The sequence below is a fragment of the Tenrec ecaudatus genome, chromosome 4 (assembly GCF_050624435.1).
Source record: "Tenrec ecaudatus isolate mTenEca1 chromosome 4, mTenEca1.hap1, whole genome shotgun sequence".
Taxonomy (NCBI): Eukaryota; Metazoa; Chordata; class Mammalia; order Afrosoricida; family Tenrecidae; genus Tenrec; species Tenrec ecaudatus.
In genome coordinates, this window is record NC_134533.1 from 8,963,884 (window position 1) to 9,028,838 (window position 64,955).

Below are 64,955 nucleotides of genomic sequence, written 5' to 3' on the forward strand. Positions count from 1 at the left end.
CCTGGGGGCCCCTGTGGGATCCCCCCCAATATAGAGACAGTAGCGGCAGCAGGTTTAAAGTAGAACTCATCCAGAGGGGCCAGTCAAGTCACCTAGAAACCCAGAAAGAACAGAGCTGGTTCTGGGGGAGGTGGGTCAGCCAGGAAGAAGTGGTTTCCGCAGGCCCCCTCTGCCCCCAGGGTGCTCAGCAGCCCCCCCTTGAGGGGAGCTGGGCTCAGAACTGGTCAAGCTCCGGGTCCCCACCACATTAGGCACCATCTCCAACCTAGGGAATCTGGCCCCGTGGAGTGCACGATTATCTCCACTTGAGGCTCAAGAAGGGAAGGGACTGGCTCAAGGTCACACAGCTGCCAAGGGGGTTTCAGCTTCCAGCCTTGGCTCCCTGACCTTGAGAAGCCAAAGAAAATGAGCAGGCCCTTTCGTACTGGTTCATTCTATCACCCCACGACCCCAGGCCCCACTCGGGGAACAAAGCCAGGTAGAGTGGAGGCTGCCTCTTGCCACCCACAAGGACCTGGCCTCTTGGGGCCTCAGCCACTGGTGGTGGGGGAGGACTGAACGGCTGGGAGAGGTGACCCCTGGCAAAACAGCTTAGCATCCAGGAGTAGATGGGACACAGACAGGTGGGGGCATGGGGGCAGAAGGTGGCACCAGCAGGAAGTAGGTCAGCTTGGGACAGGGGGCCTGTGCAGCCAGTGCCAGGACCATAGGCCTGAGTGTGTCCCTAGATCTTGGCAGAGGGTGTCACAGAAGTGCCAGCAACAGCTGCTTGGAAAACAGGATGGGAATCTGTTTCCTGGGCTCGGCTGCTTCCCCTCCCTGTCCTCCCCATATCCCCTGAGGCCAGGCCAGGCCCCATGGCAGCCTGGAACACCCCATTAATCCTTCCTCCTCGGACATTGCCAGTCCTGGTAACTAACGGTAATGGGACTCTCAGCAGTAGGCAGTAATGGTGGAAAGGAGGCTGATTTTGCGGCCTTGAGTGAGTGAGTACTTCCCACAGGACCCTTCCTTCCCACAGGAGGCGAGGCTGTAAAGCAGCTCTGTGGTGGAAGGGAGCCTAAAAGCCCACCCAGCCGCAGAAAGTTTCGGACAAGGTTATGAGAGCTGGCCGAGGAGTGGGCGCCCCCAGCCCGGGACTCCAGCTTCATCATAGGAGGTCAACATCATCAGGAGGATGACTTGCTCGGGGCAGAGCCAGGCTTTGAACCTAGTTCTTCCCCTCCACGGAAGCCCTGGTGGTATCATGTTTTACGCTGGGCTGCTAGGTCGTCAGCAAGGTCAGCAGTTCGAAGCCACCAGCCATGTTCCGAGGAAGAAAAATAAGGCTTTCTATTCCCGTGAAGAGTTACGGTCTCAGAAAGCCACATAGGCACTTCTACCCTGTGCTATGGGTGTGCTATGAGTCGGAATCGACTCGATGGCAGTGAATTGAGAGTTGAATTCTCCCCCCCCCCCCCCCCAGCTGAGAGTCCAGCTGCAGAGAGGAAGGGACTAGATTAGCATGCCAGGCCTAGCCTCAAGGTGGCTGGGGAGAGAGGACAGGGAAGGGAGTTGAGGGCCCCCAGGAACATCCCACCCTGGCTCCTCCCAGCCTGCCCTGAGACCCCTCAGAGGTCAGAAGCCGATGACCCCTGGCATCTGGACAGGGCAAGCTTCCATACCAGCCCTGAGGGGAGGAGGGACTGGGCCACAGAGCTTCTTGAGGACAGAACGTGGCCTGGCATCCAGGGCTCAGTGGTCTGCAGGCTGTGAGGTATGACTTCACCCCTCCTGTGGGTGAGCACCCCTGAGCCTCAATCAATTGGGGTCTGACACACCCTGGAAGGTGAGGTAGGGGAACTTGGACTTGTGCAGAACGCTCCTCCTCTCATCTCAGGCTCTCTAGAGGAGAGACTCCCTGGGGAAAGGGTGGGCCTACCTAATCTGCAAGAGCAAGGGTCGGCTCTTCTATTTCTTCTCAGGCTGGGTGACAGGTAGCTGAGACCAGAAAGAGGGGCTGGGAACCCCGGGAGCTGTCGGGGGCTGGGTCCGAAACACTTAGCACTTCGCAGGCTCTGGACACTAAGGTTCTTGGAGCATGCTTAGGGCTATAAAGGGTGGTGAGTCGAGTGGGCCATCATGGAAGTGCCCGTGCAGGTGCTGCACAATCTTACTGGGGGATGTAGACAGGGGATAGGGAGGCAATGAGGGGCTTTGCAGTTGGGGGTCAGTTCTTCAGGATCTGCGGTGTGGTGGTTATTGAAACTTCCAAACGTGTTCTCACTGACTCTGAAGAGAAGGCGGCACAGAAATCAGTCACTCCTTCATTCATTCAATCAAGATTTATCCAGCTCCCCGAGTCTTACAAACTTCCAGGTGTGGAAGTGGGGGAGGGGGGAACGAGTTCAGGTAACTGGTCCCATGCAGGTGAGTTGATGCCCAGGAGGCAGACTGAACCACAGTCCTAAGTAGGGATCAAGGTCTAGGCCATTTGGGCCCCACGGAGCTCGGAATCCAGAAGTGGGCGAAGGAAAGCGACATGAGAGACCACTTCAAGATGCAGCCTCAAAGGGCAGAAAGCGCCGCAGGGCAAAGACCTAGAGGACAGCAAGCAGGAGACCTGGCTGGAGAACAGGTCGGGTGTGGGTCCCGGGGACGCGCTCACTACAGGGAGTCCTGTTAGCATCATCTTATCCGGAGTGCTGGCCCGGCCACTTCCCAGCTGTTGCCTGAGGTTCTGCGTTTGTTCACAGGGTGCGGAGACCCGCGCCCTGTCAAGCCCAGTGCTAGGAGGGCGCCCCGAACAAGTTGGGAGCTTTCTGGACAGAGCACGGGCGGGGGTGGGGTCGGGCGAGGACCGGCCACGCGGAGCTGGCCCCGAGAACTACTTCTCCCAGAGGGCCGCTCGCAGTCGCCATCTTGCCTGGTGGGCGGCGGCTGCCTGGGATCTAACCCTAAGGTCGCTGGGCGCCCGTTGCCCGTGAACCCCCCACTCCTACCCAGCCCTTCTGGTAGAGCGTGCATGACCCCGCTGTATAAGGCGATCGGTGATCCGGGAGGCTTCTGCCCGTCTGCCCACTCCGCGGCCCCGGGGAGCCGGGTCCACGTGCTGGATCACTCGCAGAAATCGGCTGGCCTCTCGCTGGCTGCCGACCGACGGCCCCCTGCTCCGCGGACTCGGGCTCCGCAACGCAGTGCCCACGCCCCCGCAACCCAGCCGGCCCCACTGGTGCCTTAATGGGGACCGCACACCAGGGTCACGGGGGGCGGAAATCCTGGGAGCGGGCGCTCAGAGCGCTCGCGTTTGGAGCCGGAAGGGGCAAGAGGGCGGTGGACAGACCGACGTCAAAGGCCCTAACGGCCAGTCCCTCCGCTAGCCGCGGCCGCGAGCGGGGCTGGCCCTTTAAGGGGGCGTGGTCGGGGGCGGGGCGATCCAGCGAGACAGAGAAAGCGGCTTCGGCGGCGGCGGCGGCGGCGGCTCGGGCGGCGGCCGCGGGGGACAAAGGGCGGGCGGGCGGGCGGATCGCGGGGCGGGGAGGGGAGGGGGCGGGGCGCGGCCAGGCCAGGCCCGGGGGCTCCGCATGCTGCAGCTGCCCCCGGGTACCCCCGCCGCCGCCCGAGCCGCGGAGCCGCGCGACCCGAGCCCGCGAGCTACCCCGAGCCAGCGGCGCGGAGCCAGCCGGCGGGCGGCCGGGAGGCGGCGGCTCAGGGAGGGGCCCGGCGCGCGCACGTGGCCCCGGCGGCCGCCATGGCGGACAGCGGCCCCGCGGGGGGCGCGGCGCTGGCAGCTCCGGCGCCCGGCGCGGGCAGTGGCGGCCCGGGGCCCCGCGTCTACTTCCAGAGCCCTCCTGGGGCCGCGGGCGAGGGCCCCGGCGGCGGGGAGGACGACGGCCCAGTGAGGCGCCAAGGGAAGGTCACGGTCAAGTACGACCGCAAGGAGCTGCGGAAGCGTCTCAACCTGGAGGAGTGGATCCTGGAGCAGCTCACGCGCCTCTACGACTGTCAGGTGGGCCCCCCGCCCCGCGCTGACGCCCCAAAACCGGTCTCAGATCGGGCTGCTGGGGAACCCCCCCCCCACCTTGAGACCGCTCGGCACCCGAAGTCAATGGGCGCTCGGCTTCGCGCGCGCTTTGCGCTCTGAACTCCCCGCCCCCCGATGTCGGTTCTTTCTCGTCTGACCTGAAGTCACTCCCATCTTCCCCGTCCTACTCCGCCGGGTGGCGTGGGGCCCTGAGAAGTCCCGCGAGATATCCTGGGCTTGGACGGGGTGCTGGCCCGTGGAAGGAGGTCTACCTACCTGCCTAGCTAAAGGGCGAGCCCCCCACCCCGGGCGGGTTCCAACGCGCTCCGCTAGAGCCCCATCTTATCATGGGACAGGCTAGCTCCATTTCTGAGTCGGCTTCTCCACCCTGTGACTCCCCAGTTGCTCAAGGGTGACTCAGGCCCCGGGGGGCAGGGTGGAGGAGTGGGCCTGCCCTGGAATGCAGCTGGTCCGGCGCTGGGTAGCTGCTTCCTGGGGGGGAGGGGTGGTGGGCGCCCCCCCCCCCCCAGCCCAACACGGGCTCTTTGTTTCCCTTTTGCCCAGGCCTGGGTCCTTCCTTCTGAAGACCCCACCCCACCCCCCTCAATTCCTCCTCCTTCCCGCGAAGCCGTGACAGGTGTTTGGGTGAGGGGAGGGGGATATGATGAACGGGGACAGCTGGTTCGACCTGTGGTCGGGTGAGATGGGGCAACCCAGAAGTTGGAGACACACATCTGCCTTGGTCTCCAGTCCAGAGCCCCCAGCCCTAGCTGTCTGGCACTCAGGGTGCCTGCTGGCTGGGACAGGAAGTGCCCCCCCCTTCTCATAGGCAGCTTGCCTTGGCACTAGTCTGATGCGTCTTCCTCCTTGGAGCAGCTGCCGCTGTCTGCTGGGCAGAGGACAGAGCTGGGCCCCTAGCAGGCAGGGGTCTGGTCCAGGCCCCTCACACCTCCAGTCAACTGAATCCCTTGTCTCCTGCCACCCCCACCCCCAGGAAGAGGAGATCCCCGAGCTGGAGATTGACGTAGATGAGCTACTAGACATGGAGAGCGATGACACCCGTGCAGCCAGGGTCAAGGTAGGGGGGCTGGTGGGGAAGTTGCCCCTATAAAACAGGGGGGGGGGGGCTTCTGGCGCTGAGGCACACAGTGGCATCTGCCTGGACATGGGTCTGCAGGAGGTGCCTTTAGGTCTGCTGCATTCCAAAAGCTCACTTTCCGCTCCCTCCCCCTTAGGAGCTGCTGGTTGACTGTTACAAACCCACTGAGGTGAGTGGCTTCCCCGGAGGGTGAGGTCTGGGGCTCTGCTGTCTTGGGGGTCGGGGCCCCTAACGCCTTCCCTCCCACCCAGGCCTTCATCTCTGGCCTGCTGGACAAGATCCGGGGCATGCAGAAGTTGAGCACCCCCCAGAAGAAGTGAGGGTCCTGGACCCAAGTGAACGGTGGCTCCCACAGGACAATCGCTGCCCCCCGACCTCGTAGCAACAGCAATACCCGGGGGGCCCTGCGGCTGGGCCTGGTGCCGGGAGCAGGGCTCCCCGCACCCCTGGCCCAGGGGCCTCTTCCCTTGCCCCCGCATTTTCCATTTTTGGGGTTTTTTATTGTTATTAAACGGACGGGACTTTTTGTGTTTTTATATTGACTCTGCGGCGCGGGCCATTGAATAAAGCTAGGCTATGCCTTTGGTGCAGTTCTAGGCTCGGCTGGTCTCTTGGGCGGAGGGGCCGTGGGTGTGGGACATGCTGTTCTCCACTGCTGCCAGCTCACTGATTCCCAGGTGACCACAGTCCTTCCTGAGCACCACGTAGTCATGGTGCTGGCTCCCAAACCAGGAGCTGGAGGTGCCTGGGGAGGGGGTGGGGGAGTGGCCTGCTATAGCAGGCACACACCTATCTCTCCTCTCCAGACCTGGGCTGTCCTGGGCCTGGTCCAGATGCCAAGGCTCCACTGCCAGGAAAGAAGAGGGATGCTGAAGGAGGTCAAGGTGGTGGGCCCCCCACCCTGGGGCCCACAGAGACACACACACAAGCTCACTCCTTGGGCTTTTCATGAGTTTTGTTTTGAAACAGTCTGGGTGGTCCCGGCTGGCCTCTCCCCCTGACCCCCTCCCGCCCCGCCCCAGTCACTTGGTTACAGTTCAGATCTTCGCTCAATTTTGAGCAGCTCCACCTCAAACACCAGAGTGGCACCACCTGTGGGGAGATGTGGAATCAGGCTGAGTACCAGCACCACAGGGAGCTGGGCCGCTGCTTAAGAGGGACATAGGAAGATGGTTTAGTACCTGGAATCTTTGGGGGCGCTCCTCGTTCTCCGTATCCTATGGGTAAGATGCACAAAGAACAAAGTGAACCAGGCCCTCCAGCTCTGACCCTAGGAGGGGTCTGCTGGTGGAGGACAGAAGTGTCCTCCCTTCCAGGCTCCATCAGACTTAGGACAAAGCAGATGGCAGAGGAATGACCACCAGGGATGGAGACCATGCAGCATGCAGCGGCTGGACCAGCTCTCACCCCTCCCGACCACCCTGAATCCTGCCCCAGGCCCCTTACCCAGCTCCGATGGGATCACCAGCTTCCGCTTCTCTCCCTCACACATCCTGCACAGCAGGGACACGTGTGCTCAGCACAGGGTGGCCCCAGGCTCCCCGCCTCCCCGCCACCCAGTCCCCGCCTCCCCCATCTCACTTCCTGGACCACAACCATGGCCCCCAACTCACCCCAGCAGCCCCTGGTCCCAACCCTTGATGACCTGGCCAGTGCCAAGGGAGAACACAAAAGGCTGGTTTTGGGGCAGGCTGCTGTCAAACTCTGTCCCATCTTCCAGTTTCCCCTGTAGGAGGGGGAGGGGGGCAAGAGTCAGCCTGAGATCCCTGAGCTACTCTGCCCAACAAGTTGGCCCCCTGGGTCCTTGGGTGGGCAGAACTATGGGTCCCTTACAGGTTTAGGTGCCCACTCGGTGAGTACAGGGTGCAGATAACTAAGGAAATCGACAAAGAGCAGTTGGTGTGGGCTTGCCTGGGGTCTGTCCTCCCTCCCCATGAGCCCCTCCCATTACCCACCGTGTAGTGCATGTGCAGGACATCCCCCTTTCGGGACTTGATGGGACAGTGCTCCGCCCTCTTCTTGACCCCAATCTGCAGCTTTCGCTTGCCCTCTGCCCCCGGGGCTGTAGCTGTGGCCAGAGCGCTCAGGCAGATGGGCAGCACTGCCAGCATCCAGTTCAGCCTCATGTCTCTGCAGGCACAGACCCCCACCGACAGACAAACCGACCAAGAGGGGGTAGGGAGAGGGTGGGAAAAGGGCAGGTACAGAAAGGATTCCACCCCTTCCCCACAATACAAGCCCCATCATTCCCTCCCAGGGCTCAGCGACTGCGACTGCACTTACCAGTCGAGGGAGAAGGGAGCTTGGCCGAGGACCCCAGCAGCGGGGGGAGGGGGTCAGGGGAGGCCACAGCAGCCAGGGACCCGCCCTTTTGCTCACCCCCAGCCCTTCCTTCCCTCCCTTGCCCCAGACCAGCTCCTCTTCAGTTCCCACCAGACCCTTTGCGCAGAGTCCAGACCCGTTCTGGCTGCACGGCTGATGAGCTGACCTGGCGACCCCACTCGCGCCACACCCAGCTGCCTCCGGCCCAGCACACCCACACCTCAGCGGCTGCTGCAGGGGGCCGCCCCCGAGGCACCCATATGTCCCCGCTTGGAGGTTCTGGGGTGCCCCTGTCCTCAGGGGGTTCTCCCCAGCTCGGCCCTGTGCTTCCACCAGGAGCACCGCCCCAGCTCTGGGCCCTTGGGGGTCTCCGGGGCACCCAGACTGGCCCTGTGTCCGGTGCTTCCCGAGTCCGCTCCACCCACACCACCTCTCCCGGAGGAGTTCTCGGTCTCCCACGTCCCCAGGCCCCACCACCACGGAGACCGCCCCCACGTGGACGCCCAAGGCCATTACCCGGGTGCGGGCTTTCGCTGGGCTCCTTAGCCCCGCCCTTCGGGGAGCGTGACTCCGCCCCCGTCACTAGAGCCCCGCCCTCAACAGAACCCAAGCCCTTTTCCAGAGCTGCAGCCACAGGCGGAAGGCCCGCTTCCAGTATCTGAGCTCCGTCCCCTTTGCTCTCCAAACTCGAGGCTCCACCTTCCAATTGTTCCGGCTCCTCCTCCAAGACCCAGGCTCCGCCCCGCCCCAAATCTAGCCCCACCCCTGGCCGCGTAGCCCCGCCTCCCTCAGGCACCAGCTTGGTAGTTCCACTGGACTCAGCTCCACGCCCCGCCCCGAACCCTGGGGCTCCGCCCCGAACAGTGTGAAGTCCCTCCCCCTGCGGCATCCCCAGACAGCTCCGACCCCAGTCCCCAATTCCCTTGTAGCCTATCCCTCGTTGACACTCGGGGCCCCGGCCCGCTCCTGCCCGGCCTGCTCCAGCCTGCCCCTCTTGCGCCCCACTCCCCCAGCCCGGGCTGTGGCCCCCGCTCACCTCCTCGCCGCGCCCCCGGAGTCAACCCAGTCGGGCTGCCGCCTTCGCGCAGGCGCAATGTCGTCGCTACCAGGCGGGGCCACGCCGCCCTTCCTCATTGGACAATGCGAACCCCGCCACCACCTACCGGAAGGGGCGGTTTCTCCCTTAGCCCCGCCTCTCGCGCCACCGCGTGATGTACACGTCATTTCTGGCGGGGCGGTCCTTAAGAGGAGGGGAAAGTGACTTCCGAAAGGGCGAAAGGCACTTCCGGGCGAGGTGAGCCTAGGTGACATCAGGCGTACTCCCTGATGGTCTGCGAGGCCCCGTCACCCGTGCCTCTCCAGCCTTCGCATAGCGTCCCTGCGCCTCTGTGTAACCACAGCTTCCAGTTGGAGACGCTTCGGAAAAGGATTCTGCAGCTGTCACTTGCCTGGCTCTATGACCTTGAGCAGTTCCTTCTCTGCTAAAACTGGGCGTCTCTACAAAGTGGGCTGGGGACCGCTCAGCCTACCGGGACCCTGGAGGCCTCGGACCCACTCCCCCGGCCCCGCACGGCTCATGTTCTGCCCTCTCTCAGCGCCCTGACCGACCACTTCCAGCCTCACTCTGAACAGCCCATCCCCCCACCAGTGCCCACCTTCGACCTTCTAGTCCATTGCTCAGAGACCCTCTAGGGCAGCGGTTCTCAACATTGCGAATGCCACGACCCTTTCATACAGTTCATGTGGTGGTGACCTCCAGCCAAAAAATTATCTTTGTTGCTACTTCATAACCCTAATTTTGCTACAGTTATGAATCAAGCGCCCCCCCCCAAGGGTTCACGACCCACAGGTTGAGAACCGCTGCTCTAGTCTAGAGTTTCCAAGCTGTAAGTCCTTGGGGAGCAAAAGGGTTCTCAGTTGCTCCTGCAAAGCAGCCGAGGAGTGGCTTCCACCCGCTGGCCTTGGGATCAATAGCCCGATGCACGCTGGCATCCACCAAACCAAACTCACTACCATGAAGTAAATTCGGACTCCAAGCAACCCAATAGGACACGGTAGAACTGTCCCTGTGAGTTTCCAAGAGTGTAACTCTTGCGGGAGAAGAAACTTTGCTTCCTAGAGCAGAGAGGCTGGTTGGTTGGCACTGCTAACCTTGTCGGTAGCAGCCTAACCCATAACCACAGGCACTGCCATCGAGTCAATGCTGACTTGGGTTTCCAAGACTGTAACTGTTTAGGAGAGTGGAAAGCCTAGTCTTCCTCCCTGAGCTGCTGGTGGTTTCAAACTGCGGACTATGCAGTTTGCAGCCCAATGCATAAGCACCACACCACCAGGGCTCCTCATACCGGCATCCACAGTATCCAGTAAATATTTGCCAGAGTCAAATCATGAATCTGCATTTGGCTGGAGGGTTAGGGAAACAGGCAACTTGAGGGCAGATGCCCAAGTTGGTTCTTCTCTCTCGGGTCTATTTCCTCTGTTGGAAAAGGCAGCTCATAGCAGGGACGACCTCAGAATTGAAGAGGAAGAGTGTATGCAGGAGAAACGTGAGTGGTGTCTGGTGGGACCGAGTGGGCTGGGAAGGACAGACCCATTAGGATTCCTCACCCTCATTGTCTCGGGTGAGCTGTGATTTGAGTAGTTTCAGGCCTGGGAAGTATTTGCATAGTGTCCAGTCTCCAGGCATTGCCTTCTCCTGTCCAACCCCATCCCTTCTTGTGACCCACCAAGAGTACCCTGGAGAAGAGCTTTGCTTAGAGTGGCAGCTTTGGGGTAACAGTGGAGGCTGCAGGGACGGTGAGCAGAACATGACCTTGGACTTAAATCAGACCAGGCTCAGGAAAGCCAGACCAGCAGCTGACGAGAGCTCTGGAAGTGCACGGGGAATCTAGACAGAGCCAAATGTGGGTTATGGGAGTGGGAACCTGTCTCCCATACCAAGTGTACCACAGGCTCTTGGTGCTTCCCTTGCAGGGCAGGGAGAGGGAGGCAGAGCCAGGGCTGGTGCATGATGACTTGAGGTAAGCTTCAGGCAGCAAAACAGAACTACAGGAGGTCCCCGATTTAGGACATGAGTATGACACACTACTGATAGACAAGACCGCCTTTGTTTTGCATACCTTATCATGAGTAACGGGCACTGCCTACAGGGTTATAATGTGCATCTTGCCGGGTGCTACCTCAGGTGTTCAAAGGATGGATTACTAGAGATCTGACGACAGAAGGCAAAAGAAAACCAGCAGAGCAAAACCAAAGAAACATCTGACTTCTCTCTGACCTGACTTCCCACCCAGTCAACAGAACAAAGTGCTTCCGTGTACTGCCTGGTGGGGAAGGTGGGGGTGTTTTTCTAGAATGTGCAAGCAGACTAAATTTCTCGGGAGCCCATAGGCCCTGACCACTGCAAGCACCCATTCCTCCCACGTGCACATGGGAACTGAGGCTCAGATACAGGGGCAGTGACCTCCACCACTCAGCAGGTCAGTAGCCATCTCCTTTCAGAAAGGAACCCTCGTGGTGACATGACTAGCAGTGGAGGTGGGGTGGGAGGAGGCAGAGGGATGAGGGCCTCCCTGTGCCCCCTCCCCTGCCCCCTGCACTTCAAGTAGCAGCAGTGTGAGGCCTGGGTGATGCTGGCTCTGCTTGGAAACAGCTGTGGGGTCTGGGACCTTGCCTGCAGCTGAAGAGGACAGCTCTGGGCTCAAGAGTCAGTGTGACGCAGACATTCGCGCCCAAGCCAGTCAGCCTGGGCAGTGACACACAGTGACACAGGCATGGACAGCTCCTTCCGTTTCTTTTATCGGGGGCGGGGAGGTGGGGGCAGTTGTCACACCAAAGCCCAAACCCCATTTGCTGCAGGGAATCGGGGTGTCCTTAGCGGGACAAGAAGGAGTTGGCTATAAGAAGCTCACTTGTACATGGTGGTTAAAAACTGGAAAGGACCCAGTTCATCCCCAACTAGCATATGACCCCTCTCGATGCCACCAGATCTCCGTGTCCAACTATGCCCACCCATTTGGGTGATGGCCTCGGGAGACATGGTCCAGCAGGAGAGCCCCGAGTGAGAGGCCCAGGTCCAGGAGCAGCGTCCTCTCCGACGGAGGTCTTCAGGGCGGGCTGACCTCCCCAGGCTGTGTGGGGCCTGTCGCCTGTGAGGCAAGAGGCCAAGCTAAATCTGAACAGTGACGTGTCACCTCCGCAGCTTCCGGCACCTGAAGAGGGAAGACGGGGCTGTTGTTCAGGCGGCCGGAGCACAGCCCCACCTCCTCTTGACTCACCCCTCTCTACATCTGTGAACCCCACTTTTGCCTAACACGCCTTAAAGGGCCCAGCTAACCTGGCCCCAATAGCCCCTCAGCCTGAATCCCAGCACAATCCCCTGTAGTCTCGGGGTCCATTCCTCACTACCAATGAGTCCATTCTGACTCCTGGCACCCCTCTAGGGTCAAGTAGCATCAGGAAGGTTTGCAAGGCTGGAAAATCTTTACGGGAGTGGACAAGCCTCATCTTTCTCCTGCGGAGTGGCTGGTGGGTTCAAACGACCAACCCTGGGGTTAGCAATCCAACCCGCAACCCACCATGGAGACAAATGTCCACCACAGACATTCTGGGAAGCCCTGGCAAGTAGGGAGCTGTTTCCTTCACCTCTCCTCTACTCATGTGCATCTCTTCCAGATCTTCTGAGACTTCTCAGAGATAGGGCCCAGGGTCAGACGGCCCTCCCCACAGCTCTCCCTTCCACTGGCACCATCCCTGCTCACGCCTGACTCCCGCCTTGTTTACACAGAGCCCGTGCCAGCAGACACTCTGTAAATAGTTTCTCAACACATCCATCAGCTTCCAGCTCCCTGGCGCTCCTCCTACTGACTGGACCTGCTCCAGGACCGGGCCTAAGGCTTTCCTGGGAACCAGCCCCAAGCCCCCGCACCTGCAGGTGTTTGGGTTGAGCTCTAAGCCCCGCCCTTGGCAACGGAGGAAGCTGCGGCGTCGGCAGCGGCAACGGCAGGTCCGGGGGTCAGGGCGCTGGCGGCGCTGGGCGCAGCGTGGGCAGAGGGGCCTGGGGCTGGAGTGGGATGGGTGATGTCAGCTGGGGAGGGTGCTCTGGGGACGGAGTCCCAGCCCGGCACAGAGCGGGGCTGGGGGCGGTGGTGGGGAGTGGGAACCCTAGGAGGAGAAGCGACATGTCTGGGGCAGGAAGCAAGAAGCTTCCCCGGAGGAGCACGCGGAGGGACTCTCGGAGGAACAGGTGGAAAGGGGTGAAGGGGCGCAGGTGGGAGGAGAAATGGGGAGAGGAGGAGGAGACCACAGACCCTCCTCCCCGTGCCCTCCCCACTCCCCACACATCCTGGACTCCTTGCCCACCTTAGCAGGAGCCCAAGAGGCTCACCTGTCTGGCTTCCCCGGACTCTCTCTTTTTTTTGGTCTGAAAGGTAAGAAAGTCAGACAGACAGAGGCAAGGAGAGGGAGATCAGGAAGTCCAAACGTCCCACGCGCCTGCCCACGGCCCAGGTCGACCCCCAGCCCCTGTGCCCCTGGTGTCTGCAAGTCTGGCGGGCACCTGCATTCACACTGGTTGTGTTCTTCCAGCGACATCTCCCCCAGTTGACTGCTAGAGTACCGGATCATCAGGATCTGCGCCCCGGAGGAAGACAGGGAGACAGTGAGCCTCACAGCCAAAGGGGGTGCTCCAAGGGATGGAGGTGAAACAGCCTGCCCACAAGCCAGCCCCCTGGCCTCCAACTCTCCCTGTGCCACCCCCTCCCCGACCCGCCGCGCACTGGACCAGGCGGGTCCACCTGTAGGGGTACCTGCATTCGGACTTGGTGCTGGCCCGTGGGGACGCACTCCAGCCCATCATCTGGGCAGCAGCCGCCGCAGCGATGCACTGTCACACAGCTGGGCACCAGTTGCTTGGCCACGGTGCCCATGAACTCCGTGGTCAGGGGCACCACCACCTCCCGAGGCTGGCAGGTGGCTCGGGAATAGACATCGATCCAAGACACCACTGGGGGCAGAACGACAATGGGAAGGGTTTCATTCCCCAGGGGGTTCCGAGGGTTGGGGGGCAGGGAGAGAGGGCTGAAGCTGCTCCCTGGTCCCCCTGCCTTCTCTCCAAATCCAGGGATCCCTCCACTTCCCCTCCCATGCAGCACCCCTCTGCCCAGTCTATCCAGGGCCCGGGGTCCCTCAGCCTCCACTCCCTCTGTGCCCTGTGAAGAGGGCAGAGCCCGACTCTGCCTCTGACAGGGCAATTGTGGCGACAGAAGAGAGAAGGGGCTCAGATGCAGAGCGAACTGTGGACTGGCCCTTGCCAAGGAGCCCTCGTGACTACCTTTATTCTGGTGGTCGGGCACATCAGGCTGGGGGGCCGGGGCCTGGGGAAGAAAAGAGACCTGAGCTGGGGGACACCCTTGCATCCAGGAGTGCTCTAGGAAAGGCGAGCCCTGCTGTCCCAGGGCTGTCCTCGCCGTCAGGGGGCTCTGCCTGCGCGCTGGCATCTTCCCACATTGCTCTGTTCCTGGGGCCATGGCTCCAGCTTTACCTGTCCTCTCCTGGCCACCTGGGACCTGCCCCGGCCCACGACCCGCCTGGCGCACTCTGCGGGCAACGTCGAATCTCCAAGCCTCGGGGGACGGCCTTGCGCTGGAGGCCGCAGGTCAGGAGCGGGCACAGTGGGCGCCGAACCAGGTCTAGCGGGCACTGGGCACTGGGGTGGCTCCGCCCCCAGCTGCGCCCAGGGGACCGGGTGGGATGGGGTGGGACGGGGGAGTGGCCCTGCGGCTGGGCCGGCAGAAGAGGCGCCTCCCGGGGGGGATGCCCCCATCCGGGCGGGACCCCGCGGCTCCTTCAGTTGAGGCGCGCGCCTCCCCACTTCCGCCAACCTTGAGAGGGCACGGCGGGCAGCGGGCTGCGGGGCCGCACGTACCTGGGCAGGGGCCAGCTGCAGGAGCGCGGCGAGCAGCAGGCGGCGGAGCAGGGGGCCCATGGTGCCCGCGGGGGCCGCGCGCCGGGCGCGCCTGCATCGCCCTAGCCAGGCGACGCGGGCCGCGGCGGCAGCCCCAGCCCCATGGCGCGGGCGCGGCGGGCGGGGGCCGGGCGCGGGGGGCAGCTCCTCCGCAGCCCCCTCCCGAGCCCTGGGTGCAGGCAGCGCAGCGGCGGCAGCCGGAGGAGCCGGGCGGGCGGGCGGGTGGCCGGCGGCGGGCAGCGGCGGGGATGGCGGGGGCGGTGGGGGGCCGGGCCCGGACTGGCGGGCGGGTGGCTCATGTGACCCAGACACGCGCTCCCCACCGGGCCGCGGGGCGGGGGCGGGGCGGGGGCTGCGGGCCGGCCCTCCCTCCCCACGCCCCCTCCCGCCGCGCCCGGGAGGGAGGACGCGCCGCCCAGGGGGCCGGGCTCCAGGGGCTTGGAGAGGCCTGGCCGGGGGCGCGGGCTGGAAGAGTTAGGGAACCGGACGGAGGGTAGAAAGGACTTTATTGTGTGCGTTCTGCGGGTGGGGCGCAGTGGGAGGGAGGCGAGGAGAGGACACGCTGTAGGCCTGGTCCTTGTCCCCGGGCGGCTCTTCAGGGGTCTGCACGGGTGGGCAAGATGGCAGGGTCCTCGGGGGGCCCTGGCGGCTGCGAGGTCGTGGTAGTGGTGGTCTGCAGCCGTCCCTGCTGGAGCCTGGTGCTGTTGGCTCTGAGGAGACGGGCCTGTTGTCTGGGGCAGGGGCCTGGGAGGGTGGTGCCAGGGCAGTGGGGGGCAGGAGAGAAGAGTGACAGACCTGGCCCGGGCCCTGGTGTCGTTGTAGATGGCAGTAATGATACGGTCCTTTTCATCCATGAAGTTCCGGTGCATCTGCTCCAGCTTCCTGCAAAACCAAACCCACTGGCATGGAGTGGGTTCCAGGGTGGAATGGCCTTGGTGAGGTTCCTAGACTGTAACTCTTTAACGGAGTAGAAAGCCTCATCTTTAGCCCCAGAAGCACCAGATGGTGTTGGAACTGTGGACCTGGTGATTAGCGAGCAGCCCAGGGCTTCACTATTCCCCCTGGGTTCCCCAAATCTCACTCCCTTTGACCCCATCCCAGGCGCTCACAGTTCTACACAGGTGGGACCTCAGCTGAACCATGCCTCCAATAAGTGGCAAAGGGTGGGCTATGGCTTGTCCAGAGACCCAGGTTGCTGGCTGACCTGCTGACTGTCAGTCCGGTCATCTCAGTGACCCCTGCAGGACTACAAATGGTTGTCCATCTATAACCTTATCGCTGAACCGGGCAGCCTGTTGGCCATGGAATGGCCTGTGGGGTATCTGCTATGGGGAATTGCTGGCAGGGCCCCAGCCACCCTGGGGTGGAGCCCACCGACGAGCGAGGGCCAGTGTTAGTGAGGACCAGGGCAAACGAATTTGCTTCCTGCTCACTGTTTTGGTTTATTCCAGTCCTGCCAGGCAGCTGGTGACAAAGAATATGAAGGACAGAGAGTGACCTTGTGAGAAGAGTCTCCAGGGATAGGCTTGCAGTAAGCCCTGAGTTTAAGGTGCACAAGCCTGGGTCACGGGGGGCAGTGAGGCTGGGGTGCTGAGCTCACAGTCTCCCTCATCCCTCTGCCCATGCCCTACTCCCCGGGAGGTCAGCCGGGTGCACCTGAAAGCCACGTAGTGCAGGCCCATGCCTGCTAACATCAACAAGAGGCAGTAGCCCAGCACTCGCTGGTTGTGTCTCTGTTGCTGCCGGCTCCCCTCAGGCCACTTCGTCCTTACATGGTGGAATTGGGCCCAGTACTCCGTGTTGGGAGGCTCCCAGGAGCTGCTGAGAGAGAGGGAGGGGTGGTATGGACACAAGGCTCCCCAATCGACTTGGGGGCGGGAGGATGTGCTGGGGGAGACGGCTGTACCTGTGTGCTTGGTGGGCAGTTGTGGGGCGGGGGTGAGGTGCAGTTCCAGGAGACTCTGGGGGCCTGGCTGAGCGGAGCTGGTGGTCGTAGCTGCGGCGGTTCTGCTTGTGACTGAGCACGTGATAGGCCTCATTCAGCTCCACAAAGCGGCTGTGCAGCGCTGGGTTCCTGGGGTCCCGGTCGGGGTGCAGCTGGTGTAGGACAGGACTCTGTTTCTTTCTCCTGTGATCTATCTCAACGAGGGCCACCCACCAAGGTTCCAGTAACTCCCAAAGACCCTGGCCAGGCAGCGCTCCTCAAAGTTAGGAAACACAGACTCCTGCCCCAACCTGTTCCAGCAGTCCCTGCTCTAACCACAGGCCTGATCCAAGCCTTCCTTGTTGGGAATTCTCTATCCAGAGAGCCAGGCCCAGGCCCTCAGGCAGGACCCCTGCCTCTGGTCCCAACCTTTCCTCCCACCTGGCCCAGATGGCCTGCCTTGTAGGCTTAGGGAGTGTGGCACTATGAGGCCACAGCTGTACCCCTTCTATTCCTGCCAACTTGGGGCACATGCATCCCCATCTGGCAAGGGTACCTCTTTGGACTTGGTGAAGAACGCACGTTTAATTTCTTCAGGGCTGGCTCCTGGCTGCACTCCCAACAGTTCATAGTAGTTCCTGGGACCAGACCTGCGGAGAGGCCCCAATGGTAAACCCAACCACAGGGGTTGAAGGAGCCCGGGGGATAGCCCCGCCCTCTTCCTTGAGAGCCACACCCACTCTTCTGCTAGACTGGGTAGGCTCATCCAGACCTAAGGTCCCTCTTCCGGTCTGGGCCAGCAGGTCCTCTCTTCGGTGCTGAGGGCACCCCTACCATGAGACCCTGCGATTCTGGAGTAAAGACTATGACGTCTGTGGGTCCCTACCAGGCCCAACCCCCCACCCAAAGTGGACACCAGGCCTCTTTGTAGCCCCCAACCCTGGATCCTGGAGGCTGCGGGGTGGAGGCAGGACAAATCCTGTCCCAAGACCTCTGCCCTCCGTGAGTGGTGGTGACTAAGTCTCCTCAGAGTGGGGTCCCGGAGCCCCTTGTATCAGAAACACCAAATTCCTAAATGCCACCTTATCCTCCAGGTCAGAAACTCCAGCCTCTGTACAGTGATGGCTGAGGTGGCTAGGGGGGTGGAAGCCCCTCTGGACTGAATACCGGGGCTCAAATTTCGGGGCCACCGCTTAACCCACTGCATGACCTTGGGAGCATGCTTCACCTCCGATCCTGTGTCCTCAGCAGTGAAGGTGAGGGCTACCTGCAAGCGGCCCGTGGGGCACCAGGCACAGTGAGGGGGCACTGTCTGATTACATGGGCAGGACTCTAGGCAAAAACCCACTGAGTGACCGGGTCGGGCCCCGGGCACCCGACTCACCGCTGCCCGGCGGCCGCTCCAAGGAGCCGGGAGTGGGGACAGCGGGGACACAGCCGGCACAGGCGCAGGGCCAGCGCGGTCAACAGGGGCGGCATGGCGGCGGGCGGGGAGCTGGGGAGAGGAGTGCATGGGGACCAAGATGGGCCGGGCGGCAAGTGCTCGGGGAAGGCGTTTGGCCCCGTCTACTTGCGTTGGAAAACAACCCGGGCAGCCTAGTGGCGGTTGGGGTCACCGGAGCCCCGTATCCTGGAGCTGTTCCCGCCTCTGACCCGGGAGTCTGGGGCCCAGCCCCGCACGGGTCTCGGCGCCTGAACCACCGACTGGGAAGGCGAGACCCTCTCTCCACCCGGGTGTCGGGGAAGCAGGGGCGGGAAGAGCTCCAGCCAAGCCCCGCCCCGCAGCACTCACGGACTCCGCGGCCATTTCCTGCACCGAGCCAGGCCCCGCCCCTAATTTTCATTGGCTTAGATGTCAAGACCACGCCCATACAATCGGCAGAGGCGTGGTCCTTAAAGACCCGCCCCGTTCACCTATTGGCTTTGAGGCCATGGGCCCGCCCACCAAGGCCGGGCCAGTGGACCTGCAGACAGGTACACGCCCACCTGGGAAGCTGGCGAGACTCAGGCTGCGTCGCGACGCCGCCAGGTCCTGGCTTGACCTTCCGTAGGGCTTTTCAGCCAGATGTCATCGCTCCGTCCCGCGGGCGTAGCTGTGACTCCGCGCGGCACGTTTCACGGAGCAGCCTCCCACGGCACGGCACCGAAGTTAACAGGGTCACTGCCCTCGCCCCGTTGTCATTGGGGGACAAAGACTGGCAGTGTCATTGGTTTTCTTTCGAGTCACTTGTACTGCCTTTCGCATCCACCCAGGGTTCTCCCAGAGGCCCCCTTTGGCTCCCCCCGGAAATATCAGGCACCAATGGAATACAAGAAAAGGGGCCTTTATTTAAAAAAAAGGGGGGGCCTTTATTGTCTTCAGCGCTGGGGCGGCAGGGCTGGTGCTGAGAGAGCATGGTCCTGGACCAGGGTATAGAGGAGAAGGGCTCCTTTAGCTGAGGGACAGAGCTCTGCCCAGACCTCGGCCTCTTGCAGCCTGCGGACGCTCTGTGGGGAGATCAGAAGTCCAGACCTCCTCTCCCTTGGGTGGGGGAGGGGGGCATTCCCACAGGAGACCTTGAGAAATCCCGGAGTCTTGGTCTGGCCCAGCCCCACAGGCCTCTTTGCAGGTCCCAACCCCCACCCTGGGCAAGGCCAAGTACAGCCTGCTAACCCACACCTGTGTCCCCACAAAGATGACTCCTGTGGACTCATCGGCTTCGGGTCCCCCATTCAGGTAGTACTCCCTCACCTGCTCAGAAGTCAGACTACACCTGGAAAAGGACAGGAAGGAAACTCAGTGGGTCCCCGCTATCTGGAGGGTCCCTGTGGAGTCCTGGTGCCCTTCCCCCCAACCCCAGGACCCAGGATCCTGTCCGGAGCCCACTCACTGCACAAAGAATGCGGCACTGGCACGGCCGGAGCTGGTCTCGTTGCAGGCGATGCCCAGCAGCTGGGGCTGGCTCAGGGTGAGCAGCGGCAGGTTCACCTGGAGCCAGGGGTCCCACCTGTCAGTGCCCGCCCCTCTGGGTGGAAAAGAGCCAGCCCTTCACCCCAGCACAACACTGTACAGTTTGTGGATCCAATGTCCAGGATCACAGAATCTCAGATCATCAGCCTGTCGGTTTTACTGATGGGGAAACAGGGCCCAGGGAGATGGAGCAATTTGCCCAGGGCTCCCCACGGGTGGTTTAAAAATGAGGACTCTGACTTATGCCTTTCCGTCTACCTGTGGAGTGAGATATCGAGAACCTTTTCCACTGTATGAAGAACGAAAGGGAGCCACAGAGAAATCCAGGCTAGAATTCCAATTCCGTGTGCCCAGTAGCCAAGCCCAGCTCTCCCCGATGCCAACCCAGGCCTGCAGGATTCTGGCATGGTCTATGGCCCAGCCCCCATGCCCACCTCCAGGACATTCACCTCATCACAGATCTCCCGAAGGATGCTGGAAAAGAGCTCACGCACCACCAGCTCCCCAGGAAGGTCCTCATGCTGGGGACTGTTGCCAGGGCACAGGGCCTGGAAGAGTCCAAGCTCAGATCCCAGTGCCACCCTCCTCCCACCCTGCCCGCCCACCAGTCCTTGCCAGCCTGAGGCCTGCTGTGGGCACGGTGGAAACATTGGTGATCCAACGGCCCAAACTCAATTTTGGACAAACAAACATCCAGCTTGGGGGGCAGCGGTGGACACCACATTGAGACTAGGGGTGGAGTAAGGCACCTCTTTCTTTGCACCTCCCTGTTATCACAAGCATACTGTATCTTGGTGGCGTAGTGGTTATGCATTGGGCTGCTAGCTGTGAGGTGAGCAGTTCAAAACCACCAGTCGCTCCCAGGGAGCAAGATGAAGCTTTCTACTCCCTTAAAATCAGTCTTGGAAACCTACAAGGGCAGTTCTACCCTGTTCCAGAGGGTCGCTGGGAGTCAGCATGGACTCGATGGTGCTACGTTATGCTTTGGTCATCCCTAGCACCCTGAGGGTCTGGGATAGGGACTAGGAGAGCGGCTAAGGGGTTGTCCTAGGCAGTCCTCTCCCTGCCCATCCGACACTTATCCCTGGATTGTTGTCTGCATCCACCCCAGGGCAAATGAGGCTTTGTGGTCCCATTTAAGGCCCCACCTGAGCTGCCTGGGTGTTCGTACCCTGCCTGCCCTCTCACCTGAGGTTCAGGGTGCCCACCAGGCACATCCATCAGCTCAGGGGCCTCAGCCACCTGCCGAGAACGTCGCAGAAAGACAAGGAAGTCATCAGCAGTGACCAGCGCAGCACCCACTCCCAGTGGGTCAGCCAGGTAGGCCTGCCTGTCACCCCAGTCGGCGGCTCCCTGCTGCCGCAGAGAGGCAGCTGAGCTGGCCCAGTTGGTGCCCAGGAAGTCTCTGTAGGAAGTGAGGCCCAGGTGCAGGCACAGCTGCGGCCCCAGGGAACCAGCGGGTGCCAGGGCGGCCGAGTGCAGGCGGAACTTAGGGGCATCAAAGAGCCACGGCTGGGCCTGCAGCCGATTCTCCCAGGCAGTGGCGATGGCCTCATCCACTCCTGGCAGTGGGCGGCGGTCATAGGCTGGGCTCAGCTCCACCCGGACCTGCTCCTCGGGCAGCCCACCCCGGGGACACTGCAGCAGCAGGGTCACCTCGGGGTCCATGGCAGGGCAGCTCTGAGGAAGGACACAACAGGACCTGTCATTTCTAGGGCCACACAGCCTCCCCTGAGCCCGGCACAGACAGGCTGAGCGTCCCCCAGGCCCTCCCTCTCCAGGGCCCTGACCACTCCCTGGGCAGTGAGGTGGCCCCCATCATTCCCGCCCGAGCCACACTGAGTCCTGAGACTCCGCTTCCTGGGTATCCCTGCCACCCGTCTGCCTCGGGTCGAGTCACCCACAAATGCCCAAAGCCCGGAAGACCTTGCCTCCATCCCTGCCGCGTCGACACCCCCTCCCGGGTCCGGAAGTCCCCGCCTCGTCCCGCAAGCCCCGCCCCCTCCCGGAACGGAAGTGCCCGCCCCTTCCTCTGCGGCCTCTCATTGGCCGGTGCGGGCGCCTAGCGGCGGGATGGGCGCGCCTCTGTGGTCCTCCTAGCCGCTCCGTCCGTCCACGCCTGCCCCTGACAGGCCCGGGAACCAGCGGCGGGGCGGGGGTGCGAACTCGGAGCGCAGAGGTTTGGCTTCCGGGCTGGCAGTCAGCGTGATCTTGGCTAAGTCTTGCCTGCTCGGCTCAGCGTTCCACCGTGGGATAGGGGTGGGAAGTGAATTGAATGAGCTATATGCTGACGCTTTGTGACCTTCTGGGTAGGCCGAGGACACGGGGCAGGGGACGGGGTGGGGAGCTGTCTTTAAAACAGCTCCCACACAGCACTGTGCCTGCAGGTCCTGACCATGCACCCCAGTGGAGGCAGGAGGCAGGGAGCCCTCGAGCCCAGGGCTAGAAGGGCCCATCGACCCCGTGAACAGGTGCGCTCAGATGGCAGGGGACGCCGAAAGCGTTAGTGGGGTGAGGGGCAGATGGCGTACTCTGTTCCTGAGACCTGCCCACTCTGCAGCACGGCTCAGGGTGGGCAGCGTGCCAGGGTCACCACAGAGCCCCGGGACCACATCTGGGCTTTTTCAGGACCGAGATGTGCAGCTATCTAAGGCCCTGTCCTACGTCCTGCGCCATGGTGCCCTGAAGCTGGGGCTTCCCTTAGGGGCAGGTAAGTACCGGCCCTTGAGGCTGGGCAAGGAAGCGCTCCCTGAACTCTGTGAGCCTCCCTCTGGCTGTCCTGTCCCCACTTCCCCCCACTGCCCTCTGAGAAAGACAGGACACACCCTCCCCAAGTTGAGAGAAGCCCAGAGATGGGGGTGCCTGGTGATACACCTCCACCAAGGAATCCCAGTGAATACACAAGGTTGTCCACCGAGGCTTGGTGGTGTAGGCTGCAAACCACAAGGTCCGCAGTTTGAAACCACCAGCATCCCCCAAAGGAGAAAGACAGGGCTTTCCACTCCTGTAAAGAATTAAGTCTCGGAAACCCACAGGGGCAGTGCTACCCTGTCCTACAGGGTTGTGATGCATTGACATTGACTCGATAGCAGTGAGTGTTGTGTAAAGGCTGGCCACCCACAAACAGGTTTGCCTTCCACTCCGGGCCTGGGCCTGTGCTGAGTGCTTTTATCTTTGTGGCCCTCCACGAGGCAGACGGGATCCCCATGCAGATCCCCAGCATTAAGGAGATCTCCAGGTCATGGGGTGAGGCCCTTGTGAACAGAGCCCGGGGCCTCTGCTCTCCCTGTCACCCCGGGCCCAGCCCCCTGAGCACCCCACCTGCCCGCAGACGGCTTCGTGCCCCTGCGTGCCCTCCTGCAGCTGCCCCAGTTCCATGGTTTCTCGGAGGACGATGTGCAGCGCGTGGTGGACAGCAACCAGAAGCAGCGGTTCGCCCTGCAGCCAGGGGACCCTGGCACCGGCCCTCTCATCCGGGCCAATCAGGGTCACTCCCTGCAGGTGGGGGCTCTAGGGCCAGGCGGGAGAGCCAGGAGAGGCCTCTGACTTGAAGGCCAGCTCATTGCTCCCCATCCTCCCCCAGGTCCCTGAGTTAGAGCTGTTACCGCTGGAGACGCCGCAGGCCCTGCCCCCAGTACTGGTCCACGGGACCTTCTGGAAGCACTGGCCATCCATCCTGCTCAAAGGCTTGTCCTGCCAGGGGAGGACACACATTCACCTTGCCCCAGGACTGCCTGGGGACCCTGCCGTCATCAGTGGTCAGTGCCCTCTCCCAGCTGCTGCCATTCATTCTGTCTTCCCTGGGCCCTCTCCCATCTGAGGCCACTGCATCCTGCACCCTGTCCCGCCTGCAGCTGCCAGCTCTCCTCCACACTGACCCCCCCGGGTACCCTCACCCATTGTTGGCTACAGTCCCAGGACCCCCAGTCCTCTAGACCCCCAGGTCCCCTAGGACCCAGTTCTGGCTGTCTCTGCAGGCATCCGGCCCAGCTGCGAAGTGGCCGTGTTCATCAATGGAGCCCTGGCCTTGGCAGGTGAGCTTGGATATAGCAGGGACTGCCCCTGCCTGCCAGGAGGGCAGGCGTCACATCCCACCTCTGGTTCCTGCCACAGATGGAATCCCCTTCTTCCGCGCTGCCAACGGGGTGGTCCTGACGCCAGGGAACGCCAAGGGCCTCCTGCCCCCCAAGTACTTCAAGGAGGCCCTGCAGCTCCGGCCTACCCGTGAGAGCCACTCCTCCCCTCTTCTCAAGCCCCATGATCTTGAACCCCTAGCTCAGGTCTCCCTCTCTAATCGACTCTCCTCTCTGTTTCAGGAAGAGCCCTCCCCCTGTCAGGTAATGAAGAGCCAGGGTGTCCGCATGGCCGCGAGCCCAGCCCTGGGACAAGAAAGCCGGTCCAGCAATAAAATAATTATTTATAAAATCAGAAAAAGGGGGGAAAAAGAGTCCTGGTTTGAAACTATGGGTCATCACCCCATAGGGACGTTTTGTTCTTCTTGGTATGCTTGGGCGCTCTAATCGGGCCAGAGGGTGTGGCCTTGACCATCAGACCCTCCTCAGCCCAGGTGGCTGCAGTGTGGCTCACTCGGACCTCGGTGATGGCAGGTGAGCGTGCCCAGCCCAGGGCACGGTGGCTGGCGAGCTGGTGGCAGTGAGCGGGGGCGGGGGAGCGGGCAGGGAGGACGCCCTAGAAGGCCTCGTGGCCCCCGGTCAGCTGCAGGAAGAGGTCCTCGTCCAGCTCCTCCCCACGTGCGCGCTCCCGCGTGGACAGGAATATGTAGCCCCCGATGTACTCATGCACGATGCGGCAGCTGGCCGACACGCAGCTGAAGGCCACGTTGATGTGCTCGTCAAACTCGATGGCCACCTGTGGGTGGGCGGGGCCAAGGGGTAAGGGTCCACACAGGCCCCGCCCACCAGCTCCAGCCCCGCCCCCACAGCAAGCCCACCTGCCGGATGTCCCAGTTGACGTTCCACTGGCGCATGTTGCTGAAGCGCCAAGTCTTGACCACGTCGCCCACGGCCAGGTCGATGCGGATCAGCCGGTTGTTGGCGATACCCAGGATCTCGTCTTTCCTGCTGCCCTTGAACCTACCCACGGGGTAGGAGTGGGTCTGGTGTGGCAGCAGCACTGCCACCTGGCACGGGGCCCACCAGCGCAAGGTACTGAGCATGTCACGCAGCCCCCCTGGGCCTGACCGAGCGGCACCAGGATGTGGTTTTTAAGTCTGAACTGGGGCTTTTATGTAGTCTTTGTCAGTCAGCGTCCTGGCTCAGCAGGGTGGGAGGCAGGGAAAGGACAGGAGGCCTGCTTGGACAGCACCCATCCCGGCAGCCCTGATCTCAGACGGGCCAACTGAGCCCCCGAGAGGGCCATCCACGGCAGAGCTGACCCGAGTCAGATCTCCTTCCGGGCCCCAGGACCATCTCTCGGGTTTGCAATGAGGCGCATGGAAGGGGGTCTGGGGACACAGCCGGTGAGTTCTGTTCACAGAGAACAGGGGGAGGGGCTTCGGGAGAATGGGCAGTGACTGCCTGCCCAACCAAGACCCACTCCTGGGACACGGGCCCAGAGCTGCCCAGGTACAGGGGAGGGCAGGGCCGGCCAGCAGGGGCCAGGTGGGGTCGCCGTACCTGACCACGAAATAGGAGAGGCCGAAGTCGGGCAGCGACTGCCAGGCCTGGATGAATCGCAGCTGGGCTTCGGAAAGTGAGAGCTGGGCTACGTTCTGGTGGGCTTCCAGGATCCGCGGGGTGAGCTGTGGGACCACCTGGTCAGAGGCTCTCCTATCTTGCCCCTGAGACCCTCTGCCTGCCCTAGTCAGGGGCCAGGATTTGGAGTGGGGAAGGACAACCACCGTGGTGCCCACAGCAGGTGGGAGCGGAGATGGACATGGCCACCTGGACCTTGCCCCACCCAGTGCGTGGTACGTGGGTGTGGTGTCTGAGCCAGAAAGGCCTTGCGTCTGCTCTGGACCGCCCGCCACACGTAGGCCAGGGACCTGCGGGAGAGGGATGAGGGAGCGGAACCCATGCTTCCCCCAGGGAAGACCCAGGAGACACCCCCACCTGCTTGGCTTTGAACTTGCGCTGGAAACGGGGGGCAACAAGGCCATAGGGGTTGAGGGCCTCGGTGGCATCGGGCCCCTGGGTGTGGGTGCCCGAGCCCCCGCTGCCGCCGCCTGCCCGCTGGAGGCTGAGGAAGGCCAGGATGGCCTGCACCTCGCTTGGGTAGCTGCTGTCTGCCATTGTGCGCCCCTTGGAGGCCAGTCTGCAGCCGGCCATCCAGTGGGCATACTGATGCTCCTGGGGCACAAGGGGAGAGGTACCATCAGGCCCACCCTGGCCCCAGCCCTCACCCTTGACTGTACCCGCCCTTCTGTGGGAAACGACTGGGAAGAGAGTGTATGTGGATGCGTTCTTTATTCTCTTCTTTTAAGAAGCCTGGAAGACCAGCATTCTGGGGTGCAAGTTGCTATTGCTCTCCCTGCTCAGGACAGTCATGCCCCCTAGGGTTAGGGTACTGCCCACTTTGTTACCTTCGTGGGTGCCTGTATTTAGCCCCCCACGCCCACCCCATGCCCCGAGAGAGAGTATGTCAAGTGACATTGGGAATATATTCTGTCTCTGCTTGAGCCCGGTTCCTGAAGCCCGTGGGGGAGGAGATCGCCCAGACTTGAATGTCTCTTAATTTCTTTCCTTCAATCACACAGCCGCCCCTGAGCACCCATCCGGATATGATCTCACACCCTTCTCGAGCCTGGCCTGGCCCACCCTGCCCGGTGGCACTCACGTCCTGGCACCTGAGGTAGATCTCACTCATGCCCTCCGGGGAGGGCACCAGGAGCTTGATGCAGAACTTCTGGCCGGAGACGTTGACGTCAGGGACCACCTCACAGCCTAGAGCGGAAGGCAGGGTGGAGTACGAGGCCACCCCGGGCCACAGGGTGAGTGTCTTCCAGGCCCCACGGACGAAACCCAGGTGAGCGGGGTGGAGCCCAGCCCTGCCCAGTCCTGGCCCCCAGAACCTCACTCACCCTTGAGATTGAGCTGCTGGATGGGGTCCCCGGGGGCCTCGTCCTGGCTCTTATAGTAGGACAGGGTGGTCTCTTTGAACACCACCCAATGCTGGCGATACCCTTTCAGGGTCAGCTTCCGGGGCCTGGGGGGTCACAGCGGAGTGCCGTGTGAAAGGCCACCTCCCTCCTCCCCTCTCTAGTTGGGCCCCTTGCTCCAGCTCCACTCCTCACCGGAAGATCCGGAGGTGGTCTTTGAGCTCCGGAATAGTGGTGAGGCTGTCCTACAGGAGAAGGGGGTGGGAGTGGTCAGAGAGAAACCTGGGTCCCCTGGGGGGCACACTGAGCCCGCCCAGCCCCAAGCCCCGCCTCACCAGAACATCGGTGGGTGCCGACCCCTCCAGTTTCACTTCCAGGTTGTTCAGGGCCGCGTCCAGGTCGTCCAGCCCCGGGTCTGTGCCCGCCGGCTCGCCCGTGTGCCCGCTCTGTGACTGCTTGTTGATGTGGTACTGGGTGGGCACACAGGGCCGGAGGCATGCATCAACAGGGCCTCCCAGGCAGGCCAGCCCGCCACCCCGCCCTGAGGGCCACCCAAGGGGTACCTGCAGGGCTGCGAACACCATCATTTCCTCCTCCGTACAATCTATGTCCTCCAGGAGCAGGTCCCAGCGAGCCTGCTCGTACAACTGCGTCAGCCGCACGGGGTCCGCCTGCAGTGGGCGAGCGATGCTGGCTTGGGCAGATGCCAACTGCCCCTTCCGCCCTTGTCTTTCTCTCCCCACCCGTCCACCCACCCCCAGAGCTCAGCGCTAACACGGAAACAGTCCCCCCACCCCAGCTTTGCCGTCAGACAGCCCCCTACTGCTCAGGTACACAGCATCCTCTTGCCTCTGACCCTGGGCTCCATCGTTCAATGAGCCAGTGTTTGCAGTGTGCTGACTGTGCGCCCAGCATTGCTGGGAGTACAAGAGAGGGGGCGAGCCGGAGCCTCGGGGAGTCCAGGAGTCAAGCATGGAGGGACGACTGTGGGGGCGGGTGTCGCATGCATATGGAATAAGCCTGGGAGGCAGAGTGGTTATGCCACTGCCCTGTAGGGTCGTTGTGAGTCAGCATGCGCCACTCCATGGGAAAAACACCCAAACTCGCTGCCCTCGAGTCGAGGTTGACTCACAGCGACTCTGTAGGACAGGGTAGCACTGCCCCCCGAGTTTCTGAGACTGATTCTTTATGGGAGTAGGCAGTCCCGTCTGTCTCCCGAGCAGCAGCGGTGGTTTCGAACTGCAGACCTTGTAGATCGCAGCTCGTGACCACTCTGCCCCCCAGGCTCCTGCTCAGTGGGGTTTGATAGAAGTATTCAGAGCCTCCCCACCGCTCCTGCCCAGTGGGTTATGTGTGGAGCTGCTTAATCACCAGGTCAGTGGTCCCAACCCACGCGCCATTCCTTGGGACAAAAGGAGGCTGGTTTTGCTGTGTAAATTTTAAGTCTTTGACACTCAAAGTGGCCATTCTACTCTGTCCTAACGGGTCACTTTGAGCCTGGATTGACTCGATGGTGGTGAGTGAGTTATAGGAGACACAGAAATCCAAGGTTATAGAGGTCAGCGGGGCTGGGGTGGGGGGTGTCCTGGCTTGGGGCAGGGCTGTTCTTCAAGGTGATGGCAAGGTTAATGTAATCGCGGAGGCTGCAGGCGCAGGCTCTATTACGAACCTTTCCAGCAGCGTAACATGAAAATAAAAGGCAGAGCTGGGTTTTCACACACAGGGAGTGAGCCCAAGCCCTGGGGCGAGGCCACCTCCCTTGGTGGTGCTGTGAGGGCCTGGGCTACGTGTGGAGGGCCACCCGCAGAAGGAGAAGTCCAGGGAGGCTTGATGGAGGAGGTGGCATCTTGCCATTCGCTGAGACCTGAAGGGGGACAGCTGATCCCTCGTGTGACTCATGGTAGCTAGAGCATCCCCCAAAGAAAAGGAACCGGGACTGCGGAGGCGCAAAGGGGAGGGGAGACCCCAGTGACCCACAGGTGGTCAACCCCATGCCCTCTGAAACCCAACCAAAACAGCTAACGGAGGTAAACCCCGAAGGACAGAGATGAGGGGAGGAGGGGGACAGCGGCAGATGCAAGATGTCAACTGACGCTGGAAGATGGAACCCGAGTGGGAGGGTCGAGCGCCGGGCGCCCACGCTGCCTTTCCTTCCATGCTCTGTGCCAACGGCCCTCCGGGGTTCAGAGGTCAGAAGGCCCTGGTCCAGCACACATGATGGACCCTCGACAGGCTCTAGACTTGGATCCGGAATGAAGAGCCCAGGGTGCCGTGGCCATGAGGAGAACAGGTCGAAAGGCTCTGAGAACGGGAGCAGGACCCCCCTGAATCCCCACAGAAGCCCCGAGAAGCCCCCAGGCACGTGAGGCGAGGCCCCAAACAGATGAGCATCGAGAGAGCTGGTTTCTGAAGGCTGGGGCAGGCTCCAGCCTCTTCCCACTTGTCACCGAAAATAATGACAGTAAGCCTTCTATCCGCAGTAGAGGGTCCATCTCTGAGAAACGGGCCAGGTGAACAGAAAACATTCCTGGCAAGCCACCCCCAGGAAGCACCCCCCCTCAATGTCAAGCCCAGTCACACACTTTGGACACGCCACAAGGGGGAGGACATCCTGCCGGGAAAGGTGAGGAGCCACGGCAAAGAGGAAGCGTCTCCAGGAGCTCGATTGGCCCCGTGGCTGCCGTGCCTGGCTCACCTGCAGCAGCAGTCTGGAAAGATGGCCAGGACTAGGCGGTGTTGTGTCCCGCTGTCCACAGAGTCGCTGTGAGCCGGGGCCGAGCCCACGGCAGCAGCAGTTCCCACACACAGGGTTTCCGTTCAGCCTCTTAGGGTAGGGGGTGACTCTTAAACATGAATGACCAGACGGGGGTCGCCCACCTTTGGGGAAAGCTGCTAGCATGAGCAACAGAGGTCACATCAACAGGAGGAAAGCAAGACTACGGGAAGCAGGCCAAGGTCAAGAACAGGATGAAGTTGCAAACAGAATCCAATGTCTTACAGAGAGAGAAAGGCCGCCCTCCATGCCCTGACAGAAGGGTCACCGGGAAGAGACGAGCCGGTCACAGGGATGAAACATGCGCCTTTTCTCTGGTTCTTTAATGCTTCCTCCCCACTAGCACGACCCCGATTCTACCTTACAAATCTGGCTGCACCAGAGCATGTACATGGGTACAGACCAGAGCTGGACACACAGGGAATCCAGGACAGAAACCCCTCAGGACCAATATTGAGAGTAGCCATACCAGGAGGGGAAGGGGAAGGAGGGCGGAGAAAGGGGGAACAAATCACAATGATCTACATATAGCCACCCTCCCCCCGGGGATGGACAACAGAAAAGTGGCAGACGTGTAAGAAATGAAAAAATAATAATAATTTATAGATTATCAAGGGTTCATGAGGGAGCGAAGAAGTGTGTGGGAGGGAAAGGAAAAAATGAGGAGCCGAGACCAAGGGATCAAGTAGAAAGAAAATGTTTTGAGAAGGATGATGACAACAAATGTACAAATGTGCTTGGCACAATGGACGGATGGGTGGATCATGCTAATAGCCGCCGATAAAATGATTTTGTAAAAGAAAATGCTGTCCTCATAAAACAAGAACAGGATGCTATTTTACAAAGGAACCTAATCTTAAAGCTGTAATAATTAAGACAGCGTGACATTGGTAAAGAGAAACAGATTGACTAATAGAACTGAAAGAGCCAGGGAGAGGCCCACAGTAATGTTCCCCTGATTTAAGACAACACATTCAGCGGGGAAAGGATGCTCTTTGTAATAAATGGCATGGGGTTAGCTGGATACCCAAAAATAAGAAAAATGTATTTGGATCCCTACCTCACACCAACTCTCAATTCTAGATAGAGCACAGATCACACATGACAGTGGGAACAAGAACACGTCTGGAGAAACACGGTCAGATGTCATCTTTGTGCTCTTGGAAGAGGAACGATCTCTTAAACCGGACACACGCGACATTCATCGTAAGAGAAGACAACGAAATATTGGGCTACCTTAAAATGAAGAACTTAAAAAAAAAAAAAAGAACTTTCATGTATCAAACCATAAAGAAAATGAAAAAGGTGAAAGACAGCACGGGAATGACATTCACAACATTTTGATCTGACCAAGTGTTCATGGCCAGAATATATAAAAGGACTCTCCAAAATCAATAAGGGATAAAAAAGCAACTTGCGACCAAACGTGGCAGAAGACTAATAGAAGCGATACCCCCACCACTACCAGAGATAAAGATACCCAAAGGCTCATCATCATCTGAAAACGTGTTCAACTACATTAGTCATCAGGGAAGTGTAAAAAAAAACCACCACCACCACCACCACCACCACCACACACAGAAATAGATCAGTGATTGTCTGGGGTCAGTGTGGGAGGGGACAGCGGTGGCTGGACCATGGAGAACTCTCTGGGGTCATGCAAATGTTTCCAAACTGCAGTGTGATGCTGGTTTCACAATAGGACAAGCTCCTTATGAATAAAAGCAACCCCATCAAGTACGTGCAGGGGCGACTTTGATGGTGTCTACATTAGGCTTCATTCAGTAAAGCTGCTAGAGAAAAAAAAAAACGAAACAAACTCTAGGAGATCGAAATGATAAACCTGACTTGAACAGTTAAAACCGCGTCAGTTGACCGCCCCCCACCCCATGCACGTTAGGCCTGACACGCTGGACGTTTTCTGTCTTTCCTTCTTTCTCCTGCCCCCGCCCGCCGCCCCTTACATTTGGGGTTTAGGCCTGATGTAGTTTGTCACTGGGGGTAGCCCTCTGGAATTTTTGCTATCTGGTTTTCTGTGTTTAGGTATGTGAAACCCAGGACTGATGAACCTATACGGACAGCAAGTAGAATAACAGGTGCGGGTGGGGGGCGTGTTACAGTAGAGAGGGGAGGTCAAGGGAGCTGATAGCAAGGAGCTCAAGACGAAGAGAAGAGAATGTTCTGAAACTGATTGTGGGAGGAATCGTACACTACAGCGAGATGTGATGATATGATAGCTGTATTACCTCCCAATAAAAAGGTCTTGGAGGGAAACAAACAAACAAACAAACCAACAAGCTGCCAACAAAACAAAAGCTTCCATAACACACCTACCAGAATCACGATCATGAAAAACATAGCAGATGTCAAGTATGGGTGAAGTGAGAGCAAACGAACCTCCCATGGACCCATGGACAGCTGACGGGCGTGTGAAAGGGGTACCATCACTTTGGAACATTCTCTAGCCGTTCGCTACTAAAGCCAAACCAACATCTACCGAATAACCTAACAATACCCTCTACTGGATATGGACTTTATAGAAACTCACCAAAAGACTTCGTTAGAATGTCCCCGGCACCTCTGCCCATAGTGACTGCAAGCTGGGCATGGTGCCATGACCACCAAAAGCAGGCTGGACCAACCAATTAGCATCTATCGACATACGGAGTGCTACACACTCAAAAAAGCTCACTGCCATCCAGGCAGCTGGTGCTGACTCACACCCACTGTGAGAACTGCCCCTGTGGATTTCCAAAACTGTAATTCTTTACGGAAGTAGAAAGCCCCATCTTCCCCCCCACCCCCGCTCCGAGGAGCTGCTGGTGGTTGCAAACTGCTGACCTTGCAGTGAGCAGCACAACACATAACCACGATGCCGGGAATATGAGACTGTGTCCAGGTTAGAATTCTATACCTAGCCAAACTATCATGCAGGTGAGGGCAGAAGAGTGAGCCTTTCAGGTATGCTGGGCTTCAAAACATTTATGACAGGCCCTTCAGAAGGAAGAGAAGCCGTTGAAATAGGTCCTCTGCCTTTGAGGGAGCCTATCCAGAAAGAGGAACATGAGAGAGGCAGGAAACCGGAAGCCCAGCACAAGACATCTTGAGAGAAATGGGGAAGGGAGGGCCCAGGACGGCAGTCTCGCAGTGGGTGGGATAAAGTGTGGTTGCTGGGTGCCACGGTGTCACTCCTGACTCATGGCAACCTCTGTGGAACAGAGGGAAACACTGCCTGGTCCTGTGCCACCCTCACAATCCGTGTGTGTGTATGTGTGTGTGTGTGTGTGTCTTCACCATCCTTGCCTCTAAGGAACATTCTGGCTGCACGGCTTCTAAGACAACACAACAAAGGAGTGGCATTTTGAACGGTGCCCCACGACTGGGTTCTGATGTTGGAGGGGTGAGCTTAAGGCTCCTCCCCGCCTGGTCCTGTGAAAGACCTGCAAGGGCAAGGCGCAGCGCCTGGAGGGCATGAAGACTGCCTCACAGGGCTTCTCATAGAAAAGTAAATACAAATCTAGCTACGATGAACCCCTCAGAGGCCTGGCCAAGAAAGGAAATGCTCTGTGGTTTCACCAAAGAATTCTGTTTACATACGGTACTATTTACGGCCATCAGCTTGTTTCTACCAAGGACTGAAGGCCCCAGTTGGCACGGACGGTCTGCACTAGCCGGCTAACCTAAAGATTGACAGTTCCAACCCATGTTGGTACCACAGCCCACACGAGCTGCTTCCATCAAGGTCCTAGGTGCTTGCTGTCACGCAAGAACACGCTGGAGAGTGGACGGTGGCAGAGGCAGTTAGGTCCAACGGAGCACCCTATCATTATCCAGTTACATGTGACCTGGCTTTTAATATTTCCTGCTTTCTTGTCAACTGCGGTGCTGATCAGTTTTCACTTTGCTAGGTTTTTTGGAACATTTTTTTTTTTGGTATGTGAAATCCAGGGTAGGTAAATCTAGAGAGTAACTCAGCGTTTCTCGACCTGGGGGTCATGACCCCTTTGGGGGGGGGGTTCGAATGATTGTACAACTCTTCCTGATGGGGCGGAACACTTGAATGATATGCTATGTGAGTGATGTGCCAGGAAGACTTTCTCTTCTTTTAAGATTCCAGGCACAAACCCCACCCACCCACCCACCACCACCACCACCACCCTCCCACCACCCCACCACCACTCCTCTATGACACACGAACGAGGTTCCATGAGTCGAGTCAGCTCATTCCCACTCACAGCAAATGGGTTGGGTGGGAGGATGGAGGGTGTCAGTCAGTAAGCCGGGGGGATGCAGACACGGCACACAGAAATAAGCCGGAAGAAATCACTAGAAACCCACTTTGGGTTCTGAGGACCTCTTAGAACCCAAGACTATTCGGGTGCCGACCCCGGGGGTGGAGAAAACGGAGATTCCCTTGACAACACGAGCAGCTCACACCCACCCGGAAGAGCGTCAGCAGAAAGACCTGGCGGTCCATGTCTGCCGCCACAAGCCTCAGGTGCACACCCGGGGGCCAACAGGAGCTGCTATGGACACCCACAGGCTGCCAGGGTCTCGCCAGCAGGCCAGAGCATTGGCAAAAGGAATGCATACAGTCTAGCCCCACAGACAGACCCACCCACCCACCAACACGTCTCAATTCCCAGACCTCAGACGCCCTGTCTCTCTGACCCTAGACGCCCGCCTTCTTCCTGACCCGACCCCTACCCACCTTGGGGTCCAGGTCGAAGAAGCTGTAGTACTTAAACCGCAGCCAGAGCATGTCCCCGGCCTTGACACCCTGCTGCATGAGGCACCGTGAAGAGTCCAGCCACCTGGGCATGGCAGAGAGGGGTCAGGGTGAGCCAGGGCTGGTAGGGGAGAGGCACCGGCCCGGGGTGGGAGACACAGACCCGGGGAGACGGGGCACCTGCTGTGGAGCTGGGTCTTGTCCAACAGGGAGCCGGGCCGAGGCAGGCGCTGCAGCAGGAGGGGGTCGGGCGGTGGCTGGGGCCGGCTCAGCATGTGGTAGCAGGCCTCTGTCTGCTCACTATCCGAGAAGTGGGCTGGCATCCCCCGGAACAGCACAGGTGCCACGCCTGGGGGCAGGGCAGGTCACTGGGCCTGCCCCCTCCGCCCTGTGCCCGTCCCCCTACCCGGCTCCCATCTTCCTGTGCTTACCGCCAGCCAGGGCGACTTTCGACAAATCATACACCTCTTCTTCTGGCTCCTTCTCCTTCTTCTTCTTCTCCTTCTTCTCGGGGGTCCGCAGCAGGGAGAGCTCCTCGGGGTGCCGGATGCCTGAGGGGAACTGGGGCCTCAGAGGGGCCAGGGGCCTGCCCTGGGACACCCCCCCTTCCCCGGCGCTCCCCTGGGTGTCACGGGGCCGACCGGGTGGAGACAGGCAAGCGAGGACAAGGTGGTAGGCCTGCCTGAAGCGGAGGGCGCCCGAGACTCACTGAGCAGGCGGCAGATGGCAGCCACGGCCTGGAAGAGCGGCTGGGAGAAGCTGGCCCGCAGGCGCAGCGCGCGGCGGTTGGGCAGCCGCAGGATGATGGGCCGGTGCTGGGGCCCGAAGAAGAGGCGGGCGTCCGCCAGGATCCCGTACTTGTCCAGGGTCCAGTGGGTCTGCAGCAACCACTGTTTTTTCTGTTCCCACCAAATGGCATGGTCAGACCAGTCTTGCTTGCGCTCTGTGGGGAGGGAGGGGGGGACACAGCAGGGGGACCATGGGCACCAGCAGCCTGGGATGGCCCCCGCCAAGTCTTCCTCACCTCTGCCCTGGCACTGAGCGCAGACCCCACACAATCCAAGGGCAGGGTCAATGCCTCAAGTCATTCCTCGCAGAGCGGCTCTCGGCTGACCTCCCCTGGACTCTCCTTCTGGGCTCCCTTCCCAAGGGGTCGCCCATCCCACAATCTGGGTCTCCCAGTCTTAGATGCCTCCAGCCCACTGGGGTACCCCCATTCGGCATTCCCCAGGGTCTGAGGGCCAGGCACTGTGTCTGCCCTGCTCTGAGCCGTCCTCCCAGGCTGGGCTGGTGAGGGCACTCTGGGGCTGACTCATAGTGACAAGCTGTGACCTTAGGTAAGGCACTCAACTTTTCGTGCCTGTTTCTTGGGATGGCCACCCTCACCAGCGGTGGGGCAGGCTCAGGGACTTCCATGGCACACTCCTCGTGAAGTCCTTTGTGAACGGAGGTGACCTACTTTACACCACAGACCCACCCACTGCGATCACTGAGTCGGGGCCGACTCAGAAGGGCCGGGCAGCACTGCCCGTGGGTGGATTTCCACGACTGTCACTCTATGTGGGAGCAGACGGCTCCCCCTTTCTCCTGCAGAGCAGCTGGGGGGTTTAAACCTCTGACCTCATGCTTCCAGGCCCAGTGCTTCACCCGACGCCCACCAGGGCTCCGGGTCCACAAAAGCCAAAGCCCAATGCACTGCATGAGCGGATGAGTCACGGACAGAACTGCCCCCGTGCGTTTCCGAGACGGATGCTTTTACAGGACTCGAAAGCCCCGAGCAGCTGGTGGTGTAGAGCTGCTAACCCTGCGGGTAACAGCCCGACTCGTCGCCCACGGTGCCAGTGGGCTCCCCTTATCTGCACACACGGAAACGCCACCAATAAAAGCAAGAACGTTCAAGACATCCGTTGCCATCCAGTTAGCAGCACAGGGGGGCCGGGAGTGGATGCCCGCGGCTCGGCTCAGCTCAGTCACCTTCCGTCCTACCCCACCCCCCCATGACGCACCAGCACCCCCTGCAGTTTGCAGAACTCCCTGGAGCTCAGTGGGGCCGTGTCCCCACCTCCCACTCAGGCCCCCTCTATTGACACCGTGAGCAGTTCCTGCCACCCAGCCAACCCGCCCACCATTGTCCCCGCTGTTGCTGAACCCCAGGGAGATTCCTCTGCCCTGAAAGACTCAGTGGGTCCTGTGTGGGGCTGCTAACCTCAAGGCCAGCAGTTCAAAACCACCAGTCAACTCCTAGGAAGAAGGACGAGGCCGGCTGCTCCCAGGAAGAGCTACAGCCTCAGAAACCCACAGGGGCAGTTGGACCCTGTCCTAGAGGGTCGCTGTGAGTGGGAATTGGGTTTCAGTCATCTCATCTGACCTCTGGAGCTTTCTGACTTGCCCACCCCCACCCCAGAAGTTCTCCCTGTCCTGGGAGCTGTGACACCCACTTCCCCTTCTTTGGCCTCTCCTCCTGACCTGTCCCCCAAGTGTCCTTTGCCCTGGTCCAGTCGGGGACCCTCTTCCTCCTCCACAACCATGTCCTGTGGCTCCCCAGACCACATCCCTGCAGCCCGGACCCTTCCTCGGGCCCCAGGCCACCGGCTTTGGGTGTGCCAAGGCTCTGCAGGCGCTGGGGACGGAAAGGCAATGCCCCCCTGTCCCAGCCCTCCAGCCCCTCGGCCCAAACTCCTCCACTTGGAAGGAGACCAACTTGGTGGTTATGCATGGGGCTGCTAACTGCCGGGTCAGAAGTTCTAAACCTCCAGCCACTCCTTGAAAGAAAGATACTTTCTACTCCCATAAAGAGTTACAGTCTTTTTTTTTTTTTTTTTGTGGGTCAGGACAAGTGCGGAAGGTCCGCCATGAAGGCCTGGGGCACACTTTGTGAGGACAAGGTGGTTGGCCGCTGGCTGTCCACCCCCAAGTGCCGGACACCGCCACTCTACCGCATGCGCATCTTTGCCCCCAACCACGTCGCAGCCAAGTCCCGCTTCTGGTACTTTGTGTCACAGCTGAAGAAGATGAAGAAGTCTTTTGGGGAGATTGTGCACTGCGGGCAGGTGCTCGAGACGTCCCCTCTGCGGGTGAAGAACTTAGGCCGCCCTACGACTCCTGCAGCGGGACCCACATGTCCCGGGAGCACCGGGACCGTCACCCCGTGCTACCATGGCATGGGTGCTCAGCACCGAGCCCGGGCCCGTTCCACGCATATCATGAAGGTGGACAAGATTGTGGCCAGCAAGTGCCGCCGGCCTGCGGTCAAGCAGTTCCATGACTCCAAGTTCAAGTTCCCGCTGCCTCGCCGAGTCCCGCGACGCCAGCACAAGCCACGCTTCACCACCAAGCGGCCCAACACCCCCTTATCGCCTCAGACCTCCCACCCCAGTCTGCCCAATAAACGCCTTGGGACCAGAAAAAAAAACCTCCAAAAACTTAGTCTCTCACCAGACACCACCCCCTCCAGGGGGAAGAACACAGAAACCCTGGGAGGACGGAGACAGCGGTCAGTGTGCGATGTGAAAATAGTAACCATTTATAATCTATCGAGGGGTCACCAGGGTGGGGGTGGTGAAAGAGGAGCTGACCCCAAGGATGCAGTAGAAAGCACTGTCTAGAAAAGAAGGATGGCGACATATGTAGCAACATGTCTGATACAATCCGTGTGGGGATGGTAACGAGAGCTGTGAGAGCCCCAGTAAAATGCCCTTTTCATAAAAAATTTTAAATGTGACGGTCTCAGAAACTCCCAGGGGCAGTTCAACAGCAGTGAGTTGGGTCTGGGTTTGGGCTTGCTTCCCTGTCTCAAGGCTGGGTGGCCATGACCCTCCCACCTGGGCACCGCCCCTTTGACTTCTAGCTACATTGAATCCAAGTCAATCGCACCTGTAACAGCGGCCTTCCCTCCATCTTCCCCGCCGTACCCCAGACGCCTCAGGCCTGACGGGCGCCTCCTGGCCACCCTGCCCTGGAGTCCACCCCACGGGCTGCCAAAGGGGTCTGTCTAGAGGTGAACCTCAGCATCAGTGGCTCCTGCTGGAACATTCGGGGCTGCTCCCCACCCCAGACCCCCTAGGTGGCCTTCAAGGCCCTCGGTGAGCTGGTCAGACTGGCTTCTGTCCTCACCTGCCCGATTTGGGCCCCCTAACCTCCCAGCATCAGCTCCCTGCCCTGCCTGCTGAGCCCGCTCCTCAGGACTCAGGACTCACTCCTTCTGCGGCCTCTCCCACCCCTGGCCCCTACCTAGGCAGCTCTTCCTGTACTGTACCCAGCACCAGCCCAGGGGTGGGGGTGGAGGAAACTGTCAGTGCCACACTCTACCAAAGTCCTGGGGGGTCGGGGCCTGGTATGGCTGAGTACTTAGCAATGGCTAGGACATAGGATGGGTGGGGACAAGACGCCCCATCACCTTAGGGCAGTGATTCTCAACCTGTGGCTCTCGACCCCTTTGGGGGTCGAATGACTCTTTCACAGGGGTCACCCGATTCATCACAGTAGCAAAATGACAGTGATGAAGTAGCAACAAATATAATGTTATGGTTGGGGTCACCACCACATGAGGAACTGTATGAAAGGGTCGCGGCATGAGGAAGGTTGAGAACCACTGCCCTAGGGGGTTCAGGCAGGGGAGGCAGGAGCCCGTCACAAGGAAGGCAGGTGAGCATGGTGCTTACTGGTTACTGTGCCCTGCTGGCCTCAGGTTTGTGCCCCTTCGGTTGCCGGGTGTCGTCAGCTCTGGTGGTGGGGCACTGGGTCTCCATGCCCGTGGCACGGGCTTGACGCTGCCTGCCTCAGTGACTCCTATACCCACTCTCCTCAGGGAGTCTTTGCTCCCTACTTCTGCTTTCAGTTCCCTGAGCCATGTGTTCTGGAAGCTTCCCTGGTGCCTCCGCCAGTGGCTGGGCTGAGCTGCATTCCCCACATGGACACGTGCGGGGCGCCCGGATCCCTTTCCTCCCTCCCCACCTCCCCCCAGGCCTGGGACTATCTGTGGCCTGTTTTCCGGCTGTGGGTATCAGAGAAGGGCCTGCTGCCCACCCAGGAAGGGCTGCCCCCACCCCAACAGGGGCGATGAGACCACGAGCAGTCGCGGCGGCACGGGCCTGGGCATGGAGGCCCACAGGCTGCTCTGCTGTAATTTCCTGTGGGGGCAGGGCCTTCCTTCCCAGGCTGGGCCTTCACCCAGGCCTTCTGCCGGGGCACGAAGCGTGGGGCCAGGCCCCCGGGAACCCCCTCTGGCATCTCCGCAGACACCAGGGCTGTGGCTTCCGCCTGGGTCCAAGCAAGGCCTCACCTCCCCACACCCTGCCCCGGAAAGTGAATGAGTGGAGGGGGGTCCCCTCCTCGGGGCCTCATTGGGAGGCCGGGCAAGAAGACAGCACCAGGGAGCGGAAGTTGGGGAAATGTCTTTTTTGGAAGAAGATTAAGCTGGTGCCTGAGTCACGGGCGCCGTTATCGAGCGTGGCGCAGCAGGGGCGGCCCGGAAGTACCCGGGATGCTGGCGGCAGCTCCCCTATGGGTGCCGGCAACAAACAGACCGACGGACAGGGCACTTACTGATCTCCTCCACGATCTTCAGGAGCACCCCGCCAATGTGCGACTCCCCCGTGACCCGTAGGGTGACCGACTCTGCCTCGGTGCCCTCCTCGCCCACAAACACCCGCAGCTCCCAGGACGAGTCGATGTAGTCCCCGGAGGCCGTCTTCATGCCCGCCATGGCTGGGCGGTTTCTGCAGGGGAAGGGTGGGCCGGGGCCCGAGGTGGGCCAGCAGCTGGGACAGGGGGCGCTGCCGTATTTCAGCTGAAGCCCCTGGGCCCCTGGACAGCTGGGGAGTGGAGTGGCACCTGCAGGTCAGCAGTCAGTCACACGTTCCCCACTCACCAAGGTGGTGGTTGAGTTAGAAGGATCCTCAGAGAGCGTGTCCGACCCACTCCCACCTCCCGGATGGGAAGAGCAAGCCCTGGCTCAGAGTGGGCATGGCCGCATCCGCTCCCCCACTTCACGTGGGCAGCCACCCCCCCTGGAAAGGGCTAGGAACCCAGGGTGGCTCACACCTCAGACCCCAGCGTCCCCAGCAGCAGCAGCAGTTTCTCTCCAGCAGTTCAAAGTTCAGGCTGCATCAAGGTGAGGCGCTCTGGGCAGAGGGACTGGAGGGACTGGAGCAGGCTGGCCCTCTTACCTTGCTTGCCCGCTCCTGGCTGCAGGTGAGACGGTCTCGGTCGGGGTGCCTGCCTGCTGCCGCTGGGCTTCAGACACCTGCAGGCCCCAGTGCTTCCTCCCCCAGTCCCGTTGGTCGCTCTCTGCAGCCTCCTTGGGGGCCGCCCTTGACTTTGCCTATCAGAGGGCGGGTAGCTGGCCCCGCCCAACCCAGGGAGGGCAGGAAGCTGTGTGGCTGCCAGTTGAGTGTGCCCTGGGGGCCAGGGCGTGGAGAGGGGCGTTAGGTAGGAAGATGGGGGGTGTGGAGGCCAGCTCTCTTCAACTGAGGGGGACCAGGCTCAGGTGGTGGAGACCTTTACTTATCTGTCTCCCCGTTTCCACTGCTCCCCCAGTTCCTCTTGGGCAGCAGGCGGCCTTCTAGGGAGTTGCCTCTCTGTTGTCAGTGTATCTTAAGGGAGGGAACTTTGGGCTTCAAAGAATCCCTGGGCTGCCAGATGGCAAGGCAGGTGGTAGAGTGGAATGGGTTGGGGACAAGGCCACTTTAGAACCCCGTCTGTGAAATCAGCTCACTACTCACCGCCCCCTAGGGGTCCCTGGAAGGAAGCAGGGATGCGACAAGAGCAGATGCCCACACCTTACCCTGGGCTGTGGACTCTATCTAGCACAAGCCTTTTAATGCCAGGGAGCACTCACTGCTCTGCAAGGGCTCCTGGTGGTGCAGTGGGTATGCATTGGGCTAACTGCAGGGTCAGCAGTTCAAAACCCCCAGCTCCTCAGAAGGGGCTTCCTGCTTCTGCCAAAGAGCTGTGGTCTGGGAAACACGCGGGTCAGTTAGTGTTACATTGCCGAGTCACTTTGAGTCAGCACTGACTTGATGGCAGCGAGTTTGGTTTTGCTCAAGATCCTCGGGGAAGCACCTTTGGGCACAAATTGCTTCTTCTGACCTGTTCCAAGCTCACCTCTGCCACCCAGGTGAACAGCTGCAGAGAAACCTGCCTCCGGCCCTCAACAAGGTCTGGAGAGGGCTTCCCTGGACAGGTCTCTCTACCAGGACAGACTCCACCACTCACTACAGCGAGGGACTAGGCACAAGCCCTGGATGGCACTGGGGGGCAAGGGAGGCAGCAGGCAGGGTGAGGCGCCCCCATGGGGAGAGCTGTGTGCAAGCCCAGGCAGCAGGAAGTGTGGCCAGTGGCTGGGCTCAGCGCCTTCCCAGCCCAGAACGCGTCTGGGAGCGAATGAGGAAGTTGTACTGCTGTCCCCAGGGCTCCTGGCCCAGGGAGAGGGGGCTAGAAAACAGCCTGGGCCCACACAGGGTCTAACTTAATTCTAACTCCCAGTAAAATGAAGGGAGCTGCCGGAAGCAGTTTAGTCACTGCTAAAAACTTCACAGGGCAAAGTGACAGGCAGGACACCTGACCTCTGCCCCCTTGAGGGTGCGTGCATATGTGCCTGTGTGTGTCAGCCTCCTAAGGAGGCCTTCCTGGAGGTGGCCTACCTGGCCCTCAGGGGAGAGGAAACCTGCACTGAGGGACTGCACCCCCTACTGGCCACCTCGGCAAATGCATGCACAGCAGTGTCCACTTGTGCTCAGCCCCTCCCCTCCCTCCCTCCCTCTTCAAAGACAAGGAGAGAGAAAAGCGCTCACAACACGCCTTGTTTTATTGACAGGGATGTGGAATTAACGATGTGAGGACAGTAGGGACCGGAGGTTGGGGAGAGTGCCCCTCCCCCACGCGCCCGCTGTCCCAAATAGAAAATAACCAACTATGGAGAGCAGCCGAGCGAGCCCGTGATGGAGGGGTGGGTGGGGCCCGGGCCGGAGGGCAGCAGGGGAGAGACCATGCGTGAGCGGCTCCGAGTCTCTCGTCTGTCTTCCAGGTAGGTAGGTATAAATACAGAGCAGCGGGTCTGCCCTTCGCTCCCTTCTGCTTGGTGCTGCTCGCAGGGGCCCCAGCTCCTCTCTCCAGGTGGGGCCAAGGGAAGGGGGTGAAGGCGTCATCACCGAATAGCAATCAGACCCACGTCCATCAGCTTCTGAATCTTCTGTGCTATTACAGGGTTCTTTAAGTGTCTGCCGAAGAGGACGCCCAGTTAGAAGCCCTGCCCGCTCAAAGCAGGTACGTCCCCATCAAGTGCCCTACTCTGCCAATGGCCCTGACAGCCCTGAGGCGGTGCTACCCCAGACCTTAGAGCAAAGCCCTCACAGCTAGCTCCCCGCCCCCACCCCTGTACTCTCCTCTGAAGGCTTTGGTTTGCCCACGTACTCGCTGAGTGCCTGGGGGTCCTTCTGCATCTGCTCCAGGATGAGCCGCATGGCCGGGTCACTCATGATCTGCTGCACTTCGGGGTCGGCCATGGCCCGGCGCTTCACATCCTCGGGACTGTCATGGCGGTTGTACTGGGACATCATGCAGCGCTGGTAGCCCTCTGCAGCCTCCTGCGCCCGCAGGGACCAAAGGGAGGGCGTCAGCACTACCTGGCTAACTGCTTCAGTAAGCCCAGCATCACAGTGCTCAGGGGAGACGAGTGGTAGAGAAACTGAGGCAAGAGGGGAGGGCTCAGTGGGCACACAGGAACACAGCCGGGCAGCCACGGCAGACAACCCACCTTACAGTTAGGGTCCAGGTCCAGCGCCTTCTGGTAGACATCCATGGCTTTCGTGTAATCCTTCATGGCCTCCAGGGCGGCCGCTTTCCGCGTGTAACCCTTGACTGCAGACAGCAGGGCCGGTGAGGCAGAGCCCTCGGTACACCAGCGCCCTCCAGCCCCGCCCACACTGAGAACCCCACCACTAAGGCCTGGGGCCAATAGGTCAAGGAAGACCCCGCTCTGCCCTCTCTCACCTTCCAGCCAGTCAAGGGGCAGCGGGAAAGCACTTACTGAAGGCTGGCTCTAGCTGGATACACTCCTCACAGTCCTGGGGAGAGGAGGAGGACAGGAGTGAGGCCTGGCTCAGGGGTGGCTCCCCCTGCAGGGGACCGTGCCCATGCCCAAAGCAGCAGCTGAAGGACCACAAGTGGCGAGATGAAGCTGGCTTAGGGACTGATGTTCGAGAGGGAGAAACCAACAGGTGAGGCAGTCGGTGTATGACTGAATGACACCTTCAGCCCTAAACCCATCCAATGGGACCTTGGGTAGGAAACCAAGGTTTCCCCCGTAAGTTCCTACAGCAATGCCAGAGCAGAGACTAGAGACACGTGCACACACGGGACACAGGAGTCACAGGGAGATCCACCAGCAAAGGAACACCCCTAGGTCAACGGAGTTCTGCAGAAATGTCATGCCTCCAAAGGAGAGATCTGAGACTTGCTATGAGGTTTTAAAAAAAATCAGCCTCCAGAAATACGAGGAAATAAGTTTGGGTTCTTTGAAATCACCCACTTGTGATATTTTTAATGAAAGCAGCACTGGGGAACTAAGCCACTGTCCTAGTTGGAGGCAGTAGCTGGAGCTGGTGGGGTGGGGGTGTCCTCATCACCATCTGAGCCCATCACTGCAGACACACATCAGCCATGTCTGAGGGGCTCTTTCAAGGGACCCTCTACTTCACAGGCACATCTCTGGAGATGCACCCCAAAGAACAGAGGCCAAGCGCTAGCGTATGGATGGGCAACCACCAGGCCCTCACTAGGAGTGAACTCCAGCCAGACAAGCCCCCAGAAAACATTGGCAGTAAAACCCAACCCAAGGGGGAGTGGGGGGGTGTTTGAGAATGGGGACCAGGCCCTGATGCCTCTACAGAGGCCCGAATCCCAGCTGACAGCACTTAATGTGTCTGCCAGGCTGACCAGCTACACCCAGAAGCCCCCCAACCACCGAGAATAGCTAAGGCTGTGTGGCCTAGGGCCAGGCAGTCATGCATCTAGCCTGCCCCTCCCCTGCCAACACACTCCATCATTAACCTCTGATCCAAAGAGTATTAAAGAGAAACAGGAACTCAAAGTCTTCCCCGACACCCCAAAAACAAGCCCAGACTCAGTGAACTGGTGGGGACCAAATGCCTCCTCAAGGTCTCCCAAGTCTGTGGGCACACACGGAATTGAAAGGCAATGGCATTGCCCGTGAACCCTTCTTGGGACAGACCGACCACAAAATCCTAACCATCACCCCAAGGTACTGGGCTGTTTCCAAGACAGGGAAAAGGCGATTAATGGACCGGACAGTGTGAGTGTGCCCCAAGTCAGTGTGGGACCTGCCCGACAGGACCTTCAACTGCTGGGTGAGCACCCCCCTGCCCCCAGAAACCGTGGGTGCTCCTCACACCCAGGCCTGTCGCGCCGCCCTCACCTTGAGCGCCAGCTGGAACTCCAGGAGCTTGGTGTAGCATGCTGCGCGGTTGCTGTAGAGCTTGGCATCGCGTGGGTTCCGCTTGATGGCCTCGGTGTAGTGCTTCATGGCCTGGGGGTAGTCCCCTGCCAGGGGCAGACACGCAGGGTTTGACACAGCTCCACGGCACCCCGGCACAGGGGGCAGCCACCCCCCCAGCACAAGGTTAGCCCAGAGCCAGGCGCTCAGCACCTTTCTGGAAACATTCGTTGCCTTTGTTCTTCTCCTCGAGCGCCAGGTCAGGGTTGATGTAGGCCAGCCGCTCCTGCTCCTTCAGGATCTTCTCTGCCTGAGCCATGAAGGGGGCGGGGGCAAGAGCTCAACGTGAGGCCACCACGCCTCGCTCACCAGCGCTACCATCCTGAACACAGTTTAGCGACAGGTGTTTGCTTTTTTAACCAAGTTTACATTTCCTATGAAGGCGCACAGTGAAAGAGGCACTCCCACCCGGAAGAGATCCCAGCGTGAAGAGACCCAACAACCCGAGAGCACTGAGCCTCACCTCACTGCTGCAAACCACCGCTCGGACCCCCTCCCTCAGCACGGGGCCTCCGGTGAACGTGCACATGTACTGCATACACGCGACTAGACCTCTGTATCAAATGGGCATTGAGGATGCCGAGGGCGGTATCCCCTTACCCACCTGCTGGCATTTCTTGAGCACATCAGGGGTCCGGTGCTCGGCCAGAGACTTGTTGTAAAAGTGGATGGCGTCTTTGTACTTTTCTTCCTTGAAGTAGGAGTTGCCAATTCTTGCATAAGCTCTGATAAAGGAAGAAAAGGGTGTTAGCTGAGGGCAGGTCCCCGCTGCCCCGGCCTGCATCTGCACCAACCCCTCTCCTCCCGTGTCCAGCCTTCCTCCCCAGACTATCCCTCCCCCTCTGCTGGCCGTGCCTACTTGGCAATCTGCCGGTAGTCCTCACGGTTTTCTCGCCCCACTTCGATGGCCTTCTCGCAAAGCTCCCGGCACTTATTGTAGTCGCCCTTCTCGAAGTACACCGCTGCGGGCAGGGGACAGCCAGTCAGTGCTTGCCCTTCTCCCTCACAGCCCGCACCCCAGGGCCGGGGCCTCACCGGCTTGGTTGGTTATGTACGTCATGTTGGTGGGGTCCAGCTCCTTGGCTCTGTCATAGTGCTTCAGGGCCGAGTCAAAGTCCTTCTTTTTGTAGGCATCATTTCCCAGCTCCTTCGCTTTCAGGGCCTAGAGGTGGCGGGGAAGACAGGCAGGCAGAGCACATCTAACTCAGAGTGCAGGAATCAAGAGTCTCCTTGGTCACAAGTCCCAAGGCAGCGCATTGCACACAACTGGCCTGTCTCTGGAGCAGCAAGGTGTCACCCTTTATAAGTCACAGGGATCCCTGAGAACTCTTCATTCTTACTTCTGGTGAACACCCCCCCACCCCCTGCCCCCAATGCTACCCCTGCTCCTGGAACTTGGTCAGAGAGGAGCCTCATCAGGGGAAGTAAAGTCCCTTCAACTTGAAGCAACTGGTAGGGGCAGGAGGCTGTTCAGAGGCTGGAGCACATCGGTCTTGGTGGTCAGGGACCAGCAGAGGAAAGAGTGGAGAAGGGGCTGCAGTGGGGATGGGAGGTGTCATCACCACGGCAACGGAGCGCCTTTTCCTGGACACACCCTGAGCTCACCCAGTTAAAGGACTAGATTTGTCAACAAGCTGCTCTGCCCCTTTCTAAAGGGACACACAATTGCTCAGGCACAGGGGTGCCACTCCTTTCACCAAGTGGACACACTTTCAACTGACTGCCATGTCCAGGGGGAAGTGGGAGCCCCAACACTGAAATGTCAGGTTCCTCTAGATCGTCGGGACAGGGACAAAGTACACTGGCTGTCTATGGCGGCCGAGGAGACTAACTTCCCATTGCCGGGTCTCTGAGAAATCCAAATCCTTGCAAATCTCCTATGAGGCAGACTTCTGGGGCAGGAACCACCTTACTTTGTGCTGAGAACAGGGAGGCCACGTGGCCTCCAACAAAGTGAGAGGCGTTGGAGAGAAAGCCCAGATGCCCTCCCGGGGTCATCAGTGAAGTTCCTCCCCAGCCCCTCGGACGGCTTGGGCTCTGACGGGCCAACAAAGCAGACAAGCAGCCTGTTTGCCTGTGTGAGGGATGACACTCCGCCCTAAGGCGGCCTCGGAATGTTTGCCACACATCATGCCGACTACTTGGGGGGGAGACGGCCACGCCAGGCCTGATGCCGGCTTGTGTCCACGCCCCCCCCTCCCCCCCAGCAGTGGCTACGCTATTGGTAATTAAATGGAAGGAAAAGGGCGACCTGCTTCTTGTTCTCTGGGAGGTCTTCTTCCATGGGCTCAGGTTTGGGCTCCTTTTTGGGAGGCGGCGGGGGCGGGGGCGTGGTCACCTCTTCATCTTCCTCCATGCTGCCTAGGTCGACGCCCAGGAGGACGCTGAGCGTGGTCATGACGCGCGGGTCCTGCAGTTTCCTAGGGCGTGACGAGCAGGCAAGCTAAGGCCCAGGCAAACTCTCTCTTGAGCTACAACCTGGGAACGCAGCCCCTCACTTTCCAAACCCGCCTCGGCAAAGCACACGGAGTGTCAGATGTCTCCCCTAACAGCAGACCCACAGAAGCAAGTGACTCCAGGAACCTGCTGCTGTGTGGGCCAAGACAGTAACGGTCCCAGAACAAGATCCTGAGACCCATGACGCCCGGCGACCTCCATCAGGTCAGTGCACAGAGTACGTGTGCTGATCACAGGCCCATGGGAGAGTCGGGAGGAGGCCCACGTGGTGAGAGCACCCTCCAGAGATCACTAACTCATGCCCTCCCCGGCCCTGACTCCAAATAAATCACCACCGGGCACCTCACCCTGTGGAGACAAAGCACGGACAGAGTCCTGGGCAGTGCGCCCGCGTGCACGCCTCAACTTACGTGCCCAGGTCGGAGGGCTTGTTCCGGAGCTGCTCTATCAGCTCCCGGTAGGAGGGATCACTGAGCAGGGACCTTGTCCTGGGATCCCCCTCCAGCTTCTGGTACAGGTTGGGCATGTTGAAAGGGTTCATGAACTTCCTCTCTGTGCCGAACCAGAGAGAGAGAGGTGTTAGGAGATGGGTTTCCTCACGGGACCATGCCCAAGAGCCTACTAGCCCTCTGGGTCACGTGGTACCTACCTGCCAGCCGGGCCTCCATGTTCTGCAGGCCCTCCTTGAGCTGAGGGTTATTGGCTTCATGTTTTAAGCCCTCCTCGTAGGTGCGCTTGGCCTCCTCAAACCGGTTTAAGAACTCCAGAGCAGCCGCTTTCCTCGAATAGCCCTTCACACAGCAAAGACACACAAGGGAAGGGAACTAAGGAGCCCTGCTGGTGGCACGTGGTGGTTTGCACCCACCAGCTGCTCCTCAGAAGGCCGAGTCGCTGGGTAAGCCCCGGGGCAGTTCTACGCTGTCCTGTCTGACTTCATTGGCCAGGCTGCATTTGGGGCTGTGAGGTGACCCAAATGATGCGCCCCGGGAGGCCATGGAGAAAACACCGAGGACTGAGCCCAACACAAGCCAGCTATGCACATAGCACCCCACCCCTCCACCCTCGGGCCAACAGTGACAGAGAGGAGTGTACCTTCGATCTGACTCGATTACTGAGGCGCATGGTCCGACAGGGAGAAATGCGAAGGTGCCAATAGGCCGCGCCCCACGGCTTACCTTGGCCCAGTCCGGCTTCAGGTCGACAGTCTTGCAGCCGTCCTCGTAGGCCCTCTGGTAGTCCCCTTTCTTGGCGTAGGCAGCAGACCGGTTGCTGAAGAGCACATGGTTCTGTGGGTCTAGTTTGATGGCTTCCGAGTAGCACCGCAGTGCGTCCTCGATGTTCCCCGCACTCAGGGCCTTGTTGCCCTTCTCCTTGAGCTCGTTCACCTGCAAAGAGGAGGGCGCTTCAGAACACATGGCCTCAGGCATCACGATGGCTTCCTGCCTCAGCATGCTTCTGTGGGCCAAGTTTTAGGTGGCCCCCATCTGTCCATTTGGTCATCTTACAGATCATGCTCATGGCCCAGTCCTTAGGAATCACAAGCTAGAAGGCTTTTGGCTTTCTCCTGGCTCAAAGGGTGGGGTGATGGTTAGGGAAAATCCAGGCCCTACACACTCCCCAAACTCCCCACTCGGAAGCCACTCAAGAGCTCCTTTCTCAGAGAAGGCCATCAATTCATCAGATTCCCCAAGAGTCCAGAAGACAACAGCGGGGCAGAGGCAGAAGTAAGCCCATGAGCGACTCTGATTCAGCCCCCACTAGAGGTGGTCCTTCCTCTGACCTTACCCTGGCCCAGAACTGAAGAACCATTGCTCATGTAGACGAAGGCATTGTACCCTAAGGGGCAGAAGAAAGCTCAACACAAACCATCGCCATAGAGTAGATTCTGACTCACCCCAACATTCAGACTGTCAACAGCAGGGTTACTCTAAAGAGGGAAAAATAAGGGAACCGGAGCCCTTCCTCCACAAGGTCAATCGCACGCCCCCACCCCCTGCAGTCCAGCTGAGGGAGGAGACACATCTCAAAGACAAAACAAACATTCAAGAAAGGGCAAGGATGTGTCCATCACCTCCTGCGACCCAGTACGGATACCAGGAGGAGTCCTGCTCAGAGATGATTCTGGACGTCTGAGGCACACCAACTGGAAGCCCTCATCAAGGTGATATCTCAGAGGCAAGGGAGGAGGCAAAGAGAGACCGCCAAATTCAGCACGATGCAAATCTTAAGGCCCAGGAAGGCAGCCAGGAAGCAAAGTTACAAAACTCAACTAGTATCAAAAGGCAGCTGAACAACAGCCTGGTGATATTCTTATCTGTCCCGTGAAACAAAACTTGTTGCTGGTCAAGTGGATTCAAACTCACAGCCACCCTACAGGACAGACGGCAACTGCCTAGGCAGAGGGATTAGGTGCTGCACTGGTAGCTGGGAGGTCAACAGCCTGTGCCACCAGCAGCTCTGCGGGAGAAAGACGAGGCTTTCCACTCTTGTGAAGAGTTGGCAGTCTCAAAACCCACTGGGGCAGTTCCACCTTGTCCAATGGGGTCGCCATGAGCCAAAATAGACTTCATGGGAGTGAGTTTAATCTTTACAGAAGCCAATTGCCTCATCTTTTCCCCAAGGAGTAGCTGGTGGGTTTGAACTGCTGACCTGTCCGACCAACAGTCATGTGTAAGGGACCAGGAAATCCGGTCTGATGCAGCACTGCAAGGTGAAATGAAAAACACCAGCACCGTGAACACCCAGTCGGGCACCGTGGGTGAAACGTGTTAGAGTTGGATGTCGGCTTGAATGTAAAATGAAGTTTCTTTGGAAAGTACCTATTTTTTTTTTTAAAAAAAAGACAAAACAACTTTGTTTGGACATTCAAATCTACCTAACCTGAAGGTTTCCTAACATGGGAATATGGCGCTTGCAGAGTTGAAACTGGGAACAGAGGCAGGGAACAGGTTTAACTTTCGGTACAGAATTCAAGAGAGCCCAATGGAATGCCAGGCCCCTCGCCGGGTACCCGTGTGTGTCAATTGGCTAGTTTGAGTTTACAAATGTTATCTGAGGCCTCCCAGCATGCACCCGTCTCTAAAGAGCCCTGTGATGTCTTCCTGCTATTTTGGTAACAGTGGGAACAGCCCCCTTTCCTAAATTTATTAGAGCAAAGTGTTTCTTACTCTGCACCTCCTATCCCCTATAAACGTGCCTGCTTAATCCCAGCTACAATTAGTGGGGCACAAAAGTTTATTAACCCCTCAGTTTCCACCCTAACGTCCTTTTACATGTAACAAGGACGCTCTCTGTTGGGCTAAAGGAGATCTATCCCCCTGCCAGAGCAGAAAGGTCTGCTTTGTACATCACGCCAGAAAGCCCGAAGCAAACCGTGAACCCGGGTTTTCTTTTGGCCCCATCCATCCATCCTGACTGCTGAGAACTCCCAATGGCCAAACCCTGAATTTTTCCCGACCTGCAGGGCAGGCGGGGCGTCCTGCTCTGCCCCTCAAAAAGCCGGGAAGGGCCGCATCGTCCTGTTCAGATTCACCCAGAGTCCCCCAGCTTCCGCCGGCGACAAGCTCCTCCTGGAGGGACTGGTGACCGACCTTTGGGAAGTGTCCGGCCCCGGTCGCCCACGGCCCCAGAGACCGATGAGGCTGGGATGACTTCCGCCGACTCCGGCGGCGCCCCCTCCCTAGTAGGCCGCCCCCTCCCCCCTGCTCAACCGCGGGGAAAAGTAGTTTCTCCCCCAAATGGGTCCCAGGCCGCTCCGTCCCTCGGCTCCTGGGCCGATTTCCACCCCACCCCCCGATTCTCCCGGGTCACAGAGGCCAGGTCGGGAGGCCGGCTGGCGGGCGACCCCCGATTTCCTAGACCGCCAACTCCCCTGCGCCGACTGGGATCCTCCGCCCCCGCCGCTCTGGGCGCCGCGGAGTCACCCCTCGGGAAGCCTCGGGCCCGACCTTGCGGCCTTCGCGGCCCTCCTCGCGGGTAAGGGAGGCGCTGCGTGGTCCCGGCGCTCCCCGCGGTCCGGCGGCCCGGGCCTCGCCGCCCTCCTCCTCGCCCGCCCGGCGGCCGCGGCCCTCAGGCCCCTGCCCCCGGGCCGCCGTCCTGCCTCCTCCCGCGACCTGGCCCGGCCCGTGGCGGCGGCCCCGGCAGCCCAGCCCGCCCCTCCCCCTCACCTGCTCCATAGCCCGGTCCCGAACCCCGCTGTATCGAACCCGACCGCTCCGCGTTCCCAACGGCACGCGCCGCCTTCTGGAACCTACTAGAAGCTGCCGGGACCCCCGGCTCCCGCCCCTTCCTCGCTTGCTCACTGGTGGAGCTCCTCCTCGGGGGCTCTTTGCGCTCCTCTACGATTGGTGGAAATTCCAATCTGTAATCTCTTCTTCCTTTTCATTGGGTGCCGGGGCGCAATCCCTTCAGGCCTGCTTCCCCACCGCTCCTCGTGATTGGGCCCTCTCCACTAAGACCCTGCCTACCTAACGTTCCATGATTGGCAGGAAGGGCGGACTTCTGCGATAACGATTGGTCCGCTGCTCCGTCAATTACGACTGCGTTGGCCGCGCCTATTGGTTCCGTGCTTTCTGGAAATTTCCACTTCTCCTATTGGGCTGACAAAGGTCCCGACGCAACCGTCTTCAGATTAAAAAAAATTTCCACTGGGCGGAGAGTTGTTAACTCTTGGTCCTGATAGGGTAAAAGTGCTGTCCGTCAGAGCGCCGTGGGCGTGGTCTGGCGCCCCGGTGCGGCCGCAGCGAAGAGTCGCCCTCTGCTGCCTGGGTTGCAGAGGCGCTGGCGCTTCCGGCCCGTTCCGCCTGCCCTGCCCCGGGGTTCCAGCAGCGGCTTCGCTCCCGCCAGACGCAAAGGCCGGGCTTGCGGGGCTCTCAGCCTCGGCGGCGTGCCGGCCCCGGTCGGCCACGGGGAGGCGGGTCGCGCTGCAGGCCCCGGGTCGGCCCGGCGCGCGGGCTCCGGCGCCTGCCGGGCTCGGATTCCAGGCCGTTGGGGACACCGCGTGGCGGTGGCGAGCGTTGGGGTGCAGTTCGCACCCCCCCTCGAGCGTTGGCCGGCCGCGCGGGTCTCGTTCTAGTAATCCTGCGAACCGGGGGTTTAGTAGCCGAGGGCGCGGGAGACCCTTAGCGCAGGGGAGCTGCTTGGGTGAGCGGCACAATGGCCTGAATGAGGCACACCTGCTGGCGGGCCTTGACTGGCAGTCAAGGCCGCATCAGCATCACCTGCCTGGTAGGGCCCTGAGGGCCAGCTCCAAATGCGAGCGAGAAATCGCCTGAGAGCCGGTGGACCAGCAGGACGGGCACTGCATCCTAGAGATTAAAAGGCTCCTTAATAGGGACTCAGGGAGGCCGCCAAAAAGATGAAGGATGCCAGGGATGACGGAGGGAAGTGTGCATGTTTTAAAGGACAGGCAAACACTGCTGTCTCCTGCAACAGTCGTGGTCTCTGAGTAGATGCTTGGATAGACACGCACAGGCTGAACAGATGGCTGGGAGGAAAGTGGGGCTAGACCTATGAATATACATGAATGCGCACACACAATCCCCAAATTGCCATCAAGTCAACTCTGAATCATAGTGACTCCACAGGACCCGGTAGACCTGCCTCTGTGGGTTTCCAAGGCTGTCACTATGAGAGTAGAAAGCCTTCTCTTTCTCTGGGGGAGCTGCCGGTGGTTTTGAACTGCTGACCTTAGGGTGAGCAGCCCTGGCTTGTAACCCTACGGCTCCTGCACCTCTTCTGTGGGGAACAGGATTTTTATGTGTATAAATTGTGCTGTAAACACATCTATGAATGTGGTGGAGTATACAGGAAGCAAAGTTATGAAACACTGAGAGAATGAGCTGCTGAGCCTAGGAAAACACGGTCTTGGTCTCTGAGGACAGCAAGGTCAATTGACATAATGTAGTACACAGCGACGCCCCTCTGCATCTGACTTCTGTGAGTTGCAAGCTACTGGTGTCTCAGAAACTTGTGAGTAGGTGCTAGAAAGCGAGTCCCCATCCAGAAGAAAGAATGGTAATGGAAAGACATGGAGGTAATTAGTCCACTGAACTTGGGCTAAAATCAAACCTTGGCACACAGGGGTGATACAACCGAACAGGAGTCATGGATTCATCCATAAATACACTAGAAGGGAAAAGAAAACCATATGTGGTATTTAAGGCTTTTTGAATACTTGCAGATTGGGAGAAAACAAACATATGAATGGCATTAGTTTCTGATGTGGCAAATCGTATTACCGTAGATACTCGTGTGTAAGCCGAATTTTTCAACACATTTCTTGTAAAATTAGGTGCCTCGGCTGATAGTCGGGTGGCTTATACTCGAGTATATATGGTAAGTTAAAGTTCTGATTTGCAAAAAAAATTAAGTTCTGATTTGCTCATTCTATCCTGGATAGGTATTTAGAACCTGATAGTCTTTAAACAAGCCATTCAAGTCACGAGGAGGTGATGCATGAATTCATGTACACATTCAAAGTGCTGATTTCAAAGTGAATGCAAGTAATTCGGCAATTCCTCCTTCAGTGCTTAGATCACTGATTATGAGGGAGCACAATGTGGGCACACAGTTACAGGGAAGTTAAAGGTCTGATAGGTTTTAAGAGAATTCATCTATTTCGACTTTGGGGGGAGGGGGTTTGCGACCAGAAGAACCATATGGTGCCCAGCTACCGGCCAATTACTCTGAAAAGGATCACATTGGAAGGTCCTGGATAGAAGAGAAGAAAAGTGGGAAACAACACCCTAAACCATAAAAGCCACCAGGCTTTCTGGTCCAGACAGGAAAGTGGGACCTTCCCAGGCAATGGCCGTCACTCACCCTTCAACTTTACCTCTGTGGTAGAAGACTCAGCCGCTTAGGATCAAAAGGGCAGCGTGGGACCAAGGACGGGTTAGGGAAGTAGCAATGGGACAAACACATGGAGGAAGTAGGAGACGCAGAGGTCCACAGAGGTGGAAACAACACGGAGGCTTTGTTGAATATAAAACTGCTATTTGTGCAGTAAATCTTAACAAAATGCAAAGTTAGAGTGGGTTCATGAAACAAAGGATTGACAAAGTCTGGCAGGGCCCAAGAGGACCTTGGCTTTACTGTGTCCACTGTCCACATTCCCCCCTCTTCCCTCAATAAGGCCATCCTCCGGGCCTATGCTTAGAGCTTGTCTCCACAGCCGCCTTTTCCCAGCTCCTGTCGGATCCGTCTCTCACCACTAACTTTGCACACTGATATGTTGGTAACCCTTCCCTCTGGTGGTATTTACATAATCTTGGTGTCAACTTGAGACTTAAGAGTGAAGGGGTAGAAAAAAAAAGAATGAAGGGGTGGAGTTTAGTCTGTCAATCAGGTCACAGCTTGATGACCTCATGTGGAGGCACTAAGGAGAGAAATCGTGCACTGGAGGTGGGACACACACACTCCCTGGGAGACAGTCCCGTTGATAAGCCACATGGAGCTATGCTGATACAGCCAGAGCCCTGGAGCTGGAGGAGCCATGTGGAGGTGCTTCCGTCACCACTGGTTCCACAAGACTTTCCACCCACTGGCCCGTGATCTTTCTGCACGCGGCATTATTGCACGGCTGCAGGAGTCTAAAGAGTTTATGGACTAGTTTCGACATATGGGCTGACATCAGACTCATGGACTTGCTCTGGCCTGGACTGGGATGTCTCCTTCATGCACAATTGCTCTTTGATAGAAAGTTCTCTCTTGCACACATACGAGTGTCTATGAATGTTGCTCTCGCCCACCGGAACTAACACACCTCCTCACTTAAAAACTCGGGAGTAACTCTTGGCATTTCACATTTCATTTGTCACCTTGCCATCTGTGGAGGGTCTGGGTGGTGCAAACAGGTCAGCCGTTGGCTACTCTCCTGAGGTGCCCTGGGAGAAAGCCCTGGTGATGTGCTTCCTAGACCAGCGGTTCCCATCCTGTGGGTTGGATCCCTTTGGGGGGTCGAACGACCCTTTCACAGGGGTCGCCCCATTCATAACAGCAGCAAAAGGACAGTGATGAAGTAGCAACGAAGATAATTTTGTGGTCGGTAAGTCACTGCCACACGAGGCGCTGCATGAAAGCCCTGGGGCATTCGGAAAGTCGAGACCCACTGTCCTACACAGTCGTTGATGGGGCGTCCAGTTTTGCTCTCAAACACCTGGGCTCACCGTGACTCAGAATCAGGATGACAACTGGCTTGGCTTTTGGGCCAAACACCTTTAGCACCAAACTCCAGCCACACAGACATCTGTTTGTGCCACTCGGCCAACTCCTTCACTCTGGGACTCCCGGCCAGCCAGCTGTTCCCTCTGCTGGGCTCACCCCCACCAACCGCTCTGGATTAACTCCCGCCCACCACCCCTTTCAAGCTGAGAGCAGCCTTTAAGCTTCCTTGATTAACCTGTCCCCAACAAGCACCTTAGTTCCACCCACCTGTGACTCACTCCCGTGTCCAGCCACAAATTAAACCAATGACTTTGGAGTCAGTGCCACACACTCCAGTGAGCACAGTGTGTCTGTTTTCCTGCGACCTCATGCCATGTCTGGCATGGCGTTAGCGGTCATCCAGTAGCCCCCTGGCCCATGGCAACCCCAGACCCAATGGGAGGGGTGAACCTGGCCCTGCATCATCTCTGTGGTCCGTTAGAGATGGGATCCTTGTGGTCCGTGTAGTTGTGATTGGCTGATTTTTGGAAATGGTTTGCCAGGCCTTTCTTTCTAGTCTGCCTCAGCCTGGAGGCTCTCTTGAACGCTGCATAGGGACACATAAACTTCTGACAAGCAGTGGCTGGGGATGAAGGGCAGCGGCTGGAAATAAAATCTGGGTTTCCCTAGCGGGAGGCGAGAATCACACCTCTGAGGCATCGCCCTCAGCAAGCACCAGGAAAGCCCTTCTTACGCCACAGGCAGCATCCTGAGCCTGGAGGAGAAGTGGCAAAGAAAACAGACCCAAGCCACCGGTTTGGTGGTCCACGGACTCCTTCCTCACAGTCATCGAATCAACGCTGACTCCTGTAGGACTGGGTGGAAAAGTCCCTGTGAGTTTCCCAGACTGTAACTCTTGACCAGGGGAGTACAAACTCCTTCGCCCTCAGGGCTGCTGGTGGTTCCCAACTGCTGACCTTGGGGGTGAGGGGGTCACGGCCCAACCCACAACCACTATACCACCATGACTCCTGGTGCTCATTCTACTGGGAGAGGGTAAAGATTGAAAAGCACGATTATGTTTGCTAGAAAGAAAGCAAATGCCCGAAGAAGTCAAAGGAATGCTAGGTGTGGGGATAGTGGTGCAATTCCAATAGGGAGGGAACATGACCTTCAGTGAGAAGCTTAGTGTTTGAGAAAAGACTCCAAACCCCCTGTCCTCAAGGCGATGCCGACTCACAGCCACCCTCCAGGGCAGGTGAGAACTGCCCCTGTGGGTTGCCAAGACTGTAACTCTTCTCAGGAGCAGAAGCCCGGAAGCCAGTCTTCCTTTTCCCCAGGACAGGCCTGTGGCTTCAAACTGCAGACCTTGGGATCCCAGCCCAACATGTACCCGAGAGGCTACCAGAGCTCCTGTGGGGACGCTGCCCGGGCAGTGAGTTACGCCCTTTCCCTTGATGGGTCTGGTAAGAAGGTAGGATGACACGCGTAGGACTCAACTGTACTGGTGACCAGGTTTCCCTGGATAAAAGGAGCCCTCCTGGGAGCAGGAGGGACACCGATCTGTATAAAGCAACAGCTTATGGATCGCAGCTAGACTGGCCTCACATGAACTCCTATCAGCAGTTCCTGATGTTATCAATGCAATCCCTTTATATCCTAGGGAGACTGATAATTTTAAAAATCATTTTATTACGGGCTCATACAACTCTTATCACAATCCATACATATACATACATCAATTGTCTAAAGCACATTTGTGCATTCAGTGCCCCCATCATTCTCAAAATATTTGCTCTCCACTTAAGCCCCTGGCATCAGCTCCTCATTTTCCCTCTCCCTCTCTGCTTCCTCCTCATGAGCCCTTGATAATTTATAAATTATTATTTTGTTATATCTTGCCCTGTCTGACATCTCCCTTCACCCACTTTTCTGTTGTCCATTCCCCAGGGAGGAGGTCACATGTAGATCCTTGTAATTGGTTCCTCCTTTCCAACCCTCCCTCCCCTCACCCTCCCAGTATCACCACTCTCACCACTGGTCCTGAAGGGATCATCTGTCCTGGATTCCCTGTGTTTCCAGTTCCTATCTGTACCAGTGTACATCCTCAGGTCTAGCCAGATTTGTAAGGTAGAATTGGGGTCATGACAGTGGGGGAGGAGGAAGCATTTAGGAACTAGAGGAAAGTTGTATATTTCATCGTTGTTACATCGCACCCTGACTGACTCATCTCCTCCCCGAGACCCTTCTGTAAGGGGATGTCCAGTGGCCTACAAATGGGCTTTGGGTCTCCACTCCGCACTCCCCACACCCATTCACTATAAGATTTTTTTGTTCTGATGATGCCTGATACCTGATCCCTTCGACACCTCGTGATCTCACAGGCTGGTGTGCTTCTTCCATGTGGGCTTTGTTGCTTCTGAGCTAGATGGTTGCTTGTTTACCTTCAAGCCTTTAAGACCGCAGACGCTATATCTTTTGATAGCTGGGCACCATCAGCTTTCTTCACCACATTTGCTTATGCATCTATTTGTCTTCAGCGATCGTATCAGGGAGGCGAGCACACAATGATATGATTTTTGTTCTTTGATGCCTGATAACCGATCCCTTCGGCTCCTCGACTGACAATTTTTTCCCGTTTCTTTTGCTTTCATTTGTTGTTGTTGGTTTGGGTTTCACCAGAGTTGTTCACAGCCGATGACCAACAGATGATTCTGGGCTTCCAATCCAAGAACAGCCCTGTGGTTCTGATAACTTAGCCCTGCTTTCTACTTGCCTTCAAGAAGAGCTCACTGGAGATAAGGTGCCACAGCAAAGGGTGGGGAAGGAAGCAGATGGTGCCCGACTATCAATAGGAATAGTGTCTGGGGTCTTAAAGGCTTGAATCCAAACAAGCAGCAGTCTAAATGAGGTGTCAACTAAGTCCACATGGGAGAAGCACACCAGCTTTGGTGATCCAAAGATGAAGATAACAAAATCCAAATGGGAGGGAGGGAAAAGTATCAGTGTTTAAATTGTGAACACCCAGTTTGTAGAAGGCTATGAAGCGCAGTGGGAGCCCAAGGTCCATCTGTAGACTGTCTAGTCAGATTAAGCCTCTGGCAGATCCCTTCCAGCCACAGGCAAGGGACTCAGCTTTACTATCAGACAGAGATTATTGTAAACTTGATTGTGGTGGGTGGAACCATGGTATAATAAGACATTTAGTCAGTTGACCTCTATCTTGACCTAGCCTGAATTTGCTCTAGGCTCAAATATTTCTCCCTTATTCCTCGACAGAAATCTCTTCTTTGGTTTTTTAAATGTTGTTGGTGGACTTTTCTTTCTTAATCTATATATTTAAATCAAAGGGTAGTTCGTGACAAAAGAATCCAAACAGAGTGGAAAGATCTGGGAGGCAAAGGGCATTTATAGAGGTCTAGACAAAGACATGTACATATGCAAATATATATATATATATATATGTGAGGATGGGGAAATAGATCCATGTGCCTGTGTTTATAGGTTTAGTATTAAGGTGGCGGAAGGACATTGGGCCTCCACTGAAGTACTCCCTCAATGCAAGAATATTTTCTTCTATTAAATGGGCATTCTATGATGCTCACCCTCCCGACACAACCGCTGAAGACAAAGTGGGTGAATAAGCAAATGTGGTGAAGAAAGCTGATGGTGCCCAGCTATCAAAAGATATAGCGTCTTGGGTCTTAAAGGCTTGAAGATAAACAAGCGGCTATCTAGCTCAGAAGCAACAAAGCCCACATGGAAGAAGCACACCAGCCTGTGTGATCATGAGGTGTCGAAGGGATCAGGTATTGGGCATCATCAGAACAAAAAATCTTACCATAGTGAATGAAGGGGGAAATGCAGAGTGGAGACCCAAAGCCCATTTATCGGCCACTGGGGTCTTGCAGAAGGGTCTTGGGGAGGAGATAAGTCAGTCAGGATGCGATGTAGCACCGATGAAGAATACAGCTTTCCTCTAGTTCCTAAATGCTTCCTCCCTCCACCCCTCCCACTATCACGATCCGAATTCTACCTTGCAAGTCTGGCTAGACCAGAGGATGTACACTGGTACAGATGGGAGCTGGAGGCACAGGGAATCCAGGGTGGATGATCCCTTCAGGACCAGGGGTGTGAGGGGTGATACTGGGAGGGTAGAGGGAGAGGGGGTTGGAAAGAGGGAACCGATTACAGGGATCTGCATGTGGCCTCCTCCCTGGGGGATGGACAACAGAAAAGGGGGTGAAGGGGGACATCGGGCAGGGCAGGATGCGACAAAATAATAATTTATAAATTATCAAGGGCTCATGGGGGGGGGAGCGGGGAAGGAGGGCAAAAAAAAAAAAAAAAGAGGACCTGATGCCAAGTGCTTAAGTGGAGAGCAAATGTTTTGAGAATGATGAGGGCAATGAATGTACAGATGTGCTTTACACAACTGATGTATGTATGGATTGTGATAAGAGTTGTATGAGCCCCTAATAAAACGTTTAAAAAACAAACAAAAAACCACTAATAGCTTAAATAAAGCAGTATATAGACATGGCTATATATATATATATATAAAGAATCCAAACAGAAACTCTTAAGAGCCGGTGCGTACATCGTACACAATTAAGTGACTCACAAGAATGAAGTGGTTTATTTTTGTTCCTAAATGAAGATCACACCACTTTGTTGCTTATCAAGGAAGATCAGGGGGAAAAACAATCCGACTCCAAACTGCATGCAAACGGCCATTTAACATCGAGTTTGCCTTTCAAAGGTGCGACCACGCCGCCCCTGGTGAGACAGCTTTGGAGTGGGAGCGTGTTCTGCGGCTCCACCAGGAATAGGACCAGAGAGCAAGAGGAGCCGAGTTTATTCTACTTAGAACTCCTCCCACCGCTCCGCCTTCTTTAGCAGGTGCTCCTGGTCGATCTCCATCCTTCTTCACGGACAGGTCAGAGGCACCTCTTCCTTTGTAGCCCTTGATGGACGATGGTTCCTCCCACTCGGCCGCCACGAAGTGCATGCTGCCACAGTGACATTTCACACCACCTGGCTTAGCGGCTCCCGAATTTCTGACCCAGTGCCGAGACCTCTGTACCCACTCATGACCAAGTCCTCAAGGCACAAGAGCTTGCCGATCCAGGGACCCTCGGTAAACTAACACCTGGCCAAACCAGCAAAGCTGTGGCCTGCCGGGGTCCAGGGCCCACTAGGCAGTGGAAGAAGGGGTGTTCTCCAAAACCATCTTGCAGCAGATCTTTCTCTGTTCATACGACGCGCTCTTCTACCGACAGTCTTTGTAACTCCCACCAAGGGCCTGGGTGGGGCTGTGTAAATGAGGTGCTTGTGGCCCATCAAGGGGATTGGATATCTTGCTAATGTAAATATGTAGCCTTGTAAGGATGGTGCCGTGCAAATAACGGGTACGGAACCCTAATTAGGGGGATTTTGTGGTCATCCTGCCAGGCTTAAAGGGAGGCATGGAGAAAGACAGAGAAAGACAGAAGACAGTGGGAGATAACAGGGCAACAAGAACAACAGCAGTCCAGGGCAGCAGGAACCAAGAGACCAGTGCACGGTGGCCGTGTTGGGGATTGTCAACCCACAGATGCAAGAGTTGTGGCCCCTGCCCAGGGAGACCTCCCGCAGGGCCTGACAGCAGAGGGCAGGAAGCAGCTGTCCTGATTGAGGACTGTATCCTAAATTGTTCCTGTTCCTTCCAAGTTGATCCCAATCCCAAGCTGTACCAGTTACTTCCCTCATAAACCACTTAACTGTATGTACAGTTCATGAGTTATGTGAATCATTGTGGAGAATTACTGGGTCCAGAGATGGGCTGGGCCCTGAGGGAGGGGCTAGGACCTGATGCCAGACATGATGGAGGGGCACAACAGTTTGGAAAAGTTGGACATTTGGGACATCTTTCCCCTCTTTGTGCTGATACTTGGGAAAGAAATTGTTTATTTGGTTGGTGTCCGAAGTGAGAGAAAAGCTGGAGAGAGGAGGCGTGTCTGACCTGGACCTCTTAGAAATCAGCCTTACGCTGATCCTGCCGATGGTGATTCTTTCCCCGCAGGAATTGGAGGAAGTCAAATGTTCCCACCACCCCATTCTTCCAGTTGGTGGCAGAAGTGCAGTTCACGGCCACAGTCCAGACTCACGTAGAAACCCGCGGTTTCTGGATGGGATTGAAACAAACACAATCCACAAGTGGAAGCAGCTGCGTGGCACTCAATTATCCAAGGCAAGACCTCTTCGTAGGAAGCAGGAGTGGAGGGTCTAGCTCCTGAAGCATCGGCTTTCACGGCCATCATGCTGATCCTGCCTCATCGTGACCCCAGAGGACGGAGGAGACCACTCCTGTGGGCTTTAGAGACTGACCCTTTATGAGAGTAGATGCCTCACTTTCCTCCCACAGAGCGGCTGCTGGGTTCAAACTGCTGACCTTGTAGTTAGCAGCTCAACTTGGAACCCACTCTGCCATCTGGGCTCCGGAGGCACTGTCTAGCCGAAGAGGTGTAAAGATACAGAGTGACAAGGGAAAGACAAGATATAAAATCCCGTCTACATAAAACCTCCTCTCCGGGGGACAGACAGCGGAAAAGTTGCATGGTGTGAGATATGACAAAATAATAATAATTTATAAATTATCAAGGGGGAGGGGGAAAATGAGCGGATGCCAAGGGCTCAAGTAGAAAGCAGGTGTTTTGAGAAGGATGATGGCAACATATGTACGAATGTGCTGGACACAATGGCTGTACATATGGATCGTGCTAAGAGTTGTATGAGCCCCTAATAAAATGATTTTTTTAAAGGAATGAAATCCCTTTGTTTCTGTTATCCGTAGGAGCTGCGGCGCTAAGGGAAAAGAACTCCAGGGTGGAGTCTAGCACTGAATCAAGTCCAGGTCTGAGGTGAGCACAAGCAAGACCACTCTGTCACCGAGCCAGAGAAGAAGAATCATAATGGACCAACAGAGAGCATGCAGCTGGCCACTCATACCAAGAGGGCAGTTTGGGAGGGAACGGTGAAAACCAAACACCAATGAAACCGGTCGAGAAGCTGCTGCTATTTGTAGATCGGTAGATCTTCCGGTCCTTGAGGAACTTTTAATAAATTGGATGATGGGTGATTCATATAGCGGTCGTGCCTTTAGTTTTGAATGCTGTGGAACGGAAGCGTGTGTTTACGTGGCTGCAAGACCCACTGTTCACCGTGGGACAGTCACCACCGATGACCAAAGATCCAGGTCAAACCAGAAGAGACCCAGCCGGGTGGACTGAATACAACTTTCAGTGAGATTTGTTTACTGCCCCTATAAATACCCAGTGATCGACTCCCGAGGAAGCAGGTGATGTGCCTCTTACCCCAGCCATCCCAAGAGTATGCCCCTTGTGTAGGTAGGTCATGGCAGACGGCGGAACCAAGAGGTCCCCGTCCAGATGGACAGCCTGGGTCACCGTGCTGCTGTGGACTGAAGCAGCCATCTGAGAAGCTCTGCTGGGTCTGTGGGCACAGCTGCCCACAGGGGTCATACAGCTGCAGGGGACACAAAGGCGACTCAGGAGAAGGGGAAGAGGCAGTTGGGAAAGAATGTACCGCAGCAGGACGGAGCTTTTGAGATGGTCACTAAGAAATGGCATGAGTGGACAGTCAATGGTGGAGCTGAGACAAGCGTTCTAAAGCAACAGTACAGGAGATTGGGTAGGCCGAGTGGAAACTCCTGCTGGTCCCCCAACTCTACAGGGGCCTAACAAAAACACTCTCTCTTCACCCCAGGTGGGAGGAATTCGATGATGGGGAGTCTGAACTCTGTGAGCCTTTGAAGCAACGGTTCAGCTGGTTGATCCAGAGAAGAATTGAGATCGCTCCCATTCGGGGACCCAAGGCCTTATGCATAAATGTGGGTAAAATAACCTTGGGGGCGTGGAGAAGAGGCCTTCCTGGGCGCTCCTGAATATAGGACCCCAAAGATCTGTAAACCCAAACCCAGTCCATCAAATCGAGAAGGGGCCTCTGGTTAGGCGGGAGGGACGCGGGGATGCCCTGGTTAATGGGACTAAGATGACAGTCTGGATGGGAATTAGAAGAGGTAGACAGACCTTAGATGAAGCAGTTGCAGCTCCCTTACCTGAATGCACCGTTGGGATGCAGATGATGTCTAACTGGGAACATTCCCTCCCTCTGCCTGAGATTGTAAAAGCGAAAGGGTGTACGTCTGCCCTCGAGGCAGTACTGACTGGCTACTGCCCAATCGCACGCAGGTTGTTAATTTGGAGATTGCTGCTTTCATTAGCCATGCTTACGATTCCTCTGTCTGACGCTGCCAGTGGCCTGTGGAGACACACACACTGTCTAAATAAAGTAGTGCTACCCATGGGCTTCCGTTGTCCAGACATGGTGTCAGTGGTGCCGAGCAGACAGCAGGCCCAGGAGACTGGCGCTCGGTGATGGAGCTTGTCACTGCTCAGTGCCTTTCTCTAGCCCAGTCTCAGAAATCAGCCATAATTGGAGGACAACTGAAATAAATAAAGTCAGGCGGCATCCCATCTCCCTCTTGCTCCCTGATAATTGGACCAGCATGCTGCTGCTTTAGCTAGTTCCCTGCCTCAACCTGTGAGCTACACTACCTGTGGGCCAAGCCAGCCCGTGGATCCTGTCGCCAGAGCTGGAGACTCCTTCAAGACCTGCTTCGCCACGCTGCTGTACGTTGCTTGAGCTTGAGGCTGGTGGATCCTGTCTCTGTGCTGAGCTGCAGATCCCATCAGGGCCTGCCCCCCTACGCTCCTGAGCCACCAGCTGCTGCCGACCCACCCTGCTGTCTGTGGGCTGACTCAGCCTGCCTTGCCTGAAGGAAGCCTCCCCTCGTGCTTCCTTGACCTTGAACCCGGCAGCCCGCATGAGTCGAAGGACTTTCAGCGCCTTAACTGCTCCACGAAAATGAGTTGAACTGAGCCCGCTGTGCTGCTGTGTGGACGACTTCACTGTTATTTTCCTCCTTGCTGTATAAACCTATCTTTTTATAGAGGCATAATCGTAAGTGTCCTGGCTTTGTTTCTCTAGAGAACCCTGCCTCACACAACATCAAACCCGAAGAAGAAGTGAGGGCTGCTTTGAACACTGTGGTACCCACTCAGTCCAAAGAGGTTGGTGAGCAAAGTCGCCAGGGGCCGGTCCGCATGGTGATATTCCTGGAAATAGTCTGGGCAGGAGCGACCCCTGACATTCCGCACGCAACAAATTCTTTCTGCCAATGCCTACCCCCCAAACTAAGCAGGAGACCCAATGATTAGTTGGCCTTATGTGGATGTTCTACATCAATAAAACCACTCGGGGGGAGGGGCGGGGATGGGGGAACTGCCCTGGAATAGGGGCCACAGCAACAGGGGTCTCTGTCTGAATCACTCGCCCAGTCTCTAAGTTCTCATGCTCCCCACTGAGCCTGGGCTTGGGAGGCGTCTGCTGGAACGAACTCACGGAGCAAACCTGAGCCCGCTACCCGGCAGCGACTGTCGGGAGTCTGGTCTAGAAGGTCTCCAAATGCTACAGCTTGATGCATGCCATTGAGAGGCAATTACTCGCCTGTTGTTGGGTGTTAATTAAGACTGCTGCAAAGACAGAAGGACATAAAATCCTCACGAGACCTGAAATCCCTGTCATGTCTTGGGTGCTTGTGGGAAACGAACAGTGAGGGAAATACGAAGGGGACTCGATTCCCTAACTTATAACAGAGGGAATCTGGAAAGCTAGTGTTTCATGGTAGGAAAGCCTCCACTTTGGTAAGTTAAAGATAAAGTTCAAGTCCATGATCCTCCTTTAAATATCGTTCCCACAGATTCTCCCCTCACAGCTGTGCTGCCTCAAAGTGAGCACCTGGTTGATGTCCTCTCACTGCAGAAAGCAGACATCCTGATGCTCTCTCTCCCTTTGTGTCGCCAGCACCCCTCATCCCTGCCCTCAATGCAGGTACCGGTATTAGGTTTCCTCATCTCAGGGACTTTAATGTAGGCACCACCCACCTTGTGACGTAT

General features: G+C 58.1%; 9 protein-coding genes and 1 pseudogene across 17 annotated transcripts; 3 read left to right on the forward strand and 7 right to left on the reverse strand.

Annotated features, from left to right (window-relative positions):
• The first annotated feature begins 3,548 nt into the window (after positions 1-3,548).
• On the forward strand, positions 3,549-5,692 carry PPP1R14B (protein phosphatase 1 regulatory inhibitor subunit 14B). The gene is given in 6 exon segments (XM_075545530.1): positions 3,549-3,602; positions 3,604-3,705; positions 3,707-3,988; positions 4,998-5,081; positions 5,239-5,271; positions 5,354-5,692. Coding segments are annotated over 6 exon segments (609 nt in total). The 5' UTR covers positions 3,549-3,563; the 3' UTR covers positions 5,423-5,692.
• A 349-nt stretch (positions 5,693-6,041) lies between these two features.
• Positions 6,042-8,595, reverse strand: FKBP2 (FKBP prolyl isomerase 2). 2 transcript variants are annotated; one of them, XM_075545531.1, is made up of 6 exons: positions 8,461-8,595; positions 7,058-7,232; positions 6,716-6,828; positions 6,549-6,595; positions 6,284-6,319; positions 6,042-6,194 (listed from the first exon to the last, which is right to left on the reverse strand). In XM_075545531.1, exons 1-6 carry the CDS (start codon positions 8,556-8,558, stop codon positions 6,133-6,135), a joined length of 531 nt encoding a protein of 176 aa, XP_075401646.1. In that variant the 5' UTR covers positions 8,559-8,595; the 3' UTR covers positions 6,042-6,132. The 2 variants fall into 2 exon arrangements, with proteins under 2 accessions (XP_075401646.1, XP_075401648.1); XM_075545533.1 differs by lacking the exon at positions 8,461-8,595 and adding an exon at positions 7,386-7,516.
• LOC142444527 (uncharacterized) lies at positions 7,525-8,328 on the reverse strand. Its single transcript, XM_075545529.1, has one exon. It carries the CDS (start codon positions 8,311-8,313, stop codon positions 7,525-7,527), a length of 789 nt encoding a protein of 262 aa, XP_075401644.1. The 5' UTR covers positions 8,314-8,328.
• A 2,605-nt stretch (positions 8,596-11,200) lies between the features above and the next one.
• VEGFB (vascular endothelial growth factor B) lies at positions 11,201-14,482 on the reverse strand. 2 transcript variants are annotated; one of them, XM_075545538.1, is made up of 7 exons: positions 14,350-14,482; positions 13,756-13,798; positions 13,232-13,428; positions 12,982-13,055; positions 12,811-12,846; positions 12,352-12,486; positions 11,201-11,635 (listed from the first exon to the last, which is right to left on the reverse strand). In XM_075545538.1, exons 1-7 carry the CDS (start codon positions 14,407-14,409, stop codon positions 11,614-11,616), a joined length of 567 nt encoding a protein of 188 aa, XP_075401653.1. In that variant the 5' UTR covers positions 14,410-14,482; the 3' UTR covers positions 11,201-11,613. The 2 variants fall into 2 exon arrangements, with proteins under 2 accessions (XP_075401653.1, XP_075401652.1); XM_075545537.1 differs by having other exon boundaries at positions 12,352-12,587.
• Positions 14,451-18,112, reverse strand: DNAJC4 (DnaJ heat shock protein family (Hsp40) member C4). 3 transcript variants are annotated; one of them, XM_075545536.1, is made up of 6 exons: positions 17,697-18,097; positions 16,869-16,962; positions 16,295-16,485; positions 16,045-16,209; positions 15,184-15,270; positions 14,878-15,098 (listed from the first exon to the last, which is right to left on the reverse strand). In XM_075545536.1, exons 1-6 carry the CDS (start codon positions 17,789-17,791, stop codon positions 14,984-14,986), a joined length of 747 nt encoding a protein of 248 aa, XP_075401651.1. In that variant the 5' UTR covers positions 17,792-18,097; the 3' UTR covers positions 14,878-14,983. The 3 variants fall into 3 exon arrangements, with proteins under 3 accessions (XP_075401650.1, XP_075401649.1, XP_075401651.1); XM_075545535.1 differs by having other exon boundaries at positions 14,451-15,270; positions 16,045-16,206; positions 17,697-18,112; XM_075545534.1 differs by having other exon boundaries at positions 14,451-15,270; positions 17,697-18,110.
• Positions 18,113-18,620: 508 nt separating this feature from the next.
• On the reverse strand, positions 18,621-21,240 carry NUDT22 (nudix hydrolase 22). 4 transcript variants are annotated; one of them, XM_075545540.1, is made up of 6 exons: positions 21,194-21,240; positions 20,451-20,942; positions 19,712-19,810; positions 19,183-19,280; positions 18,972-19,065; positions 18,621-18,799 (listed from the first exon to the last, which is right to left on the reverse strand). In XM_075545540.1, exons 1-6 carry the CDS (start codon positions 21,197-21,199, stop codon positions 18,671-18,673), a joined length of 918 nt encoding a protein of 305 aa, XP_075401655.1. In that variant the 5' UTR covers positions 21,200-21,240; the 3' UTR covers positions 18,621-18,670. The 4 variants fall into 4 exon arrangements, with proteins under 4 accessions (XP_075401655.1, XP_075401656.1, XP_075401654.1 ...); XM_075545541.1 differs by having other exon boundaries at positions 21,189-21,219; XM_075545539.1 differs by having other exon boundaries at positions 21,167-21,201.
• An 82-nt stretch (positions 21,241-21,322) lies between these two features.
• TRPT1 (tRNA phosphotransferase 1) lies at positions 21,323-23,720 on the forward strand. 2 transcript variants are annotated; one of them, XM_075545545.1, is made up of 8 exons: positions 21,323-21,441; positions 21,650-21,733; positions 21,891-21,972; positions 22,594-22,763; positions 22,846-23,020; positions 23,240-23,296; positions 23,376-23,486; positions 23,579-23,720. In XM_075545545.1, exons 2-8 carry the CDS (start codon positions 21,659-21,661, stop codon positions 23,668-23,670), a joined length of 762 nt encoding a protein of 253 aa, XP_075401660.1. In that variant the 5' UTR covers positions 21,323-21,441; positions 21,650-21,658; the 3' UTR covers positions 23,671-23,720. The 2 variants fall into 2 exon arrangements, with proteins under 2 accessions (XP_075401660.1, XP_075401659.1); XM_075545544.1 differs by having other exon boundaries at positions 21,439-21,571; positions 23,579-23,719.
• On the reverse strand, positions 23,603-39,525 carry FERMT3 (FERM domain containing kindlin 3). The gene is made up of 14 exons (XM_075545543.1): positions 39,366-39,525; positions 34,531-34,764; positions 34,253-34,372; positions 34,002-34,170; positions 33,804-33,906; positions 26,883-26,990; positions 26,655-26,789; positions 26,515-26,564; positions 26,302-26,426; positions 26,058-26,164; positions 25,334-25,570; positions 24,899-25,023; positions 24,214-24,355; positions 23,603-24,131 (listed from the first exon to the last, which is right to left on the reverse strand). Exons 1-14 carry the CDS (start codon positions 39,523-39,525, stop codon positions 23,952-23,954), a joined length of 1,995 nt encoding a protein of 664 aa, XP_075401658.1. The 3' UTR covers positions 23,603-23,951.
• LOC142444263 (large ribosomal subunit protein eL20 pseudogene) lies at positions 36,674-37,426 on the forward strand (annotated as a pseudogene).
• Positions 39,526-41,609: 2,084 nt separating the features above from the next.
• Positions 41,610-51,099, reverse strand: STIP1 (stress induced phosphoprotein 1). The gene is made up of 14 exons (XM_075545547.1): positions 50,958-51,099; positions 47,967-48,176; positions 47,441-47,582; positions 47,202-47,343; positions 46,586-46,754; positions 45,370-45,496; positions 45,194-45,296; positions 44,939-45,059; positions 44,488-44,584; positions 44,257-44,381; positions 42,850-42,886; positions 42,577-42,680; positions 42,234-42,406; positions 41,610-42,040 (listed from the first exon to the last, which is right to left on the reverse strand). Exons 1-14 carry the CDS (start codon positions 50,964-50,966, stop codon positions 41,968-41,970), a joined length of 1,632 nt encoding a protein of 543 aa, XP_075401662.1. The 5' UTR covers positions 50,967-51,099; the 3' UTR covers positions 41,610-41,967.
• Positions 51,100-64,955: the final 13,856 nt, after the last annotated feature.

Bases quoted from the DNA above. Each gene is read 5' to 3' on its own strand.
- LOC142444527 (XM_075545529.1), bottom strand. From the start codon at position 8,313: ATGCCGCAGGGGGAGGGACTTCACACTGTTCGGGGCGGAGCCCCAGGG.
- FKBP2 (XM_075545531.1), bottom strand. From the start codon at position 8,558: ATGAGGAAGGGCGGCGTGGCCCCGCCTGGTAGCGACGACATTGCGCCT. The intron at 6,829-7,057 runs GTGGGTAATGGG...CCCCTCCTACAG, and splicing joins TCCTGCACATGCACTACACG to GGGAAACTGGAAGATGGGAC. The intron at 6,596-6,715 runs GTGAGTTGGGGG...CCTGCTGTGCAG, and splicing joins TGGGACCAGGGGCTGCTGGG to GATGTGTGAGGGAGAGAAGC.
- VEGFB (XM_075545537.1), bottom strand. From the start codon at position 14,409: ATGGGCCCCCTGCTCCGCCGCCTGCTGCTCGCCGCGCTCCTGCAGCTG. The intron at 13,056-13,231 runs GTACCCCTACAG...TCCGGGGCGCAG, and splicing joins AGCACCAAGTCCGAATGCAG to ATCCTGATGATCCGGTACTC. The intron at 12,847-12,981 runs GTGCCCGCCAGA...CTTACCTTTCAG, and splicing joins CACAACCAGTGTGAATGCAG to ACCAAAAAAAAGAGAGAGTC.
- DNAJC4 (XM_075545534.1), bottom strand. From the start codon at position 17,791: ATGCCGCCCCTGTTGACCGCGCTGGCCCTGCGCCTGTGCCGGCTGTGT. The intron at 16,963-17,696 runs GTGAGTCGGGTG...GCCTCTCCGCAG, and splicing joins GGAGCGGCCGCCGGGCAGCG to GTCTGGTCCCAGGAACTACT. The intron at 16,210-16,294 runs GTACAGCCGTCT...CCTCTCTCTCAG, and splicing joins ACTGCCCACCAAGCACACAG to CAGCTCCTGGGAGCCTCCCA.
- NUDT22 (XM_075545539.1), bottom strand. From the start codon at position 21,199: ATGGAGGCAAGGTCTTCCGGGCTTTGGGCATTT. The intron at 20,943-21,166 runs GTGGGTGACTCG...GTCCTTCCTCAG, and splicing joins CTTCCGGGCTTTGGGCATTT to AGCTGCCCTGCCATGGACCC. The intron at 18,800-18,971 runs GTGTGGGTTAGC...ATCTCCCCACAG, and splicing joins TCATCTTTGTGGGGACACAG to AGCGTCCGCAGGCTGCAAGA.
- TRPT1 (XM_075545545.1), top strand. From the start codon at position 21,659: ATGCACCCCAGTGGAGGCAGGAGGCAGGGAGCCCTCGAGCCCAGGGCT. The intron at 21,973-22,593 runs GTAAGTACCGGC...ACCTGCCCGCAG, and splicing joins GGGGCTTCCCTTAGGGGCAG to ACGGCTTCGTGCCCCTGCGT. The intron at 23,297-23,375 runs GTGAGCTTGGAT...TTCCTGCCACAG, and splicing joins TGGAGCCCTGGCCTTGGCAG to ATGGAATCCCCTTCTTCCGC.
- FERMT3 (XM_075545543.1), bottom strand. From the start codon at position 39,525: ATGGCGGGCATGAAGACGGCCTCCGGGGACTACATCGACTCGTCCTGG. The intron at 34,765-39,365 runs GTAAGTGCCCTG...CCCTCCCCACAG, and splicing joins GAAGATCGTGGAGGAGATCA to AGCGCAAGCAAGACTGGTCT. The intron at 24,132-24,213 runs GTGGGCTTGCTG...GCCCACCCACAG, and splicing joins TCAACTGGGACATCCGGCAG to GTGGCCATCGAGTTTGACGA.
- STIP1 (XM_075545547.1), bottom strand. The intron at 46,755-47,201 runs GTAAGTTGAGGC...GTCACGCCCTAG, and splicing joins AAGCCCTCCGACCTGGGCAC to GAAACTGCAGGACCCGCGCG. The intron at 42,887-44,256 runs GTGAGGGCGGCG...TCCTCTCCCCAG, and splicing joins AGTTCCAGCTGGCGCTCAAG to GACTGTGAGGAGTGTATCCA.